The sequence below is a fragment of the Amborella trichopoda genome, chromosome 5 (genome assembly GCF_054954075.1).
Source record: "Amborella trichopoda isolate Santa Cruz 75 chromosome 5, AtrichopodaSantaCruz75HAP2 v2.0, whole genome shotgun sequence".
Classification (NCBI taxonomy): domain Eukaryota; kingdom Viridiplantae; phylum Streptophyta; class Magnoliopsida; order Amborellales; family Amborellaceae; genus Amborella; species Amborella trichopoda.
In genome coordinates this window covers 33,736,952-33,809,040 of record NC_142340.1, presented here as the reverse complement: position 1 = coordinate 33,809,040, position 72,089 = coordinate 33,736,952, and the positions used below count along the sequence as shown (strand labels likewise).

General features: G+C 36.1%; 2 protein-coding genes across 14 annotated transcripts; both read left to right on the top strand.

Moving 5' to 3' along the window:
- Positions 1-26,665: 26,665 nt before the first annotated feature.
- On the top strand, positions 26,666-40,586 carry LOC18432698 (Galactose oxidase/kelch repeat superfamily protein). Of its 4 annotated transcripts, XM_088867744.1 has the most exons (4): positions 26,666-27,556; positions 35,342-35,566; positions 38,754-39,180; positions 39,391-40,586. In XM_088867744.1, exons 3-4 carry the CDS (start codon positions 39,072-39,074, stop codon positions 40,005-40,007), a joined length of 726 nt encoding a protein of 241 aa, XP_088723870.1. In that variant the 5' UTR covers positions 26,666-27,556; positions 35,342-35,566; positions 38,754-39,071; the 3' UTR covers positions 40,008-40,586. The 4 variants fall into 4 exon arrangements, with proteins under 4 accessions (XP_088723870.1, XP_020521977.1, XP_088723869.1 ...); XM_020666318.2 differs by lacking the exon at positions 35,342-35,566; XM_088867743.1 differs by having other exon boundaries at positions 38,754-40,586.
- Positions 40,587-49,682: 9,096 nt separating this feature from the next.
- Positions 49,683-67,508, top strand: EMB1187 (Protein kinase superfamily protein). 10 transcript variants are annotated; one of them, XR_016056139.1, is made up of 13 exons: positions 49,683-49,987; positions 50,144-50,235; positions 51,175-51,281; positions 53,967-54,072; positions 55,798-55,920; positions 56,403-56,494; positions 58,301-58,385; positions 60,941-60,989; positions 62,405-62,480; positions 64,276-64,381; positions 64,488-64,554; positions 66,651-66,743; positions 66,951-67,508. XR_016056139.1 is itself a non-coding variant. In XM_088867740.1 (12 exons), exons 5-12 carry the CDS (start codon positions 54,030-54,032, stop codon positions 67,077-67,079), a joined length of 738 nt encoding a protein of 245 aa, XP_088723866.1. In that variant the 5' UTR covers positions 49,683-49,987; positions 50,144-50,235; positions 51,175-51,281; positions 51,875-51,949; positions 53,967-54,029; the 3' UTR covers positions 67,080-67,508. The 10 variants fall into 10 exon arrangements, 4 of the variants coding, with proteins under 4 accessions (XP_088723866.1, XP_088723868.1, XP_006842861.1 ...); XR_016056142.1 differs by lacking the exon at positions 60,941-60,989 and adding an exon at positions 56,048-56,191 and having other exon boundaries at positions 55,798-55,933; XR_016056137.1 differs by lacking the exon at positions 60,941-60,989.
- Positions 67,509-72,089: the final 4,581 nt, after the last annotated feature.

Genomic DNA, 72,089 nt, shown 5'->3' with positions numbered 1-72,089 from the left:
CTAAATTTGTGTACCTGATAGCTGAAAAAGATTGGGGTACTTTTCTCTGATTTCGTCTTCTCGTTCCCAAGTAGACTGCTCTCTCGAATGGTACTGTCTTAATATACGGACCAAAGGAATCTTCTTGTTGCGCAACACTTGTACCCTATCCAGTATCAAAATTGGTTGCTCAATGAAGGATAGGTCCTTTCTGATCGGTAAAGGTTCATATTTCAAGATATGGGATGGGTCGCGCTGATAGTTTTCGTAGTGATGATACATAGAAGACATTATGGACGTTGCCAATTCGGATGGTAAGGCAAGTCTATAAACGACACCTCCGATTCTTTCTAGGATTTTAAATGGTCCGATGTAGCATGGGTTCATCTTTCCTTTCTTGCCGAATCTCATAATGCCTTTTATTGGTGAGATCTTTAGGAAATATCGATCACCTTCCTCAAATTCAAGATCTCTCCGTCGGTTATCGGCGTAACTCTTTTATCGACTTTGAGCTATCCTGAGCCTTTCTCAAATTAATGTTATCTTATCTATGGTTACCTGAAAAATTTCTGGCCCCAAAATCTTTCTTTCACCAACCTCGTCCCAACAGATGGGTGACATGCATTTCCTTCCATACAGGACTTCATATGGTGTCATCTGAATATTGGCTTGAAAGCTATTATTATAAGCAAGCTCAATCAGGGGTAAATGGTCATCCCAGCTTCCTGTAAAGTCAATGACACAAGCCCTCAACATATCTTTCAAGGTTTGGATGGTCCTCTCCGATTGTTCATCAGTTTGGGGGTGAAAGGCAGTGCTAAAGGTGAGTACCATCCCCATGGCAGACTGTAGCCTAGCCCAAAATTTAGAAATAAACCGAGTCTCCCTGTCCGATACAATACTGACCGAAACTCCACGCAACCGCACTATTTCCTTAATGTACAACTGGGCCAGTCGATCCAAAGTGTAGGTCATGCGAATCGGCAGAAAGTGGGCAACTTTGGTCAGCCGGTCCACAATGACCCAAATGCTATCATGTCTTGAATTTGTTCTAAGCAAGCCAGAGACAAAATCCATAGAGATGTGCTCCCACTTTCACTCTGGCACGGGTAAAGGCTGCAACAACCCAGCGGGCCTTTGATGCTCAGCTTTTAGTTGCTGGCATGTTATGCACTTAGACACAAATAGTGCTACCTTTTTTTCATATTATTACACCAAAAGGTTTTCTTTAGGTACTGATACATTTTCATACTTCCGGGATGTATCGTATAACGAGAGTGATGTGCTTCTTCCAAGATAGCTTTCTTCATACTCTCATCATTTGGGACATAAACACGACCTTTGAATCTTAGCAAATCCTCACTACATATAGAGAATTCGTCTCTCTTTCCCAGCTTCACCTCTTCTACAATTGTTATAAGCTGATGGTCTTTCTTTTGTGTCGATCGAATTTATTGGATTAATTGGGTTTCTACCTTAATGTTGGCAATCATATTTACCACACCATTAATGGATGGTGCCGAATGCCAATGCACTATTTCCTCTAACAATTTCATTTATTGGATCATTAGATGAGCTACTCTTGTAGATCTTCTACTTAGAGCGTCGGCCACATCGTTAGCTTTTCCTTAATGATAATGGATTGTACAATCGTAATCTTTTAAGAAATCCATCCATCTTATCTGCCGTATATTTAAATTCTTCTGAGAGAAGAGGTATTTCAAGCTCTTATGATCTGTGTATATTTCGAATTGCTCGCCATATAGATAATGCCTCCACATTTTCAAAGCGAATACTATTGCAGCCAGCTCCAAGTCATGAATTGGATATTTTTTCTTGTATTCTTTCAACTGTCTGGATGCATATGCCACTACCTTCCCATATTGCATTAATACACAACCCAAGTCTTTATGTAAAGCATCACTATAAATCACAAATCCCCTACTCCCCTCTAGAATAGTTAAAATAGGTGCTGAAGTTAATCGAACTTTTAATTCTTGAAAGCTCTCCTCACATTCATTTGTCCACTCAAATTTGACATTTTTCTGTATCAATCGAGTCAATGGGGTTGCGATTCGAGAAAATCCTTCTACAAATTTTTCCATAATATCCTGTCAATCCCAAAATGCTTCGAACTTCAGTCACATTACTTGGTTGACAACGGTTTCAACCTTTGAAGGATCAACTGATAGACCTTCCTTTAATATGACATGTCCTAAAAATGTCACTTGTTCAAGCCAAAATTCACATTTACTAAGTTTGGCATACAATTTCTTTTCTCTTAATATTTACAATACCATTCTTACATGCTGTTCATGTTCCTTCTGATTCTTGAAATAAATTAAAATATCATCGATGAATACCACAATAAATTTATCCAAAAAGGGTTTAAAGACTCTTTCATCAAATCTATAAATGCAGCAGGTGCATTGGTTAATTCAAAAGGCATGACTAAAAATTCATAATGGTCATACCTTGTTCTAAAAGCTGTCTTGGGAACATCTTCACTTTTAATCTTGAGCTGATGGTATCCAGATCTAAGATCAATTTTTTAAAACACTTGTGATCATTGTAATTGATCAAATAAATCATCAATTCTAGGTAATGGATACTTATTTTTCACTGTCACTTGGTTCAACTGTCTATAATCGATACACAATCTCATGGTCACATCTTTCTTTTTAACAAACAATACCGGAGCACCCCAAGGTGACACACTGAGCGTGATAAAACCTTTATCTAATAATTCTTTCAATTGTTATTTAAGTTCTTTAAATTTTACAGGTGCCATTCTGTAAGGTGCCTTAGAAATTGGGGCTACCCTGGCAACAATTCAATAGAGAAATCAATTTCCCTGTCAGGCGGTAATCCTGGCATTTCTTCAAGGAAAACATCAGGAAATTCTCAGATAACCGGAGTGATATCCAAATTTATCTCTTCCTTCCTATCTTCTTTGATATAGGCAAGAAAGCCTTGACACTCTTTTCGAAGGAGGCGATTAGCTCGAATACAGGGGATTAAATTTGATGGGGAGTCTTCTTTGATACCATTGAAGTAAAATACTGGTTAATTCGGAATACTAAAGGTAACCATGTTCTTGTAACAATCAATACTTGCATGGTATGCAGAAAGCCAATCCAAGCTTAAGATTACATCAAAATCTTGAATTTCTAGGAGTATTAAATCAACCAACAGTACCTTTTCTTCTATCTTTATTACACAGGATTTGTACACTATATTGGTGTCAATTGAATTTCCCATCGGTGCGGCTACCTTTAGAATGTATTATAATTGTTCTTGTTCTACCTTTAAATGGCATGCAAAGTGCGGTGACACAAATGAATGAGTAGATCCATGATAAATCAAAACATGAGCTACGTTTTTTAAGATAATAAGAGTACCTTGGATCACTGATTTTGAGGCCTGAACGTCTTGCCGGGTGATCGCAAATACTCTTCCCTTCATCTGAGGCTTTTGAGTTATCTCTCCCTGCTTTAGAAGCTGATGCATATGTAAGCTAGGACATTCTCTAATCTGGTGCCCCAATTTTTCATATTTAAAACAGGCTCCAGTATTCCAATAACAAGGGCTCGATTCATGCTTTTTCCTACATTTTTTACATGATTCTATTGGGCTTTGAAGTGGCAAGGGCCTTGACTTCTAGTTTGCCCTTTCAAACTGTTGTTGATTAGATGGTGTGGGTCTAACCTGACTTTTCTGATTTTTCATCTTTGGCAATCTTCGCAATCCTTTTCGACAATTTGGGCTTGATCCACTATTTCAGCATAAGTTCTCAATTTTGAGACTGATATTCTGCTTCTAATAGCTAGTCTGAGACCCCTTTCAAAAAAATTTCACCTTTCTTGCCTCATTGTTAATCATATGTGGTGCAAACCTCGCCAATTCAGTAAACTTGGCCTCGTACTATGCTACTGTCTAGTTTCCTTGGATTAATTCCAAAAACTCCATTTCTTTTTGGTCTCGAATAAAATCTGGGAAATACTTTTCATTAAATGCCTCTATAAATACTTCCCAAGTCAAGGGTTTATTTTCTTTGACCAATACTCCTTTTCCATTAGCCACCAATGTTGTGCTTCACCTTCTAACATAAAAACTGCCAACGCACATTCTCATCATTAGAACATTCCATTACCTCGAATATTTTCTCCAATTACATAATCCATCCCTCGGCTTCCAGTACATTTACAGCACCCTTAAAAGAACGTGGGTTCAATTTCTTAAATTGTTCGATATTACTCCCACCATTTCCCGTAACTGACTGCCTGGGTGGATTGTTGTTTTCCATCTGATGTTGCATTAGAGCAATCATATTTTCCAAGGCTTTGTAAATTCCTTCCATATTAGCTTCAGCCATTCTGGATCTTGACTTCGTCCTAGTCTGTACACACAATAAATGTGATTTTAAGTACATTCTTATCAAATTTCCTAAAAATATTAAACTTATTGCTCTGATACCATAATTCTCACACCCAAAGAATTTAAAATACTGATATTCCTGAGATGTGACAGTCAAAACAAAGCAATTTTAGATATCTACCATGCATTGAATCAAAATCAAAACCCCCTTTTTTTTTTTCTTCAAATCTGCGTTCATAACTAATATTAACATAAAGGTCTAAACATATATACATCTCTTGACAGAACGAATTTTCAATGGCGAATTCTTACAAAGTAATAAAAGAAAGTTTAAGCACAACTACAATATCTTCCAAAGTTGATCCTGACGAGCACTCAATATGAAACCACAGTTATCCTGAAAAAAAATGTTTACCATAGTTTGATGAGTTTGGCTACTCAGTAAGTGATCATCATAATCCTAAAAATAATCATGGTTGAAAGATATCAATATTTTCAAAAAGGATATCTATTAACAGAAATGCATCAACAGTTTCACTTTCAAAAATGCATAATTAAGTATAATCTGAATAATTGAAATGCATATAACATTTTAACGGCGGTACATAATTCAAAGGATTTCACAAAATACCCTACTGGCATCTCAAGTAGGTTACCTATATACCCCATCAGCGTTCTGATGGGTCAACTTAATCCCTATTGGCGTCCCAGATAGGTCCACTTAATCCCTGCAGGTCCATTTATACCTCACCGGCGTACCGGATGAGACCATTTAATCCCGACTGGCATACAAGATAGGTCCACTTATACCTCACCGGCGAACCGGATGAGTCCACTTGCATACTTAAAGTATTTCTAAATCTCTTAAAACATTCGAAAGCAGCAATATCATGTACTCAACATATCACTGAAATTATTAATATGAATTTCACTGAAACCATTAATAACAGTCACTTTCAATAATATTTCAAAAATAACCAGTCAAATATTTTGGGCTCAAATTCAAAAAGGTAGCAGTTCGTAAAGACATTCTAGCATAATTGCCAATCTAGTATGTATAGAAAAACTCTTATAGAAATCCAAGAATACGGAATTATCACAATTTATAGGATGTAAATTCGCAAATAAACATTTCATAGACAATGCTTTAATCAATTGCAAAATATCAGTCTTCAAATAATAAGGCAGTCATTTGCACATAAAACTTATAAAATAAAGATCCTGGACGAAAATATCACTAGTTATTAAAACAGACTATTTTCCAGGAACATGAGGTCACTTACAGTTGCTCATTAGATTTGATTCATCGGAACCATATATAGGTCTGGATTTTCAAAATGGACTAAGAGATTCAAGGTTTAGAGTCCCTATGCTTTACTTTATACGGTTACTGCTCTCGCCTTTTTATTTTCTTTGGGGGAACTAACCCTTGTCGGATGGTCAAGCCCCTTGAAATTGCCGACTACATGGCAGAAGTAAAAATTATATAAGCGAAAGAAGACCTTATTACTAGGCTGTTAAAAAGGGATAGTCGGAGAAGGACTACTCTAAGGGAAACATCAAAGCGCGCTTTGCTGTTACCCTAAGAACTCATACATATATAAGGGCTATAAGGGAGAACTTTTTTTTTTTTTTTTTATAACACCTCGTCAAAAGAGGTGTCAATGGAGAATGGCATGGGGCACATATTAAGGCACGTAAAAGGTTAAACTTATCCTTTCAAAGTTAAGAAAGGAAAAGATGATGGACCCAAGGTCCACCCAAATAGAAATGGTTTGTTCGCATATTTAATAATATTTTGGCTTTTGAAGTATTTTAAGAAAGGTTAAAAGAATTGTCTCTATGATGTATTATTATCACAAAGAACTTTTACTCAAAATTATTTCTGGATATATATATTTAATATATTATTATTATTATTATTATTATTATTATTATTATTATTATTATTATTATTATTATTATTATTATTATTATTATTATTATTATTATTATTATTCTTATTATTATTATTATTATTATTATTATCATTATTATTATTTTTACTATTATTATTATTATTACTGTTATTATTATTATTATTATCATTATTATTATTATTATTGATATTATTATTATTATTATTATTGATTGATATTATTTTTATTTTTATTTATTTTTATTTTATTTATTTATTTTTATTTTTCGGATTATTACAATGGACTATAGGTTCTCCCCTAGAGACGAATCTAATGTACCTAAACTTGATGCAACCAACTCTTTATGGTGCATAGGGGTAATCTCTCGCACATGTATTCACCCTAAAAGGTGGTTCGCTTTCTCAATACGGCTATCATAGTACATGTCTGGTTGAGCCTCAATCTCGCCGGGTCAAAAGACCGTGTGTGGGGACCTGGAGGTGGGGTCCGACCCGAGATCACTCTCTCTTAAACTGCAGTGCTTGTAAGTGCGCATGCAGGCAGGTACCAACTAGTGAGACAGAATTATAGGGTGAGGAGGGACCTACCCCACGGTGGGTTCGTGAAATGCTCGAGCGTGCGCTAATGCCCTCTTAGACCACAACGGAAAGCCCCTAGCCTGAGGCTTGTTCAGCTCTAGCTCCCTAGCTGTAGTCTTTGCCTTATGAACACACATACGTAAGATGGACAGATAAGTGGGTCAGAAGACCCTAACTTGTTGTTAGATGGGTAAATTCGAGAGAGCAATGGGAGGAGATGAAGGAGATGACGAAAGAACAATGAAATGATCAATTATTAATTTCACGACCTTCCGACGTCATATTAACGAACAACCTCATACTATCATCAATAATAACCAATAAATAAATAAATAAAATATCTTGTGGAAGAAGTAAGGAGAGAGTACTAATCAAAGAAGGATAATGTAATGATGTAGGATAAGAGGGTAGGAAATGTAAAAAGATAGAGAAGAGGAGAGAGAAAAATGAGGGAGAGTAAGGAAGAGAGGAAAGGAGAGAGTGAAGACGAGAGAAGGTAAGAGAGACTAAAGATGAGAGAGGGAGAGAGTAGGTCCGAGAGAGAGAGAGAGACAAAAAATGAGAGAGGGCATGAAGACCAGAGAAAGAACGAGAGCGAGAGAGAGGGAGAGAAAGAGGGAGGGAAAACGAGGGAAAAATGAGAGAGTGATGACTACAGAGAGAGTGAAAAGTGAGAGAACGAGAAAGAGTAAAGACGAGAGAGAGAGAATAAGAGAGAAAGAGAGTGAAGATGAGAAAGAGAGGGAGAGAGAGTAAATCCGAGAGAGGGAGTGAAGATGAGAGTGTAAAGACGAGAGAGAGTGACGGTGAGAGAGTGACGGTAAGAGGGAGAAAGAGGGAGACGGTGAGAGAGTGAGAGAGGCAGTGAGAGAGATAGAGAGAGTGGGAGAAAGAGAGGGGACAGGCGGCTTAGCCGTCGATCCGAGTTGAGAGAGAGCGAGAGAAGGAGAGAAGGAGAGGGATGATGAGAGAGAGAGAGAGAGTGGGAGAAGGAGAAGGGACTGGTGGCTAAGTAGAGCGAGAGGAGAGAAAGAAGGAGAGGGGACAGCAGCTTAGCCACCGGTCCGAGCCAAGAGAGAGAGAGTGAAAGGAGAAGAAGGAGGGGACCAACGGTCAAAACGAAAGAGAGAGAAAAAGAAGAATAAGGAGGGGACCGGTAGCTTAGCCACCGGTTCGAGCAAAGAGAGAGAGAGAGAGAAGGAGAGGAGACTAGCAGCTTAGCTGTCGGTCCGAGCCGAGAGAGAGAGAGAGAGAGAGAGAGCGAGAGAGAGAGAGAGAGAACAAGAGAACGAGAGAATGAGAGGGGACCGGTAGCTTAGCCGTCGATTTGAGTAGAGAGAGAGGGAGAGAAAAAAAAAAAGGAGGAGGGGAGCCGTCAGTTTGAGCCGAGAGAGAGAGAGAGAGAGAGAGAGAGAGAGGAGAGGGTCGAGAGTGAGAGAGAGAGAGAGAGAGAGAGAGAGAAAGAAAGGAGAAGAAGGAGGGGACCGACAACTTAACTGCCAGTCCAAGCTGAGAGAGAGAGAGAAGAAGAAGAAGAAAAAGGTGGGGACTAATGGCTTATCCGTCTGTCCAAGAGAGAGTAGGGAAGGAGAGGAGACTGACAGCTTAATCGTCGGTATGAGCCGATAGAGAGAGAGAGAGAGAGAGAGAGAGAGAGAGAGAAAGAGAGAGAGTAAAAGAGAAGAAGAAGGAGGGGATCGGTGGCTGAGTTGAGAGAGAGAAAAAGAGAGAGAAGAAGGAGGAGACCGACGACTTAGCCACTGGTTCGAGAGAGAGAGAGAGAGAGGGAGAGAAGGAGGGAAGGAGAGGGGATCGGCGGCTTAGCCACCGATCCGATTGAAAGAGGGAGAGCGAGAGGAGAAGGAGAGAGAACGAGAGAGAGGGGACCAGCAGCTTGATCGTCAATCTGAGCCGGGTGTGAGAGAGAGAATGAGATAGAAGGATAGAAGGAGAGGGGACCGGCGGCTTGGTCACCAATCTGACTGAGAGAGGGGTAGAGAGAGGAGAAGGAGTGAGAAAGAGAGAGGGGACCGCTGGCCTAGCCGCCAATCTAACTAAGGGTGAGAGGGAGAAAGGAGAAGAAGAGAGAAAGAGAGGAGCAGAGAAAAAGAGAGACGGAGATAGGAGAAGGACAGAGAAAGAGAGAGAAGGACAAAGAAAGAGAGAAGCAGAAGAAGGGGAGAGAGAAAAATGAAATAGAGTGAAAAATGGAGTAGTTACCTAATGTGACCCTTGAGTCTGGACCGGGTACAAGGTTGGGAGTGAGGAGTTTCAAGTTGGAAATGAGGGGTTCTGGGTTGGAAGTGAGAAGTTCTAGGGGTAGTCCCATATGAGGGAAAGTTTTCTCTCTCATCTCTTTAGGATAAAAGGGGATAGAGGCAAAAATACAAGCAAATGGGGAAACTTAATAAATTTCTTTAATTTTTTAATTTACATCAAGCTTACATCCAACCTTTTTCACAAATGAGCATAGGGTGTATTTATATCATCCCCTTAGAACAAGGGTGGATGATCAAAACAAACCCTAATTGTCAAAAATTACATTTTTTGTGAATTAAAATTAAATCCCGTTTATGAATCAATATGACCATGCACCTCCCTCCCCCCCCCCCCCCGAATCTTGAAAATGACGAGATGGTCCCCAAAAAGTACCATGGGCTATATTGATCATTCGGAGCCTAGTTAGGCAACTTTCTGGTGAAAATAATACCGTAAAAGTGATGGTCTCGGTAAGGTGATCATTTTGACGTATGATTTGACCCTTGAATCGAGGTTTTGAACCCCTCTTGAAATCTGGTGACAGATGAAAAACTCACAATCTTGAATCCTAGATCTTTCCCATTTTTTGACATTTTAGTTTGATCTTTTCATCATAGAATGGCAGGGAAGTCGTCATGATCATTTTTCGACAAAAATGACCCGATTCGTTGACCGGATCGTCACTTTTCGAATTGGGGAAGTTGTCAGAATATGGATTCTGGTTGTTGAAAAATATCCCTTTTTGGGACCTCAAAATACAACACTTCAGTCCTTCATCACATGTGATGCTTACTTCAAATTGAAGCCCTCGACGTCACGGTCGCAACGGATCCACTTTCGAGGCGATCGGAGGTCGAGGCTTCATGATATGATTGTTTGATCGAGGGGGTCTCCATTTTACAAAAATCTGCAACATATGAGCTTTCTTATACAGCTTCTCTCTAGAATTTCTTCCGTCTCGTTTTGTGTCATGAGCCATACCATATACTAAAACATGTGCATTGACAAGATGAAGATCTTCTTGAAATTTGGGCTGATCGGACTTGAAACGGAGAAGTTACAGCCTATGGAAGATGATCCCAAATTCATAAGACAGTTTCCATAAATAGAATGGTTCACCGAAGGTGCACCAGAATATTGTATAACATACCTTTTTTGGGTAAGTTGGCCCTAAAATGGGCCGAAAGTGTCCGAATGAGCTGAAATTTGATATCTAAGGATTTTCGGGCCTTCTGAATCTAATGAAAGCAGTCTGGTACTCATTTGAAACTCTGATGATAAGTCTATAGTTATGAGGTATTTTTTTAGCATTTAAGGAGCCGAATTTGAGAACTGGTTTTTTTTATGATGCGTCTTAACTTCATCAAATCACGACAAAATTTGGCGAGTGTTCTTAGGGAGTAAAATTCCACCTCCACATGCCTTTAAGGACCAATATTTCACCCTTCAAAATTCACTACAGGTTAGGGTTTATTCTATCAGTGCTTCTGTAGTCCGTAGGTGTTTTGGTACCTGCAGGCCTAGGTCGCAACTTGCTTCCTCTTTATTCACACCAAGTACACAAGTGTCAAAAAATGCTTTATAACAATGTCATGTGATGATTAAATGATGAGGATTTTGCCGTCGTCTCTAAAGGCCAATCATCACACACAAGGGTCATCACACAATTCGTCGGCTCACACATCTAGGCAACTCCGACCTCATCAAGGGATGACCCATCAAACCCTCATCAGTTTAATTCCAAACCCAGGTAACTTGGGATTTCCAGTTCAACTGGAGTAGTATTGGTCGGGCCTGGATTTACAGTCACTCCCTCGGGGACCCGAGCTTGATGAACAGCCTCTCGGACAACCGCTCGCCTCGCGCACACATGTACGCTCGTGTGCCACAAACGAATAGGTATTCCAACAATGAGAGGATTTTATAGTAGTAAAGAGGCGGACTCGAAAACCTACCTCACCGTGATTGAGTTTGTGAGACGCGTTCAGGCCGTAGCCCTCTTAGATCAATTACAAAAGCCCTCCGATTGTCCAGCAACGCAGATTGAATTTGTCTTAATCATGCCTGAATCTGCCTTGCTTGGTCTCCTTCAGGGACCCGGGTTCAATTGACACCCTCTCGAACAACCGCCTAACCTCATGAGCGCCTGTGCGACTCGTGTGTCATGTGCAGATAGGTATGTCCAACTATGAGAGGATTTTAAAGCGATGAAGAGATGGACTCGAGCACCTACCTCACTGTGGTTTGAGTTCGTGGGATAAGCTCAAGCTATTGCCCTCTTAGATCAATTAATGAAACCCCTCTGGTTGTCCCGCAACATGGTTTGAATTTGGCCCCCTCTCTAAACTCAACACCTCACCTCAACTCTTACTAAAAAGCTGCTAATAAAATCCAATGTAATGTACTCCTCTTTAATGTGCTTTTTATAGGTAAATGGCTCACGTTTTGGGGGTAGAGTAGTAGAGAGATAAGAGATAGAAGAAAGAAGAGAACATAAATGAGTTAGTGAAAACTTGGTTTAAAAGTGAGAAGAAGAAGAAGAACGTGAAGAAGATAAAAGAAGTGAAGAGACGACCCAAAGAAAATTGGGCAACCTTTTGGCTTAAACTTTCCAAAGAGGTATTACCAAAGACAAGGAAAAGCACCAAGCTCAAAACCTTAGTACCTGGAGGATTTGAAAAGTGGAGTTACAGAACTAGGCCTATAACTATGTCACTAAACCAAAGAGCCCCTTAAAAATGATCAAAGATTAGAAGAAGGTATGAGAGAGAGAGAGAGAGATGAAAAACTCTAACAACCCGAACACTGTATGACTTTGCGGTCAGAATAGTGAAAGGGTTAAAACTCTAAATAAAGCTAACTTAGGACGACCCCAAACCGAGTGACCGTATAAGAAAATCAGTGTCTCTTATGACCCGACTTCACTGCACGAGCTGATGGTTAGAGTGGCAATCCGAGAGTTAGAACCTTGGGGCACTATCTCAAGACGACCCTGGATTGAGTGCTCAAGAGGTGAAAGAAGCGATGAGCAAAGATAGAAATAAAAGAATGATGAAGTAAAAACGAAGTAACATAAATGAGAAGTTGAAGTATGATTTAGAGAGAATAGAGTGTTAGGTGAGAGAAAATGGGATGAATGGGGTGAAGGGATGATGGACCCACCCCTATGAAGAAGGTCTAGACTCTAAAGGCAAATGAGCTGGTAGGGAAGGCGAGAGAATGGAGAGGGAATGGGATGGACCTGCCTAAGGCGTGGGTCCGAGCTCATAAGGGGATGAGAGAGAGATGACGGTAAATAGGGGTAAAAAGAGAGATGAAGGTGGATATGGGTGTGTGTGAGTTGAGAGGGGCGAATGAGATGAGAGATATGATGGGCGGATGAAGAAGAGAAGGAGAAGTACAGACGGAGAAGTGAGAGATGAGGGGTGGCTGGATGAGGTGAGAGGGAGAGGGGCGAATGGAGAAGGTCAAAGGGAGAGGGGGCCAGATGGAGAACAGAGGAGAGAGGGGCAGATGGCGAAGAGGGAGAGAGAGAGAGGCTGGTGGAAAAGAGAGAAATGAGGGGTGGGTGGAGCAGATAAGAGGGAGAGGAGGGGATGGAGAAGAGGGAGAGAGAGAGGGGCGGATGGAGAAGAGGGAGAGAGAGAGGGTCGAATGGAGAAGAGAGGAGAGAGGGGCAGATGGAGAAGAGGGAGAGAGAGGGGAGAGAAAAATAAAGAGAGGGGGGAAAGCTGAGCCCACCCTAGATGCAGATCCGGGCTTGAGCGAGAGAGAGGGAGAGAAAGAGAAAGAGAAAGAGAGGGGGAAGAGCAAGGGGGAAGAGAAAGAGAAAGAAGAGAGAGAAAGAAGAAGAGGAGGAAGAGAGAGAAAGAGGGAAAGAAAAGAGAAGAGAGGAGAGAGAGAGGGAAGAGAGAGGATAGAGAGTGCACCTAGAATGGGCTTGAGCCTAGGTGCACCTTCATGTATCCCTTTGCATGCATATGAAAGAGAGAGAGAGGTCTAAGTCTTGGGTCAAAATTAAGGTCTAAGGGTCTAGGTGTCTAGCTTAAGTGAATTGGGTTGCGGTATGGTGTATAGAAACTAGGGTGTATGGTGCGGGCTAAGGTATGTGATGGTTAATGTGTATGGGATAGTGTATGGGATGCTATGTGTATGGGATACTATAGTGTATGGTGTAGGGTAGAGTGTAGGCTAGCCAAGGTAGGATGTAAGGTGTATGGACTAGGATTGGAAACTAGGGGTTCTAAGGTGTAGAACCTAGGAGTTCTAGGGAGTATGAGATTGGGAGTTGAGAATCCTGAGGGAGTTGGAACTTTGGGGTTCTTGGGAGTGTAGGGTTCCTAAGGGTATTTTCTTTCTAGGAAATGTTTCTATCTTCTCTCATCTTGAGTCTTGAACTTGAAAGCAAAGAAAAAAGAACAAGCTTAAGGCTTAGAATTCTCAAGCATTTCTCATTAATTTCGAATACTTTCAAGAGAGATCAAGAGTCTTCATTACAAATGACTTAAGTTCCTTATAGAGCAACCATAAAACAAATGCTCAAAACTACCAAAATTGTAAAAAAAAAAATACATATTTTATAAATTAAAACATTAATCCCTTTTTTGGACCAAATGACCAAAATAGCCCTAGGCACTTTTCAACAAATGATAAAAACATCTCTCCATGAGGTGACCTCTTGTTATTGTTAGGCCTCAAGAGCTTTTTCTGACTCTTACGGTAGTAATTCGGGCAATCAATCATTGTATAATTGATGCTCGAACTATTGCGCAGGGTATTCCCATTAGGTCAAAAACCAGGGCAGGCCTATAATGACAGATGATTCTCTTGGGTATGAGTCGCCAAACAACAAAAATACCCTTCAATTATTTAAAGCTATTTGGAATGTCGCCAGAGGGATTCCAATAGCGCCCCCATCAAAATACTTTCCATTTCACAACAAACCCCCAAGGGATCAGAGGTAGTCCCATCAGGCTGAAAACCGAGGTATGCCTATAATGACAAATGATTCTCTTGGGGCACGAGTCATCAAATGATGAAAATACCCTTCAACTATTTGAAGCCATTTGGAATATCGCCAGAAACATTTCCAATGATGTCCCATTGAAATGACTCATCATTTCAATTATAGCCCCCAAGGGATCTAAAACAATATCCTACCGGCCTGACATGGGGCAGGCTGGACACGATGGATGATCCCCTTCAGGGCATGAATTAATAAATAATCAAAATTTCTCTTTGTCATTTGAAGACAATTACAATTCATTGACGACCTTGGAAAAATCACCATATCTTTCTCTCCAAACTGACCAAGATCTGACCCAACACGGATCTAAGATTCCCCAAATAATCAATTAATTGGTCAAAACCAATGACCCTTCAATACTTCCCAACGGATACTGGCAATATCTACTAGGGACAGTCCAATTCGATATTCATCCATTGAGGCATAATGTTAAACAACTTACCTCGTCCTTAGAAGCATGATGTTAAACTGTTTATCTCCTCCAAGGATGCACGATGTAAAACTGCTTACCTCGTCCATCATCGCATCATGTTAAACTACTCAGATGGCTCCTCAGTTGCATGAGTCTAAAATGTGAACCAAGTCTATTTTCAATCTTTCCAAAAATATCTCTTCTAAAAATCCAAAAATCCAGCATCAGAGGCAATCCTGGTTTGGGACTTTATAAAAACCCTTCACATTGTGTATGTCATTTCAAAATCTATAATCTTTTTGGTTCAAATCGTAACCCAACATCAGCATTTGTTCTAAAACTTTTCTTCTTGATTTCCAAATTTTCTTGCTTTGAAAATGATTTTTGAAAATAAAGGAGTCGGAATGGCCCCGATAATGATGATTACCTTGCACTCATAATCACTCAATCCTAACAGGAAATAACTACGGCAAGTATAAACTGCTTACCATACCCACTTTCCCCATTAAAGCTAGAAAAAAACAAAAAACAAAAATTTTCAATTTTTAATCCATCACCAGCCTCAGACAACCCTAGGAACACACCTGGGATATGAGGCCATCTATGATCCATTCAGTCAAGATTTCTCTGCCCTTCTCAACTACAACTTTCCATACAATATTATTTTGACTATGAATCTACGAGGAAGTGGTACACCGGCCCTACAATCTACAGAATCTACAAATAGAGCTACAAGCTCTGGGTCCCGAATGATGATTCTGGGATCGACCAACCTGTGACGCCCCACACAACGGGCTAAGATAACCACCGGGTCCCAAGCGTGACCACCAAACATGACAACCCCTCTCTCAAGAGGCCATGACTTCGTAGAGGATGAGTCTAGATTTTCTCCTCCACCCAAACTCTTTTACTAAAATGGTCTACTTCTTTTTCGTTTTGTGTCTCACCATCTGAGTGAGACACAAGTGACAAAGAGGGGCAATTGTAGAAACCCTAATCTCGATTGGAAAGGATATTGATAGGTTGAAATATCCCAGGCAGACTACCCAGATATTTTAAACCATTCACCCCACTAATACCCATTCTTCGTAAACCTAGCATCTACTAGACCCTTACTGCTCAAGTGGGACCAAGGGCGTCAAGAGGCTGAATAAGGCGAGGCAGGCCCAGAGAAACCTGACTATGAAGCATTCAAGAGGAAAGGATCTGATGTTACCTCAACGGGCACTGAAGCCCTACCAAAACTCTGATAGCAATATACCAAAAGCACCCAAGTCATAACATGAGCGACTCGAGACACTAGAGGCCTGACACCATTCCCATTGGTTCCAAGTCCCGGGCCCCCATCTTCTCGCTCCAACAGGATCCACCTTTTAAGACCAGAACAAGATCAAGATGCCTGGCGGCAGATCCAATGCTGCAAGCACTAGTTCCAATAGCTTTAGGTCTAGAGCCCTTCAACATCCGAGACACAGCCTAGCCGAAGTGACCAATGTGACAAGCTGACATGACAGTCGATACCAGCCGTCGTGATAGACCCATACTGACATGTCAACTATCAGTATGGCGTGAGGTTGTCGATTTTCTATTGGATGATGGTCAGAAGAAAGTACAACCAAAATGGCTAGATAGCTGGTATCTGGCAACATTATTCCGAATGTTGTCGAAGCTAGTCGAAATAGCTTCAAATTGCGATTAACAAAATTACAGCAATCAGAACACTCCACGTGTCTTGAACAGTGCTGGTGGTGGGCGACAATCTAAATGCCGCTGGCACCATTGCTAATGACGCTGAAATCTTACAAGTCGTACAGATTAACATTAATGAGCAATTAATTTCTACTGATTGTCATTATGACGAGCATTAATGACTTTCCATCATTCCAACCAGCATCAGCGTCATTCCAAATGGTGTCAAAGCTCTGATGGCACCAAATTTCACACAAAAGTAGATACAGTCTGTCATGGGCTCATTTTCGCCTATAAAAAGCCCCTTTTGCCTCAAGAAAAAGGTCTAAGTTCTCTTGATCTTGTGCCTAGGCTATGCCCAAAAATCTCTTGATCTTCTGCCAAAGTTTGAGCTTGAGAGAAGACCCCATTTGAGTAATATCTATCTTACCAAACCCTTTGATCCAAAACTACAAATACAAACCCCTTCAAGCTGCACTTCAAACCAAAGGCGGTCCAGAAAATCAGACCTTCCAGACCCCCTTCTTCCTATTTCTACTTGTCCCGTTAAGAACTGAGAAAGTTTGGGTAGATTGTACAATTTTACTATCTGAATTGGTGCTGACTAAAGGCATCAGACCTAAGGGGCAACCTATATGCCATTTTCCCCTCTCTTCTTTCTTTTATTTGCTTTCCTAAGAGTTAGTTTCATTCATCACTCACATATATGATTTCTTTCATTCTCTTCTTCATTTCTTGATAAAGTTTTCTTTTCCTTTTAGAAACTTGGCATTTATCATCTATTAGTTAGGTTTGCTCATTTTCCTTTATTTCCTCTAGTTTTTATCTACTTTTAATGCTCTCTTATTTGATGTAGTATTTATTGTGCTAGGTTAGTTATATTTACTCTCTTTTTCCCTTTTTGTTGATTTATATTTATTTTCTTTGTTTTGGCGTTCACTGTTCTTCCTTATGTCTTCGTTTAATGGTGTAGATCTCCTCTACTCAACAAACCTCTTTAGCCTCTTAGCCTCTTCATTAAACAATCTTCATTCTTTTCTTCAGAGCGTTCATTTCTAGTTAGGATCTTTGTGCTTATTCATCTTCCTCTCTTTATTATTAGTAATGATGGTAGATATCTCTCCTTACTTCTCTTCTTCATTAAATACCGAATGCCTTTCCTTTTATAGCATGTATTCTTCTTGGTTTATAGTATCGGAGTCTCTTCTTGTTTTCCCACTTGTCTTAGTATAGATTTTATATCTTTACTTTGATTTTCATCTTATCTATTTGCTAATAGTGTTTTTATGCCTAGCTTCACTTATTTCTTTGATTGATTTCGTACGTCTTCACCTTCTGTATTTGCACGAGGATATGTATATTTCTCATCTCCTATGTGTTCTACTTGAATGCCAGTTGATTTTTCCTTCTTATGTTTTTCCGCCTTAGTTAGGGATATGTTGCTTTAATCTCTTTCCTTTCCGGTTGTCTTATGACCTTGCCATCATCTTCTTCACCCCTCTCACTTTCCACTCCCATTAGTATTTTTTTTTATCATTTTCCCTATATTTTGTTCGATATGTCAACGTTCTCTATCTTTTTCTAGTTATATCTCGCTTTCTCGCCTTTCTATTAGTTCTTATTAATAATTCGTACTTATTCATTTCTCCAATTTCTAATGCATCATTCTTTCCTTCTCTCTATCTCATTCACCCTAACCTTCTTTCTTGTGCTCTTTCTTTTCATTTCTTTCTTTTATTTAGTCTTGTTATTTTTGTTGCATATTGTTTATTAGTATTGACTATCTTCTACTCTCCTCTCTTATATTTTACTTTTTTTTTTATATTATAATATTATCTTTATTCGCATCTCATACTCACATCTATATGCCTCGTTGACAAGGACCTCATCCTCTTCCTTCTTCGCAATCACGCCCACATCACTATGGTATTATCTCTCTCCTTCATCTTATGTTATGCATGCTTAGGTTAGCCTTATTTCTTTGCCTCCAGGCTTTTTAATTTATTATTCTTCCTGCATCTAGTAGTTGGATTCTTTATTCTTGTTTACTTGCATCTGCCTAGTTTAGTCGGTTATTTATGGTTTTCTTCATTTGTTCTCTTTTTACATCTACTTTCTTAAAATATCCCTCTTATCTCAAAATCTTTTTTAAAAAATCTTCTTGGATAACTTCCAAGGTTGAGGTAGTAGGGAAGCTGGCTTTGTCGGCGATTCAAGAGAGATAAGGTCTTAGGAGCTGATTCTCCCTTGGAGCGCAATTTGACAGGATAAATTATCGATTTGTTTTCACCCAAAATCAAGGTGGGGGCATAGTCCCCTACCCTCAATTTCGAGTATAAACACCAAGAATCACCTAAATCGGACCTACAATTAAAACTTTTTGAGAATAACATTTTTGTCTCTACTTAATGAGCCTGGGCCGACCCATGTGATATGGGGCGTGTCGTGCTGGCTCCCTCGACCCGCTGCAGGTCGGGGGTACGCCCAGGCTCGTGTCGCGTGGCTTGTTAGCCATAGGGGCAGCCCTGTGATGCAATAAACGTGTTTTTTCTAATTAAAAAAATCCAAAAAAATTGGATAAATCCAATAAAAGTCAAAAACAAATCCAAAAAAAAGAAGAAAATCCCCACTTAAAGCCTATAAATACCCCTTCCAAGACCCAAAAAATACATCAAAAAAATATTAGAAAATGATAAGGAAAAGAAAAAAAAAAAAAAACAGAAATCCTGAAATTAGGAAAAATAATCTAAAAATACCCGAAATAAGGAAAAAACCTTAGAAAATTCCTAAAAAAATAATGAAAAAAATCTAAAAAAATTCTAGAAAATCCCAAAATTTGGATTTAATCTTAGAGGCCCCCAAAATCCTTAGAAAACTAAACAAAATCCATCCTAAACTCTAAAAAAAAAACCTAGGAAACCTAAAATTACCAAGTTTTTTCCTACATTTGGAACTCTAAATCTAGGTTAAAGAACTTTAAATCTATCAATTCCTACAAGCATAGGCATCCAAAATGAAATGATCTAGATTAAGGCCAAAGAACTTTTGGACTACTATTTCCAGCAAGCATAGCTATCCAAAAGGAGATGGTAGCACAAATCAAAAAAGCGGCTTAATCCAATCCCAAAACTCTGAGTTTCAGGTCCCCAAAGGTAAGTACCATTTCTTCATTTAATTTTAGTTAATTTTAATCTTTAATTTTATTTTATTTTTTGTATTTCTATTATTTTATATTTGGTAAACTCTGAAATAGAGTTTTTAAAGCAAAATACACATATCTGGAAGCTGGCGTTGCCAGTGGACCCGGGAAATGATCAAATCTGAAAGATTTGTGACATTCTTGAGCCCACGATCCCGCTTTCTCTATCTTTTCAAATTTAACTCAATTTTGCAAATATTTGAGTAGATCTCACTCAGAGATCAGCGTATATCGGAACGCAAACACCCTTGATTTTTTTTAGCTTTCCATTTGAACTAACTCGTACCTCCTAACATGTGTTGTACTGGGACTACACTACACATGGCCAGCCTACCTAAGCCTACTTTCTCTCATCCTATCGCTTATTAGTGCCGCACCTAAATTCTCCTGAATATATTCGTTTTGAATTCTATCCCTTCTTGTTTTTGTCACTCAAAGTGGAATTAGTCATTTAGGCTAATGCAAAGTTCAGTTAGTATCAAAAAATTACGTGAACACCTCCTCATATCAAAGGCAAATGATTTTATTATCTACTTTTCTTATATGTTATTCCTAGAACAAGAGTTTCTTTTCTTCTCTTTTTTATTTTAGAACAAGAGTTTTCTTAATTGTGCTCACAGAAGAGTTGGAAAAGGGTGATATGCAAGAAATTCTCGGAGCAGCTTTCAATGGTAGGTACGAATAGATAGGAGTAAATAAAAAATGCTTGCAAGTCACCTTAAGGTATTTGGTTCACATCTTTTCAATTTTCAGTGGGTAAGCTACCTGAACCCAACATGATGGTATTCTAACGAATTTGAATTGGCACTAGTGAAAACTTGTAAGATTAAGTGAAACTCATGGCATGGTTGAAAAAATACAAAAGGGAGTCCATTGCACAATTTCCCATCTCTCTCTCTCTCTCTCTCTCTCTCTCTCTCTCTCTCTCTCTCCATGGCACTATTAACCATCTCTCTCTCTCTAAACCAACACCAATGTGGTCATAGGCACCAACACATTAGCTATGAGACAAAAACTTCACCTTTTCTTTCCCCAAGGGAGAAGTCAGAATAATGGATCACTTACAATATGTGGGCATCTCAAGCACTTAATATGATAATATGCCCTAATTAGTCGAATCCAACTTCAAACTAATTGATGGTCACTAGTTGTCTAACTCATTTGACAATTTTAGATTTATAATTTTTGCGATTTTGAATATGTTTGACAAAATAGGTTTTGAATATTCAATTTTTTAGCAATTTGAATAACGATATTGCCTATTTTTATATATTTGCATTTTATATTATCTTGATATATGTTTTTTTTGTGCATGTTTGACTGTCTGATGTCTTTCAAATAAATCTCAAGTATAGAGAAGGTTGTGATTTAAAGTATAAAGTGATTAACGATCCATGGTTGAGCAAAATCGGATGCATTTGTGAGCAAAATCTAACCAAATTGCAAGCCATCCCAAATTTGAAAAATCAAACCTCTCTCTAGAGAAAGAAAAATTGCATTTTGATTCAAATTTATCAGTTTATGGATACATCTAAGGCGTTTCTCCATTATTGTTAGATTTTCTTTTTATTAAAAACTAGGAATGCGAACCACCATATGGTTGACATTGGGAAAAAGATGTCAACATAGCTAATTTATTGGTTGGGGTAAACCTTCTAGATGTGTTTGGGTGAGGTGTGATTTGAGCTTTGATATTTAGAGTTGACGCCTATATGCTATAAAAACAAAGCCAAAAGGCTTTATCCCCAATTGAAGAAACCACATTTACTTCTAATTAACAATATCACATAAGAAATAAGCCACTTATATGTGTTCAACAACAATGTGATTGTGTAGCTTGTTTTGTGAATGGTGCACTCAGTACCCTCTTCCCAACTATATACAAATAAAGTACCCAAAAAATAAAGAAAAAAAAAAGGAAAAGAAAAGAGAAAAATGGTTTCACATCCATTTAGTAATAATTTTGTAAGGCTTCTTTTGATATATCTATTATAGTTTTTTAATAAGACAATTGTACCTTTTATTATTTTCCAAATCACCTGTATGTCATTTTCGAGTGAAGTTCAGGGTGGCGATACAATATTTTGACAAAACTGAGGATAACTCATTCATTTTAAGAGAAAAAGAAAACAATGTTTGAATATAGGATCACTATGAAAACATGTCCTGCTAGTGATTTTGAACTACATTGTAAAGCCAATTTAGTAAATTATGATTATAGAGCAAATTTTCTGCTTCAAGCAGGCAACTGCATTGTTAATGTGTAATATAATTGACATGAATAATTTCAAGTCAGATCATTTGTCCTGCATTGTAAAGCCAACTCAACTTCAAATATTGGCATAGTACAAATTGAACTTCTAGCAGTTTTTTAGCTAGTGGTCCAAGTGGCCTACAACATTTCTAGTTGGTAATATATATTGACATTAATAATTTCAATTAACGTTATTTGAACTGCACTGCAAAAAACACCAACTTGACTTCAAAAAACAATTATAATAGACCAAATTGAACTTATAGCAGTTTTTCTTCTTAGTGCTTCAAGTAGTCTACTACATAGCTAGTATATTGTATAGATTGGCATGAATAATTTCAAGAGCTTCTTTTAGAAATGTAAGTTGGACTTCTTTGGAAATTTACTTGGATATATAAATTTGACAAAGGCTATTACTCAGATTTACTTTTCGTGCATTTAAAATGACCAAAATACCCCTTAAGAATCTCGAACGGTTATCTTGACATGATGGTGTTGATAAGATTGAATTAATAACTAATCCTATTATTTGCGAGCTTTTGGCACACGAGCATTTAAATTGGCAACGAAAGATGCCAAGATGGCCTATATGGGGAATCAATTAATAAAATTTTTCGAATTCATAGGATAAAAAGACTAGTGTAAATAGTAGAAATGGCAATGCACTACCCCAAGAAAGCAATCAGATATTAATGTCTGACATAATTTTTAAATTTTTTTCTTTTACCGTCCGACGGTTCAAGGAGCGAAGCTTCTTGTTATAAATGCAAAGCCAAGCATAGAGGCAATGCAATTGAGACAACCCTTTTATAAGGACTCTCTGTTCCATGGTTAATTCCAAGTAGAAGAAACCATAGTTTCTTCATATTGTTGAGATTTTCAGTTTCCTTGAAGCATACCATGACCAGTGAAAGGTAACTATTTCATAACAATAACAAGCACTTATTCCTAATTTATGTGTTTTCGTCTCTGTATGTCTTCCTTTGGTTTGCAGATTGATGTTCTTCTTGTTATGTGACATGGGATATTTGCGTGTATTTTGTTCTAATCTTTCTAAATGTTTTATTGCAGGATGGTTATCAGGGTCTTATTAGTAGTTCTTAACTAGATTGTTTGCACAAATATGAATAAAAATAAACTAATATAAAGAAAAGAGGGAAAATAAATTGAAATTAAGCATGGGTTCAAGAAGGCAAATGAGAAGAACCCAATAAGTAACATTTGGTATTCCAGTTAGGGAAAGTAGACAAAAGTATCTTTTTATATCCTGCATGCATATAGAAAACTCCCTAGAGTGTTCTACCTCAAAAAGGGATCAGTGGGAACTTGTATTCTTCCCCTCAAAGTCTATAAAAATTTAGACAGAATGAAGCCCTCCAAATGTTAGATGTTGACATCAGATGTTTGAGGAACCTTTGTGCCATGTAGTATAAAAACAAGTCTACTAATTTCTCTAAATATTTCAAGCCTTTTCTTTGGAAGATTTTAATATCCAAGTCTAGCACATAGATTAGATCGATGATTTAAAAAAATATCCAAGTCTAAATATCCAAGTCTAGCACATAGATTGGATCGATGATTTAAAAAAATTGGAATTAGCCCTTGATTCGCCAAAAGTCTGATTCAGATTCAGGTAGTCCAACTAGGACAATTACCAAACATGATCAAGCTAAAGTAAACAAAGAATATATAATAAAAATAAAAATAAAAATAAAAATAGAAAACCGAGAGAATTGGATGATTCGCAATGGGAACCACCCACCTCCCAATTCAGATCCAACTTTGACGATTCTGGCTCAAATCAGTGATCTCTATATAACCAGAACAGATATAAAATAAGTTGCCTTTTACTAGGTGGGGTTTCTTTGATGGCCTTTAAGGCTAACAAGAAAACAAATAATATGGAAATGTCAATCAATGTGAGTGCGTAAGTTTAAATTCTTACTCTACTCTTTCAACAATAATGGAAGTTTTATTTTTTTTTTGTTAAAGAGAAATAGTAATGAAATATCTTGAGGTTGGGAATTTCTCGTTCTCATGTACTCCTCTTACTTGGTTCGTAGATCATGTTTGATAGTTTACTTTTTGTAGTGTTTTAAAAGCTGGATCAGTCTGATGAATTGTTTACCTACAAATCCATGTTGGATCGTTGAAGTGGTGATCTGGATTTGATTTGGATCGGTCTAAATTCGTGATCTAGAAAATTATTTAAAATTAAATAAAAAAATTATGGGTATATGGGATGGGGATTCCCAAGAAAATAATAGATATGCTTAAAGAAAGGGAAAAAATATAAGAGGAGAGTTTTAGGGGGGAGTTGGGATGAGACTCATACTATACCAGAACTGTTTCGATCCCAGTTGATTCCATTTGGGATCAGCAATCCTTAATGGAAATTAATAAGTTTTAAAACACTGATTTTTTTGGTACTCTTTGACCTTCTCTTTTGAATTCCATATATTTCCTTCTTTTCCCGATTTTGCCAGGCATATGCATGTAAGATGCTCCTTACAAAAGTCATGAAGGTGCTCTCACCAAAATGCAGTACTACATTGTCAAGACACAATTCACATGTCCCAATCTAGATCATGTACAATTAAAAAAACAAACAAAAAAAGCAAAACATTAATTAAATAGCCGCAACATTGTAATAAATTGTTATGGTAGTCAAATAATCCAATTGAGCGTCATGATGATTATAAGCTAAGTTTTCATTACACTCTTTTACATCCTTAAAATATATGTTAGAATGACCAAACTACCCTTACTTTAGGATTAAAATCTTGAATAGGTAAAGGCGGTGTTTTAAAATCCAGTGATTTCCAATCTAGATTGTTGATCCGATGAGAATCAATCAAGATTAATCCGGTTTTGGGATGCGTCCCTTTATATCCCACCCTGTAACCCTTATTTTTATTATTGTCCTATATTATTTATTTTTAATATTTTTTGTAGTACCAATACAGACTGATCCAAACTCGATCTGAATTGCAAATCCAACGATTTGACATGGATTTGTGAATGAGCAATATGTCCCATAGGTCCGAGTTTTAAATAGTGGGTAATAGCATTTTAGTACTACAGCCTAACTTAAGTGGCCTAAACCAAGTGACAATAAGACCATTGTTGTTCAAGGTAACTAGAACAAGGGTTTACAATCAACTAGGGGTATTATCATCGTATCATAGCTTTATCTTGCTAACCTTAAACAATCAGGGTATTGTTGTCATTTGGCTACGTTATGACCAAATTATGGAAATGTCTTTGCTTGCTTTTTAATTTATACTTTTGATGAGTGTATCTAAGTGGAACTTAAACCCAAAAACATTTCTACTCCTACGGGAGTATACTATCCATTTAGTCCCTGTGCAAAACATATGCTAGGGATACTTTTTAGATCTCAAAATTAGGGATTGTAATCTCTACAACCCATAAACTAATCTTAGTAAAAAAAAAAAAAAAGTGAAAATAAATTATCTATGTACTAGAGAAAACTAATGCCTTAATATTGAATAGAGACCGTCCAATTTTTAAAGAGCTAGATCTAAGTGTCACAAAAAACAAAATTCATTGGTTTTAAAAAATAATTATCTATTAATTCTTGCATCAAAAATTTTGGAACAAAAAAATCTACTTAAATAGGTTTTGAGAGAGGGAGTAAATACATAGTATATGTTCTTGCGGGAGTACAGTATACGCGGCCAAACTTAAAAATGTAAAATGTGATGTTTATATATCTTGGTGCGCGCTGAAACTTAAAAGTAACGTATTAATGTTAAATGTGATGTTTTAATATGTTGGTGACCATTTAAATGATATTTTCCCCATGAAACCCAAAATTTCTCATGAAAAGGACAACATAATCCAATATGTTATTCTTACCATTACAGTATGAAGAATAACCCATTAATGGTAATCCAATCGATGTAAATAACTCAATGTTATTTCCACCAGAAAAAATATGAGATGGGGCTTATAAATTAGGTGGGTAGGGAAAGGTGGTGGAGTAGGCAGAGAGGTGAGTCATTAAATGCCACCCAAGACCCACCAAAGCTCTAAAATAATGCAAAGAAAACAAAGGAAAAGGTAAGGAAACCAAAGTAAAACTTAGAGAGATAAGATTTGGTTATTTGACACACAATTGACCAAAGTATATGGTTTTATTTTTGTGGAAAAGTGTATAATGAGACTATTTATCTTTATTAATCTTGACCAGATGGTCACAATTAATCTTGATCATTGGATATAAAAATAGATGGATGTATTTATTTTAGTAACCAAACTCAAACTTCAAAATAATTTTTTTCGAACTCTATGGTACACCCAAGCTATCATATTAGATTGGTTGTAAGTCAACTCATTAGCCATATTTTTATTATGGGTGTAGTTTGTATAGAGTCGAGGCGCTAAACAATCAAAATAGAGTGCACTTTCAAATAGTATTAAGAAATGTGGTTTCAATACTGGAAATCTTTATGATAGCGTTAAATGATATTTTCATCCCTAATTATAAAATTTAAAGCTTAAAAAATAGTGTAGATCGAGTCGATTTATGAAAATATTGAAAATTGACGATCCAAAAATGAGTTACAAGATGCACTATTTTTACAATTTGAAATCTATTTTTTTCTCATATCCATGCATCTTGATGTCAAGATGATTAATTTGAGGATATTTGGGCATCAAAACAACCTCTTCTAATGAAATTTTTGAAGTGGGCTCTAATTTGATTGTTTAGAGCCTCGGCTCTATAAAAGCTTTTTCTTTTTATTATATGTTTGACGGTCATTTGACACACAATTGATCAAAGGATATGGTTTTATTTTTATTCTAGGTTTGATGACATGAAATTGGGTGATATTTTCCTTCTTTGACTTGTTTTTTTTTGGAGAGTCTCTTTCTTTTATATGGTATTGAATGGGAGTAGAGAATCCCTGACACTATATAAGCATAGGTCATAGCTGCAACTCTCCAAGGGCAAAATGCCAACCCATCTCAACTTTTTCTACATAGTGGTTTAGGTTTGTGGGTACCCATGGATTGAAACCCATCTCTTTCTTGAAAATTATATATGCTTTTCTTGTTCTTTTTCTCCTCTTACAGGTCTAAAACCAATTTCTTCTTAGCAATCTTGCTGTAATAAAACCCATTTCATGTCTCTCTCTTCTTCTCTCTCTTAACAAAAAAAACCCATTTCTTCTCTTCTAAGCTCTCTCATCCTATCTCCATAACAAAACCCATTTCCTCTCTCTACCGAAGACCTTTTCTTTTTCTTTTCTTACGGGGAAATGGGTTACAGTGAGTGTTTTTTCTCTCTTCTAATTCTGTTTGTCCCCTCTTTTTCTTTTTATGGGGTGGGGATGAGAGATGGATTTGCTTTTTAATATTTGAGTCTTAGTTGATTGATCGAGTCTCCCATAGCGCTCTCTCTCTCTCTCTCTACCCTTTGTTTTTATGGGAGGGTGGATGAGTTTTTTGGAGTTTAATTTAGTTGGTTGAAAGTTTGGGCTACAATTATGCACACAAGTTCAGTGTGAGGGGTGGAAATCTATTTCTCTCTCTCATATCTTCTGTATACTGTCGCTCCTCTTTTTATTTTTATTTTTGTTTTCTGGTATTGGGCTTCTTCTTCTTCCCCGTTCCTGGGTGCATTGACCTTAAACTCTACAACTTGGGATTGGGTTTTCTTTCCTCTTCGTACTGTCTCATTTTTCGTTTGTGGTTGTTTTGTTTAAATGAGTGTTTCATTGGGAGGATTGGGTTTTCTGGTGCTGATCTTGTTTTCGGTTGATTTGGGTTGTTGATCATGCCGATGAAGGACTCAGATTGAACTTGAAATGGAGAGAGGGGTTCATCCTCCTTTGGTGAGTGTCAATTTCCCAATTTTTATTTGATACTTCTGATGAATTGTATGGTCATGTATTTTGCAACTCATTAATACAATTTGATAGTTATAGAATTGTTGTTTGGATATCAGTGCTCGTCCTTTCGATTTTGCTTATCTGCTTTGTGGTGCTTTAACTTTATAGTTACTTGCATTTTTTAGTCGTACAAATGATGATTTCTGGAATGGGCATCTCATTTAGATTGTTATGGAATGCATCTGTGGAAAGTGAGAATTTGGTGTTGACCTGACCTTTTATGGAGAAGATCTGCATAATTCTAGGTTTCTTGAGAACTTCGGAGCATCAGAACCAGTCATATAAAGCTTGTAAATATGTCTAGTTATTACTTGTTTTTATTAATAGATTCTTTGTTTCTTTTTATAAAAAAAAGTAGATTCTTTGTTTCTGCCGTTTTCCTGAATATATGTGCAGGTGGGTATGAAGATTTTCCTTTCTTTTTGGGGTGGGGGGAGGGGGAACAGAAGGAAGTAAATAAATATTTGGTATTCTTACGAGGTAATAAATGAACAAGGGCCCTAATGTCTATTGATTTCCGTGTTCCTATGAACTTCCATCAAGCAAACATTTTCGCTCAATAGGGTCTAAAGTTATGACAACAATGGGTCTATCTTATAGATTATTAAATTTACCTCCAGAATTATGTCTCAACATATTGAGTTTCACTTCTTATTTGGGGAAGAAAGACTTTGTACTCCATGATTTATTCAGAGTTTCCTGTAATTTAATACTTATTTAAAATTACATACGGTTCAAGTTCCTCTCCACGTTCGATTTCCATCACAATTGGCTAGTCATCCTTCACCACAAGCCCAGCCCTATCCCCCCGATCTTCCCTATGGAGACTATTGGAACCCGGCCAGACCAAACTTAATTTTGATGGGTACTCTCTGGGCAACCGTGGCCCGGCGGGTATCTGGGGCATCTTCAGGAATCATGAAGGAATTTTCCTCTTCTCCTTTGCCCTTCCCATTGGCCAAGTGGACTCCACAACGGCGGAAGCCTGTGCACTCTTGGAAGGCCTAAAAATTTTCAATCCCACCAGGAGCACTGTTTTGGTTGTGGGAGGGTGACACTAGAAATATCATCTCCTCGGCCTCACGTGAGTTCTCTCCCCCTTGGAGACTACCAGCAGTTTTTAGGAGATTTTTTACATTTGCAGGCATACTCAGGTCTTATGTAAGCATACTTGGCAAGAGGCCAACCAATTGGCTGATGCCCTGGCTAAGGAGGGTGCTTCCCAGGTGTCTCTCTAGAGCACTTGCTACTGTGTTTTGGACGAGACCCGATTTTTTGTTATCGCATGCTTGTATACCAATTGTTGATACTGCCACCATCTCGATGGTTTTTGTACAGATCTCCCATTCTGTGGGTAGCCTATTTTTTGAAATGTGTACACTCCTTTTACTTAATACAAAGTCAACAGTTTAAAAAAAAAACTTATTTGGATAAGTTTTGACATGAAACGATACATTAAATGCAATGTATCATTTCTTTTCCTTAATAGGCCTTGTATGTTTTAAGTATTCAATAGTTCTTACTATTAGAGCCTTGGAACTTAATCACCCAAGTGTAAAGACTATGAAACAGCCAAACAGGTTGACTTCTACATATCTTAGATGGGAGTCCAATTTGTAGAATACACATAAAAAGATGACTCTGCATTTTAGGAAAAGAAGACCACCACTTCTAGTTTGATGATTAGGAATGCCAGATCCTGATTAACTCATCTATACAAACGAAACAAACTTAACGTCTTAATTTTGAGCTCTAATTTGCTGATTTTCTTTGGTAATTAGTGCTTGCAATTTTGTTTATTACTTGCAGTATTGCTTCCTCACTGGTCCCTTAATTTTTCTTCCCTAATTTTGTCCTTACAAAGCTGCACATATATACTCTTCCTGATGCCTAATTTTGTGTTTTAGGGAGAACATCTTTACCGAATATTAACTATATGTGCTATAGCTCTATCCATCTCATTGAAAAAACTTATTGGTTACTGGATGCATTCATAATTTGATTATAAATTCGACTACTCACCAGGGTTAACGTAAAGGAAACCAAGGATTCTATGAGAAAGTTTTCCCTTTCACCGGTCTAACTTTTAAATGCCCGATTCTTTAGAATACTTACATAATATGGCTTGGCCAGTTTACTACAGGAAATACACTATTCAAAATCACATCATATCAAAAAAGAGAAATTTGGTCTCATTTATAAAAATAAAATAAGGGATTGTCTACAAAGAGACCATTTACTTTTTGTACAAGGAGATCACAATCGTTCTTGTCCCTTAAATTTCAAAATGGGTGGTTGTAAGAGTGTCATTGAATAGACACAAAGTTCCAAAAAAAAATTCTCGAGACTTCGTGACTCACCCCAAGCTATCCAATTTGACATCTAATTAGTGGGAATAGTTGTGACCTCCTTGTGCAAAAAGCAAATGGTGTCTTTGTAGACAATCCCCTAAAATAATAAACAAATATCTAGCTCTATTGTGTTATTCTTGCTGACTTCATTTTCAGAGGAACGATGTTCTCATGAAAATTACTAGTTATCTATCTCCGCAAAGATGTACAAGAAATGCCCCAACCAACTGAAATTTTTGTGAAATATTCTAACATCTCTTTGTCACTAGGCATCATTGCAGAAATTGCTGATCTATGTCATAATCATCACACTTTGAGTGCATAAATATCAGTTTAGAAATCTCATTTGGTCAATTTCTTCATGAATGTAATATCACTTGCTATTAGTTCTATTCCTTAGCTTATTCTTGCTTGTATCTATTATTTCCCCCGCAAATGTTGGTGCTTGTGATAGATGACAAAATCAAGATTCATCCTGAATTGAGTGCACCTATGGCTCATGTATATCATATGTCATTTTTCCATAATTATCTATTTTCATGTAGTTGCAACATAAAACCACTAAAATAACCTTTCTTGTGTAAATAACAATACTTTAGAGAAAATGTACCAAAAATTGAGCAGGTATGTAATACGATGCTTTCTCCTCTTTCTTGTCTGCACCCAATTTTGCCAACCTATTTTGCTAAGGAGCTACCTTGCCTCGGTCACCAAATACAAGGCTTTGAAATCTAGTATGTCCCCAAAAAATCCATCCATCTTCTGGGGAAGAAAGCTCACTTTCTAGTACATATGACTATGATAAACTGTGTCATTTTATCAAATATCTTTTTAGAATGCATTTGCATCTAAGTGCAATCCCAATTGCTTTGTGTATTCTCATAATAGTTTAATATTGTCCTCATGTCGACTAACATTAAAACCTACTTGGCTGGTTCTTGAGAACTCCTGGAGGGGAAGCATGTGCTATGGTATTACTCTTCTCAAAATGATCGATGAGTCTCATCTGTGTCTTGAAGATAACTCATTTTCACTGAGAAACCATAGTCATTGTGTTGCCTACAGAATCATTATATCATACAGCATCTCTATATACAATTGCCTCCAACTGGAAAATCTTATAGGATTTTATACTATGAGACCATTTATCTTTGGTACAAGGAGGTCACAATTACTCTTTTAGCCATTAAATGTCAAATTCGATGCTTTGGGTGTGTCACAACGTTCGAGGATTTTTATTTTCATTTTTTTTTAACTTTGAGTCTAGTCAATGAGACTCTTACAACTTTGGAATTTGGGACACAAGAGTGATTGTGACTTCCTTGTACTAAAATTAAATGGTCTTTTGGTGTGTTTTTCCAAATCTTATTACGTTTTCTTTCTAGATCCTTTAGATTAGGGTTATGAAAGTGGATTCCTGTGAGGCTCAACCTCACAGGTTTCATCTTGTGCCTCCTTAAATTGACAATTGTCTAAGTAAAGAGTCGGGCCTAACCATGCATCATCAAACCATTGCAACATGCTCGTCCAAATGATCAGGCTATTGCTACCTTTGACCTCACCATATCTTTATCCTTATCCTTCATGGAGTTATGTTCCACAAATAGAAACTTTTCTTTTGATTTCTTTTTTAGGGTATTGCAGTTCAGAAATAGTAATCAAACTAAGGTGATTAATCGTAAGCAACTTATTTTATAACATAAACAATGGGACAACTTGAGGCAGGAGCTCCTTTGCATACATACATCTTAGCCGACAAAATACAACAGCATATGGATTTCACCATGAAGCATCGTGATGCTTCAAATTTCAAGTTCTTAGTCAGTGTCCTTGTGATTCTGTTGTGCTTGTTTGCACGCACATGCAGACATTTGTTATTTTTGACCTTAGGATTTACTAGTAATTTTGATTTATAAGTTTTAGCTTTGCATTTTATGTTTGCGAGGAACCTAAGGAGGCTCCCCTATTTAAGTGTTCCTCACTTTGCATGTTACTAAATATCTGCCATTCCATCTCTTTTCTATCCTCATTGAGTCAAAGGTCATGAGCCACTTTTGGGTATGGTGGTAGTGCCCTAAAACATAGAGCCTTCTTTAAAGGAAATAGAGTAATATTTTGTTGCTTTTTTTTCCCTTACCTGCCTTATTGATTGATCCTTACCTAAATATACCTATGCTATTTTATGGCACAGAATTATCTGATTTCATTATATGATTCGTATTGCTCCAGTATCTGCCTTTGGATGTTTAAGTCATCTAATTATGGCCTTGCCTTATATTCCAATGTATTCTTGAGAATTGGTAACTTCCTTCAACGGCATCCATCCTCACGGGAAGGAATGAAGCATTCTAAATTGAGAGTTCCCTTCATCATCACATGGTGGATCCATTTGTAGTTTTGTGATTGAAGTGCTTCTGAGATTTGTTGAGACTCTCCTTTTCATTTATTATCAGATCAAATCACTATGATAAATTCCCAACTGTGCTTAATCAAAATAGATGATAAGTGACATTTTAGGGTACTAGGAGAGAAGTCAACAGGCTACAGAAAGCCTCTGGAGGATTGTTCTAAACTTACTTCTCATCTCCTTTTATTTAGATACCAGATAACTTTTGACGTTAAAAGATCAACCCAACATTTACTCCTAATGGAAATCTTTACTAGAGCTCACTGAGTAGACTTTTACTTGATCATATAATTCCAATCTGATTATTAATCTAGAAGGGTGCTCTTAAGCACATCTTTAAAAGTGCTTTATATTCTTATCAACCTCAAATCCTTTTGCCATGCCCTCATGGATTGGTCCACTAACAATAGATCTACCTGTTTGAATTGGTTGTATCAGGCTGCTGCACATGGGGAAAGTTAACGAAATTTAAATATACTCTTTTTTTACAACAATACTTCTTTGATTTGAACCATAGTTGTTGGGATCGAGATTGGGGTCAGGGGTTCGTGAAAGGCATAAGATCCCTATAGTTGGGAGCGTCCATCCATACAATGCATATTTTGGAGATTGATATCCCACCCTTTTGGGGATCCTGATCCTGACGTTAAGAATACATACAGTCTAGGACTATATATACTGGTTAACATAGGGATCTCTTCATTTATAGCTAGCAAGTAATGCGCCTATATTAAAAGTACAGTTGTATTGTTGGCTGGTGATAAATAAAACGTCATCAGTTTTATCATTTTCTTGGCTTTTAAGGTGGCAATCACAATTCCTAGCATAGAGAATTGAGCTCTCGATATTTAAAATTCGAGACCCTTTAAGCTCTCTTACCCGGAGTACTGGAATGAGATTCCGGGGTGGGATCACCACCCATATTGGGTGATCTCAGCAGCTATGTTTTGAGCAAGATTATTTTGGAGTGCTACTCTCAATCGGATGAGCAAAAATCCTGAGATTTTAGAGTCCATTGACTTCATGTGGTACATGTATCTACTGCTGATAGCACTTCAGGTTATGTGTTGCTTACTGAAAAAATGGACAATTAAGTGCCAAAAAAATTTGTTATTAGTCTCTGAAGTGCTATAGTTTTTGTCCCAAAACTTGAATCTGCTTCCACTCTAACTGGTAGAGATCTGGTTTGGATTGGGAGGTCATATGCTTGACCTCTGAAGTTTGTCCAAAAGCATACCATAAGGACCCACCTTTGTTTAACCTACCCCCAAAAAATCTCATCAAATTAATCAAGTTGAGCAATGAGGGCAAAATGAATAAAAAGTTAGCACCAGATAGAAGATGAAATGGGCTTCTCTATTCGATATCCATGAGACAACATAAACATGAATATCTGTCTCTCAATCATGTACAAATGTGTCTCGGTAATCAGTGTTGTATCCTTAAGGAGACTTTCTTAAGTCCATCTATTTCCCCCTTAGGATTATCATGAACTAGTTCTGTGCCTTGTATGTCTTATTACTATTGGTATCTTGTTTCGACGAAAAAGTCTTCTGGGCTCTTCCTTATTTGATTTCTCCAGTATAACATCAGCAGTTATCATTTTCCTATTGGTTGTCTTATTCGCATATGTGAATCATATTCTTATTCATTTAATCTCATGTTATGTTTTTCTCATGTTTGACTCTTCTTGTCTCAAAAACGATCACAAAAAAAGACATTCTTCTAGTCTTGAGATTGTTGATATTGATATCTTGTTTCGACAAGAAAGTGTTCTGGGCTCTTCCTCATTTGATTTCTTCAGTATAACATTAGCAGTTCTTATCTTCATATTGGTTGTCTTATTCGTGTGTGTGAATCATATGTTTATTCATTTAATCTCATGTTTGACACTCTTGTCTAAAAAACGATCACAAAAAAGAAGAAAAAAGAAATTCTCTAGTCTCAAGATCGTTGATACCTCTAACATTAGATAATGGGAGTGCATGTTGTTATGAAGGTGGACACTTTGAGATCAAACTTATGATTTTATGAAGTTATTGAGGAATCACTACTTGTGGAAATTTAGTACGGCCAACATTTTTCTTTTTTCTTTCATTTAATGGTGTTGACCAATGCTTGAAAATGTGAGATTATGATTTTGGGTTAATGACAATATCTATGAAAATTCATCAGTATAACAGGATATTCTAGGATAAACTAACATAAAACTGGAGAGGAGTTTAAACATCTCATAGAAATTTCAAGCTTTATGTTTAGAAGAATCAAGTGAGTCCCCTGTCCGCGATTAGGGCTCCCCTTAAAGAAGTGGGGGAAAACCCATAGATATTTCAGAAGAGCTTTAGCGTCCACCTCCTTAGAAATGACAAATGCCATGAGGTGTTTCAATCGTATTAAGAAAGAAAGAAAGAAAGAGAGAGGTCTTCAGAACCTTGCACCTATCCTACCTAAATATCTTTAAGCAATCACTGTCCATGTACAAGCCTCATCCACTAAGATGAAATTAAAGAACTTTTTGAAGCTAAGGACCCAAAAGAATACGAAGTCCTCAATGTGTCCCTAGAGTTTCAAGTAATCCCTATAGGAAACCTTGAAGATTCTATGGTCTTTTTTCTTGAGGGAAAAATTTTCATGAGGCACAGCCTCTCTGACCCATGAATTGTGAGACCCTCCATGGGTCCACGAATTACTCATGAAACTTCAATCAAATTCTGGAAGAATCCCTATATCATACATGCATAGAGGCAATATAGATAATTGTGATTCTCAGTCACTTCTGTTTCCTAACACTTGAAGCATATGTTAGGGTTCTTCAACACTCTAATATGGCAATATTTAGTACCAATTATCTTGTCGTCTTGTCGAGTATGTAACCTACCAAATGTAAGGACATGTAATGGAGCAAATCCTTGTATATGCAATGCCACATGACATGACTGACTATGTGAAATGACTGACAATGTGAAACAGGGAATCCTGACATGGTGGCTGCATTCCATCTCATGGACATAAGGATCTTCAAAGAGTGAGTCGAGGTCATGAGGCATGGGAATGGGCTCCTACACTGCACCCGAACTCTAGAACTAGAAGTGAATGACTAACATTGTGAAGAAATTGCAGGCTTTTCAATGGCTCATCTTGCAGATCTTAGTATGGATGGAAGAGCTCGTCAATGTCTCAGCATGCAAACCTTAGGTGACATTGCCAGATTATCTGATCAAAACTTGTCCGATTTGTAATATTTAGGTGTTGAGGAGGGAATCTTCTCTTTAGGAAAAGAAAAAAAGAGAGATGGTTTTCTGGTTTACGTGATCATTTATTCCCCTAACCGAGGCTGGTATATGTAGTTAATACTATTTTGGGATGGATAAAGAACTAGATGTACGAGTTAATATCCATAAACCAGTAACAATGCCGTCCAAATTTCTGTCTCAAAAATATCTTCACTAAGAGTGGAAATTCTATGGCCACATTTTGGGCATAGAATTCATCATTAAGTCTTTACTATCACATGTTCATCCCTATCATAGATACTCAATGTGAACACAAGAATGTTCATACCCTTCATATGTTTCTTGTCTATGTAATACAATTATGTTATTCACATCAGGATTGTTCTCCAAGGAATATCCATATTGTTTTCCCAAGGATTTGGTGAAGAGGTTGATCAGTCTCTGATGCAAATAAAAAAATAATTTTTTAAAATTTTATATTTTTATATTTTTTAGGACTTAAAAAGATGTTATTTGGATTTTAGTTTTCTTTAGGATTATTCTTGTCTTTTTTAGTTGTAGAGATTTAAGGGGTAGAACTGAAAATTTAGGCTTTTTTTTATTTATTTATTTTAAGATGGATATGGATAGGGATTAGCATGGTTGGGTTCGTTAGAATATGTTAGACTTGTTTTTAAGAGATAAGTTAGAAACAGAGTTTAGTTTGTTATTTTTATTTATTATTCCTTATAAATTTGTATTTAAAGGGAAGAGGTCCCTTCTTTGTAGAGAGAGTGATTCTTTGAATAAAGAAAGAGTTTGATCTTGTGAAAAGATCTTGGAATGGGCTCCCTTGCAAATCCAGGGAGAGGGTATAATCTCTCAATCTTTATTTTCATTTTTATTTTTTTAGTTTATTATTTTTACCTGCATCAATTAGTATCAGAGTCTTGAGATCCATGCTGATCATAAACAGCTGTTGATCTAGTTACGAAGCGTATAGATCAAATATTTGAACGATTAGATAAGGAATTTGAGAGACTAAAAGAAGACCTGATAAATGTATTGGCAAAGTATTACAACAAAGTCTGCACTATCTATTTAGTAGATTACAGGAGGAGGAACAAGAATACGAAGAGAAAAGAGATCAGAATCAACCACCAATCTAAGCATTAATCACACATCACTACTTGCTTTGAAAGTTGAGTTGATTGAGAGTCATAAAATACAAGTGGTGGAAGGTGCAAGAGGTTTTGGCATCACAATTGATTTTTTAAGCATATCACGACATTTCTCGATTAGGATTAGCAATCAAAAGTTTGCCAAGAAAAGGGTGAAAATTCCCAGTTGGAACAAAGTGGAGAAGATAATGAAGGAAAATTTTCGAATTCCATAAGCTCGAGGTCGAGCTTCTCCCAACCCCAGGAGAATGCTGGTTGTAGAGATTCAAGGAGTAGATTGAAAATTTAGTTTTTTTTTTTTTTTTAAGATGGATATAGATAGGGATTAACATGGTTGGGTTGGTTAGGATATGTTAAACTTGTTTTTAAGAGATTAGGGAGAGATAAAGTTTATTCTATCTCCATACCTTTGTTATTCTGGATCATGTCCTTATAAAGAAAACTCTTCAATCGTTGCCATAACTCTTGCTGCATCCCCATTTGGAATTGGGTTTCCCTTATGCAACAGATCTGATCTCGTGAGAACTTGCTGCTTACCATTCCCAAGTCTGTAAACTAGTAGTCCTTTTTAGCTATGAAATGACTGTTGTGCATTCTTGTCTTGTGGCATTTAGATGATCTATACAGTGTTCCTTTTTCAGCTTGCACAATCATCTGTTACTAGTGCTTAGGTTTTAGATTTTATTTTTGGGAACAATCTGATGCTCGAATAGATAACCATGGAAAGTAACAACATAAGAAGTAGATTGATTTCTGACCTTGCCTAGTACAACACATGGTTGCTGTGGCCCTCTGTCTTTCTCTTGTTCAGTTTCATGTGATGCTGTTTTCCTCTCCTCTTTTTAGTTTCTTTTGTGGGATTTCTTTGCTCTTTTTGTTTTTAGATAAATTTAAAAATGTTATTGTAAAGATGGTGGGAACTGAAAGTCTCAAATTGACTGACAAAATAATCAAGTGACAAACAAAGCCAAGGAAAAGCCCATAAATAAGTCCCACACAGTTACACTTTTCCTTGACCTTCACCTCAACTTGCACTGCTGCCCCAATATTTTGATTACTGTGAAAAGATTTGCTTCTCCTACGGGGGCATACTGTGCATTTGATCCCTCGACGTAAAACTCATCTTAGGAATACTTTTTGGACCCCAATTTGTGGGGTTATGGCCTCTAGAACCTAACAACCATTCTCAAAGAGAAAAAGAATTACATAGGATTCTCTATGTGCCTCAAAAATATTAATATCCTAAGATCTAGGTGTTCAAGACTTTGAAATCCAAATTTTTTTTCTTAAAAATAATCATCTGTTGATGCTTAGATTGATCCCAAATTTCCGATAAAAAAATCCTCCTGATTTACTCTTTTGCCGAAGGGAGTTGTTTTATAGTATGCTTGTGGGAGCATGTTATACGCACTTTTGATTACCAGACCCTATACCATGTTTTTCAAGTTGCCTGCCTGCTGCTTAGTCTTAATTACTTTGTTGAAATTGTTTTGTCTAAATTTTAATTCCCAATAAGCCCAGTTAAAATAACGTTCTCTCGTTTCCTTTCCTTCTGTTGTATGAAGTACACCCCATGCAGTTGGTAAAGTTAAAATAGGTGAAAATATTCTTCTCATTGATGTTTTGTTTCATGCTAAGAAGCATCAAACATCGAAGTATTGAATCCTGTCAAAGTATACACACACATGCACGCACACACACACACACATGTATTCGCCAGCACACACATGCATATTTAATTCCTGCCAGCAATATGGCATCTCACACTTAGCCATAGAAAAATGATACCTCTCATTTGATGCCTAGCATCTGTTGCATACTTTATGATTGCAAAACTAGTTGGAGAACATGAAGTTATTCGGAAACCCATGATTGAGGAGCCTCAAATCCATCCGCAGCATGTTCCTTCCTTATATTCTTTTTTCTATTGTACCATGTACGCATCAGTCATCTGGGTCATGGACTTATACTTTTGTATGAATTAAACAGGTTGACACTGCAGCATGCTACTGTCGAGTTGACACAGGCCTCAAGACCGTTGCAGGAGCAAGAAAGTTTGTCCCAGGCTCAAAACTATGCATCCAACCTGACATCAAACCATCCATCCACTCCTCTCGAAACAAGGTCATTCGTGGTGATAGAAGTCGAGGCCAATCTCCATTGCTCCCTGGCCTTCCTGATGACCTAGCCATTGCATGCTTGATCAGAGTCCCTCGAGTCGAGCATCGAAAGCTCCGCTTAGTCTGCAAAAGATGGTACCGTCTCTTGGCTGGAAACTTTTTCTACTCTCTTCGCAAGAGCCTTGGAATGGCTGAAGAATGGATTTATGTTATCAAGAGAGACAAAGAAGGGAAGATATCATGGCATGCTTTCGATCCAGTGTATCAGCTCTGGCAGCCACTTCCCCCTGTTCCTGGTGAGTATTCAGAGGCCCTTGGGTTTGGTTGCGCTGTTTTAAGTGGTTGCCACCTCTATTTATTTGGGGGAAAAGACCCATTAAAGGGCTCAATGAGGAGGGTCATATTTTATAGTGCCAGGACTAATAAGTGGCATCGAGCACCTGATATGCTTAGGAGAAGGCACTTCTTTGGGTCCTGTGTGATAAACAATTGCTTATATGTGGCAGGTGGGGAATGTGAGGGAAACCCCAGGTCTTTGAGATCTGCCGAAGTATATGATCCCAACAAAAATAGATGGTCCTTTATAGCTGATATGAGCACAGCAATGGTGCCATTTATTGGGGTGGTTTATGAAGGAAGGTGGTTCTTGAAAGGCCTTGGGTCTCACCGCCAAGTTATGAGTGAGGTGTACATTCCCGAGTCGAATAATTGGAACCCAGTTTATGATGGCATGGTTGCAGGGTGGCGAAACCCTAGTGTATCAATTAATGGTGAATTATATGCATTGGATTGTAAGGATGGTTGCAAAATTAGGGTTTATGATGGGGCAACAGATTCATGGAGTAGGCACATAGACAGTAGGCTCCACTTGGGAAACTCAAGGGCATTGGAGGCAGCAGCCCTTGTTCCACTTAATGGAAAGCTTTGCATTATTCGAAACAATATGAGCATCACTTTAGTGGATGTTTCGAAGTCTGATGAATCGAGAAGGGTGGGTCAGCTTTGGGAGACTATTGCAGGAAAGGGACATTTCAAGACTTTCGTGACAAACCTCTGGTCAAGTATTGCTGGACGAAACCGACTCAAGAGCCATATTGTTCACTGTCAAGTGCTACAAGCATAAGCTTCACTGTGCTTAATATGATCGGCCCTCTGGTTTAAAAGAACAAATCAAAGTCTGTAATGGGGGTCTTCCTGTTTGGCTGTTGTCGCAGAAGGCTCAATCACAGCTAATGTTGTCGCAGAAGGCTCAATCACAGTTACCAGCCATTAATGGCCAATTTAAAGTTCATATTTGCTTGAATTTATTTTATATGAAGCAAGGTTGACCTTTTTGGATCAAAATACAACATACAAAAAAACTCATTTGGGTGAAGGAAGAGATCTGCAGCGGGCTTAGCAGTGCGTGTCTTTATCTTGCATGGATGGCTAGATGCTTTGATGGCTGGTTTTAGGTTCAGAGGATGGAAGAGTAAAGTGAACAAGGAATCAGAATATAGGTTTTGAGATCGTAACTCGAGCTTGTCCATCTCAAGAAAGCTAGTTACTCTCAGATCTAGAATCTATAAAGGTTCTCATTCATAAAGCTTTTATCTCATGCTCTATGATTTAGAAAACTGTAGTAAATATCGGTAAATACTATGTATTAGACAGACCTAAAGTTCATTCCTTACATTTAGATCTGGAAAATGCTTTTATTTTTTGTTGTGCTTGTTCTACATCACGCGTCGAATCATTATACTTGTATGGTACATGTTCTGTGGCAACTATTGTATGGTATTTAACTCACTAAATGGGAAACTCTGCTGTCCCATTAGATCATGACATACTATAGACATAGGTGTCATCAATCTTTATTGTAACCAAACGAACGGTGGTGGAGGTATGGTTGGAGTTTGGTCCCACCAAACATGTCTATAAATCAGTTGTACTTCCCACCCTCCTTCCATCACATCCAAGCCATGGGTCGCACACTGATGACCCTTATGACCACATTGTTGCCATGATCAAATGGATCAGGGGATAATCATACCATTAGAGAGGGGAGATAGGTGATGCACTTGCATGCGCACAGGCAAAACACACATAGAGACTCCCTAGAGTGGAGAATTCTAGTGGGCTTGAGGGAGAGGATCGGAAGAGGCCTTTTCACAAAGAGGAAAACAATGGACTTTAGAAGCATGGATGAAGGAACCAATAGGGAGCGGGAAGCCTTGTGAAAAGAGAAATTATTCCAAACACTGCAATGTTTACCTTCAATCTTCTTTGGGATGACCTAGAGATGCTTAGCCAATCCTCTCAACCCATTTTGGTGCAGAGAGGGAAGAGAAAAGTAATAATGTTTTCCTTCAATCTTCTTTGGGATGACCTAGAGCTGCTTAGCCAATCCTCGCAACCCATTTTGGTGCAGAGAGGGAAGAGAAAAGTAAGAACAACTGAGTGGTTAAACCTATGAGGTTTCACCACAATCTTCTTCAAGATAATTAGGAACAACTGAGTGGTTAAACCTTATGAGGTTTCACCACAATCTTCTTCTATTGCCAAAAACTGGTAATGAATCTTATGCATACAGACCACCTATATATAAGGGTTTGGTTTCTGTAAGGTTGCAACCTTATACAATCCAATTAAGGCGCACCTCCAAATTTTATCATAACATTTAATTTTGGTGTAAAAAATTCTGAGGATTATCTCAAAATCTATTTTCATATCTAATTATAAAATTTTAAACTCTAAAAATAGTTAAAATTCAGTATGTCTATAGACATATGAAAATTTTGAAAATGGACGGTCCATATAATGTGTTGCAAGATGCCTTATTTTTGAGACTCAAAATCTCTTCTTTTTTTCATATTCATACATCTCAATGTCGAGATGATCAATTAGAAATTTTTTCAACATTAAAACAATATTTTCCAATGAATTTTTTAGGTCCATCTTTAATTCTACATTTTAAGGTTGCAACCTTATATAAACTTTTTCCTTTATATAAACACCTAGGACTAATTTTGGAGTTTTTAGAGACCTTCGTCGTTATCTCAGGGAATCCCAGAGATGCTTAAAAATACAAAAAAAAAGAACTTTCTGAAATATATGGATAAAATCTTATGCATACAAACCTTTATATAAACACCTAGGACTAATTTTGGAGTTTCTAGAAACTTTCAACCTTATCCTAGGGAATCCTAGAGATGCTTAAAAATACATTAAAAAAAAAAAAAACTTTCTGAAATATATATATCTACGGAATCCCTAACTATGTCAAAATTTCTTATGAGCTCTTAAAAATAGAATTTTTGTTTTGAGGATTCTTAATTAGAAACATACAGAAAGTCAGCGCTAAAATTTTCAAAATGCCCCTAAAATCCCTAAGAAATTTGAGACCATGCCCTATCCTTAACGGCGTAACTTTCATCATAATCTGAGGGTTCAAGTTCAAACAAGTAAGCCCTTAGTTGTTCTTTAGGTTTTAAGGTGAAAAGTGATGTTAGACGCACTATGATCTCTAATTTCCAATTGACTTTTGGGGTAGTTTATTAAATATTTACTGATGTTATACATTTCGAACCTAAGTATTTAGAAATGAGATTTCCATTTTTAAAAGCTCATTAGGGTTTTCTCTTTTTTACATTTGTGGGTTTCTATTTCCATAAAGCGTTTTAGCATTTTTAAAGTGTCCCTTGGGTTACTTAGGATAAGGATAAGATTGGAGGTCTCTAGAAATATTAAATTAGGAATTTATAGAAAAAAAGTTTGTGCATAAGATAATCATCAATTTTGATAAATAGAGAAAATTGTTTGTGGTGAAACCTTATAAGTTTAGTCACTCTATTGTTCTTTCCTTTGATGATGGGGTGTTTGGCATTATGACCGCCTAGTAATATGTTCCAATCTCTCTCTGTCTCTTTGGATAGCTTAAAAACTAATTCCATAGGGGATAGGTTTTTATACCTCATGATTCCTTTCCCATCCAGCCGTTCAATTTAGATCAAGTAGGCTCCACACCGTTTGATCTAGATCCCTCATAGTATTTTATTTTCTAGTTTTTTTTTCTACGAATTGTAGGAATATAAAATTTGATATGTAACATCTTCTTAATGGGGTGCACTTATGAAAAATATTAAAAAAAGCATCTTCGATAAAATATAATGATTGAAATACCGCTTAAAACATTTAGGGGTATTTTAGTCATTTATTTTATTAGTAATATTGTTTTTATATTTTTTTTACAAGCATGAGTTTAAGAGAGGAGTGGACACCCAAAATTTGGTATCAAAACAAATTCTAGAAAAAATTAAAAATAAAATAGTGTAGAGGCATGCATTGTAATTGGGGTCATCTCAGCCATCCATTCAGAATGGACGGTTGGATAAGGAGAAGAATTTAAGTTTTATGATGTAGGGGAAGTATAGCAAGCTTGCTCATTACATAGATCTCAAACAATAATGAGATCATTTACAGCAATTGTTTCGGCAAAGAGAACCCAAACAGTAATAACATTGTTTTTATATCTTTTACTAGTGTGTTTAAGAGAGGAGTGGACACCCAAAACTTAGTATCAAAATAAATTCTAGAAAAAAAATTAAAAATAAAGTAGTGTAGAGGCATGACACTGTGATTGGGGTCATCTCAGTTGTCCATTCAGAATGGACGGTTGAATAAGGGGAAGCACGGTTGGATAAGGGGAAGCATATAAGTTTTATGTTATAGGAGAAGCATAAAAAGCTCATACTTAGACAATAATAGATCATTTACAACAACTGTCTCAGACAAATAATGCCCATGCTTAGGCAATCCATCCGCAATATCATTCACTTCCCAGTAGACATGATTAATCTCTCTCTCAGAATTTGGATTTGAACTGCTGTGGACCTTGGATGCCCTAACCACCACGCAAGACCCCAAACCTCCACTTGGTCATTAATCAGACACAAGACAACCCTTAATTTGTCTGTAAAAGGGCTGAGATTGCTAAAAGTTTGTAGTCTCCTGTCGCTATGCTTGGATTTCAATTGAGAGAAGGGAATTGAACCGTTTGGGCCATTGGGAAAGTTCATTCATAGTTTTTCCACCAAGAAAGTAGAGGAGCTAAATTTTCTTGATTTTGAGATCATAACTTAGTACCCCACATATCAATTCCATAGAGAAAAATGGTTTGGATTTAAAAAATGCTCCAAATTATTTATCCCTTAAAAGTTTCACCTTTTTTATTTTTATTTTTTATTTTTTTACAAGGTTACATCATAATGGAACTTGGGAATTTGAGACATTGTGCTAATGAAAACCCGGAAAAATAGGAGATTTGCAATAACACAATAAAGAAGATAAAAGTTACATGAGTATGGAAAATCAAGAGTTTTTAGAACCTCATATGTTTTTTTTTTTTCCCTTTTTTTTTTTTTGGTCAGAATTGTTGACAGGGTGAATGGGTCAGGAAATTTTTAGATGAAGGAAAAAATCCCCTTAACCGTGATTTTTGGAGAACGCCACGATTCTCAGGAATGCATTCTCAAATGCTATTGGAGTTAGGGCTGTTTAACATGTTGGGTTTGGCTCTAGACCGAAATCATCTAAGATAGATGCCCGGCTTGGCTTGGGCCCTAAAAAATTAAGGCCTGGCCCAAAAAGCTTGCCTAAGAGGCCGGAGCCATCCGAACATTAAAAGATTAGGCCGGGGCTTTTTATAAATGTAGAAAAGATATTATCCTTAAAGCTTATGAAATTTTTCAGGCTGGGGGCGGGGGTAGGACCTAGCCTTAAAATACAAGGGGCCTGGCCATGCCCGAAAGCCTGTGGGCCAAACCGGCTCTTACCTAGCACGAATTGGCCTCTGCCCACGACAGGCCTTATGCCTCGACTGTTGAAGGTTTATATGGCAATACAGACCTCATGGCTTTGGGTGCCTTGTGTGGAGATGGATGACGACTCCCTACTTTGAACTGGGCTTGGGATGACTCTAGGGCGAGGTCCATGGAACACTATCTTAGACACCCATGGTTACCTACCATTGTTTGTAAAATAGCCCGATCTAATCACAAACTGCCCGGTTAGATTGGAACCAGCCAGTGGCGTGCTCTGGTTTTGGACAGTTAGGGTGATCAACGAGTATTTAAAAAAAAAATTCAAAAAAATGTATATAAATTCTCAAAAATAAGGAATTTGATTTGTAATGCACTTTTAAATACTCTTTATATTATGGTAAAAATTAAAAATTGTTTTGATCATTAATACTCACTCTTATATTTTTTCCATCTTTTTTTTAAAAAAAATTAAAAATAACCATTAGAAAATAAAAAATGGGTTAAAATCCATTTTTTTGCATTAATTTTCAACTTCATTTGAATGTATTTTGTTTTAATCATTCTTTATATGTTTTTCATATTTTAGCAGTTTTTTTTTGTATTTTTTAAATTTATTTCAACATTTTTTTGACTGCTCAAGACTTGCCATTAGAGCGGTTGAATCGGCCGATTAACCAGTTAGGCCGGTTAAGCAGCTTTCAGGCATATGTCCAGTTAACCATTCCTGTTCAATTTTACGAACATTATTACCTATGTTTAGGTAAGGCAATGGACTTGGCAACCGAATCAACTCAGACTACTGACATAGTTACTCTAATCTAAGAATGCACAAAACAATCATAGGAATAAGCCAAGGCTGGGTGGGATTCCGAACTAGAGAAAACAGCTGAAATCAAGGCAAGCTCTTATGAGTAACTATATGAGTTCCAAGTTGCAATGAAAGGTGAGGCAAGGGTCTTTGTGTGGGCTGCTTTTGAGGCTAAGAAACTACAAATGGGCGCTCATGTGAATGTTGCACAATTCCTAACCCTCCTACTCACAAAAGTTAGGTGCCCTCAAGGGGTTTTAGAAATTCAAAGTGTTTGTGTGTAACTTGTATGAACTAGAACACATGTGCAAAACTTGTAACAAGCAAGCATCGCGATAATCAAACTAGATGCAGGAAACAAGAATTAAAGATTTTCTTCTTCTTTTTTCTCTTTTCTTCTCTTTTTTTCAAAAATAAGCAGTAATACTGAAAGAGGAAAAAAAAATATGAAGAAAAAACAAGATATTTTATCGAAAGGGAAAACCTAAGACAAAGCAATAATTTCAGGGTGGGGTGGTCCACACATAGATAGATAAATAGATAGACAGAAGGATACTAGGTAGAGAGGATGTTTTTAAGATAAACAAGTTTCAAAAAGAATGGGTCTCTGAGTGTGAGTGTGTGTGTGTGAGAAAGCGAGAAAGGAGATTTGAAAAAAAAAAGGCTTATTTTTCCGTGCACCCAAGTGGAATGGAAACTTGCCTCGGTCACTAGCCGACAAAAGTAACTCAGCTGAGCCCGACTTGACTCAGACAAGTTTTGGAACACTGCTCTAAAACAAAGCCCCAAAAAGATTAGCTTAGAATTGCCTATTATAGGATGCTTAGAAATAGGTCTTTAAGGCCTGATATATTTGTTTTATTTATTGTCAATTTGTTCACAGGTAAATCAAAGATAATTTAGAACTTTTTTAGATAAGGGAAAATTTTATATAGAGCCGAGGTTCTAAATAATCAAATTGGAGCCTACCACAAAATTTTACTAGAAGAGGTTGTTTTGATGCTCAAAATATCTTCAAATTGATCATCTCGACATCAAGATGTATGGACATGAGAAAAAAAAAGATTTTAAGTTTTGGAAGTTGTATATTTTGTAACACATTTTTTTATTGTCAATTTTCTAGTTTTCATATATATGTCGACCTACACTATATTTGAACCTTTAAACTTTATAAATAAATATGAAAATATATTTTAAGGCTATCACTAAGATTTCCAGTGTTGAAACCACATTTATTGACACTATTTGAAGGTAGGTTCTAATTTGATTATTTAGAGCCTAGGCTAGTTAAATTCTTCTTTGGGGTCTTTGTTGTCGGTGGATATTCTATGTAACTTGTTCTAAGATTCTAGAGCCATATTGACATGCTACATATTTCAGATCGATCTATGAAAACTTGAAAATTTTGAAAATTGACGGTCCAAAAATGTGTTACAAGATGTACTATTTCCAAAACTTGAAATCCATTTTTTTTTTTATGTCCATGCATCTTGATGTCGAGATGATCAATTGGAAGATATTTGAGCATCAAAACAACCTTTTCTAATGAAATTTTTGAGGTGTTCCTTTAAGATATTGGAGTGATTGGAAAGCAACCTCATCACAAAGAGGACCATTAGGGTGGCCGGTCCCATCCTAAAATCTAGGCCCGGTATGGCCTTGCAATTTTTTATTGTTCATTTTATTAATTTAAAAAATAATAAATAATTCATGCCCAACCCCATTTCTTCTTGACCCAAGGGTAAGGTCAGACCTAGGGCCTTTTACCTGCCTAGTCAAGACCAGCCCAAGACTGGTCAGGCTGGGCCCCTTAAGTGAAAAGTCAGGCCCGAGCTAGTAAAGATCGAGCCACGGTTTAATATTTCTGGTATATATATGATGTCTGACATGCAATCATCAATATGTAAAAAAGTGCGGTTTGTATAGAACCTACTCTCTAAAGTCTAAACAATTAAATTAGAGCCTACTTTGAAATAGTATCTAGAAATATGGTTTTAATATTGAAAATATTTGTGATAGCCATAAGATATATTATTATATTTATTTATAAAGTTTAAAGCTACAAAAATAGTGTAGATTGACAGATCTATGAAAACTTAAAAATCTTAAAAATTGACGGTCCAAAATTGTGTTACAAAATAGATTATTTTCAAAACTTGAAATCTATTTCTTTCTCATGTCCATGCATCAAGATGTCAAGATGGTAAATTTGAAGTTATTTGGACATCAAAACAAACTCTTTTAGTGAAATTTTTTGGGTAAGCTCAAGTTGATCGTTTGGAGCGTCAGCTCTATATAAACTTTTCCCATATGTAAAAGAAGTAAATTTTAGAAACTAAGTAAAATTTTGGGAAGAAAATTTTTATACCTGCGATTTTATCATTTTTTGAGAGACCGCAAGTACACATCCATATAAGTACGTGGTCTCTCGGCAACACAAATGTGGTTATGCGTCACACCGACAATAAACCCCTTTTGCCAATTTTAGATCCAAGAGTCCACGAGGAGAGAGATTCTACAATTAATTGCTTTGTCCAAATTGTGCCCTTTTAAAAATGTATTTTACCAGTAGTTCGTAGGTAGTTCATTTCAACCGCAACAATTATGAATATGAAATTATAAATTAATTTAATATTTTATAATTTATTTAAATATAAGATTTACGATGAAGTAAAGATGAAGTTTTTATAAGGTCTAGGCTTCATGAAAACAAAATAAAACCTCACCACAAATCCTCTTTTGTAATATACTTTGGGTGATAAAAATATCGATCATGATTCTAAAATAAATTTCCAAAACTAACAATAAAATTTGGAATTAAACAAATACTACCGATCTTGTGGATATGTGAACACTAATTTTGAAAGCAAAGTAAACGATTTGGATAATTTGTTACAATATGTATTATTTTTAGAGTTTGAAAATTTTTTTTTTTTTTTCACATACGTAATGTTCAAGTGGAGATGATAAAAAATAGTTTTTGAATGCTCGAAATTTTATAAAGTGAGGATTTACTTATTTTGATAGGACCGCAGCCCTATCAAACCATTTTCCATATAGTAATGCATAAGAAATCCATCCTTTTTGGTTTGCATAGAAGTAGTACGTAGTACAACCCTTTACAACATCACGCATTTAAGGAACGTTTCAACATTTGACAAGTAATTTGAGTAGTAGCGCAAGCATTTATAATGATATAGAATTGAGATGGTACCTTTTGATCTCTTCAAAAAGAAGTGCGGCTCCTCCCCACCCACAGATAGCAGAGGCAACGAGCGGGGTTTGGCTGGACTTGGACCCAGATTCGAATAGCATTTGGGTTTAAAATCGTGTACCCTGACCCATTGAGTCCCAGGTCTACTTGTCGGGTCTCGGGTCTAGTCGGATCCATTGGCATCCTATAACTATGAGCTCCTTTCTCTTTTTATTTATTTATTTATTTTTTTTATCATCATATACTCTATGGCTATAAACTTTTTTTTGTTTTACCGATAATATTATAAATATTGTCAATATTATGATAATATGAATAGCTAGCGTGTGCGTCTAAAGACAGATGATTGCCATCATATATCCTATGACTACTGGTACGGGTCAGATGTGGTTGGACCCGGACCCAGACCCAGACCCAGACCCAAATAATATTCGAGACCAAAATTTGGACCCACATCCAAGGTCGGGTATACCGATCCCGACTTGGGTCTAGTCGGATCCATTGCCACCCCTATCCACGAACGTCAATAAATGTGTTGAAAAAGTATATGATGAAACCATTTACCTTTTATACAACATCATCATACCTAATCTTGACTATTGGATGTAAAATCGATTGATTGAATTCATTAATCAAACTCAAAGATGTAAAAAAACATTTCTCAACTTTGATGTCAAACCCAAGCTATCACATCAAGTGGCTGTAAATAATAAAGTTTTATTTTTATGCAAAAGGTAAATAGTCTTCTTACATTTATTCCTAAGAGATATTCCTATACGTTTATTATTCCTCTCCATGCGTCTCCTTCAGCCTTTTAACGCTATAGAGAATAACACAAAAATCTAAAGCCCAGTAATAAAATATTTTTTTGTCGTCATCTCCTGTTTTGGAAAAACCCATTAATAAATTTATTAATATGGAAATTTAACCCCCATCCTCTCTCTAGGCTGGGCTAGAGGCTTGATGCTCCCTCTCTCTCTCTCTCTACTGGAATTGGTCAAATGAAAATGCGGTGAAATTCACTCACCTATTTATTCCGAACTTGATCCTAAATATCTGGAGACTTTGGAGAGAACTTTGGTCCGATTTGAGGGAGAGAAACTCGTGTTCGGATTAAGAATTGCTTGGATGGTGGTGGTAATAATGGGGGCCAAGGAAAATGGAACGGAAGCCATGGAAGAGATTTCTGAAGCAGCAGAGCACACATTTCCAGACCTCCCCGCTTCTCCCATCACCATTTACATCTCTCTCCCCCTTCCGCAAATGAAACCCAAAATCGTGTATCCTCCTCTCTCTCTCTCTCTCTCTCTCTCTCTCTTCTTATTCGTTGGTTTATATTTGTCTTTCTCTCTCGAGTTTTCCAGCTTCAATAGAATTTGTACTTCTTCCTGTTTTTGAAGTCTTTTTTGTGCTGGGTTTTCTTCTTATGGGTGCAGAGATTTGTGCAAGAGTTTGTTTAAGAAGTGGTCTTGCTTGGAAGATTCGCGTTTCTCAATTGAAACTGTGTCCGGAGGGATCACAAACCTCTGTAAGTAAAATTTGTAGGGATCATTCTCTACTGGTTTTAAAGTTCTTTCTAATTGTCATTATTTTTGCCCAATCATACAGTGAGCTTTTGGTTGAATGGGAAGTATCACTGGTTTGGATTGCTGATGTTACATTACTTTAAAAATTCAAACATAGGATTTGTTTTCTTAGCTGTTTCATAGCCATCCCCATATTCCAGGAACAATCTTATGTTATAACATCAAAATGCAATCTTATGCATGGCTTATAAAAAATCAATCCTGTTCATTGTTGTGTAATTGGTTAACTTGAAGGCACTGTTTCGCCTATTTTAGTGAATAGCTTTTTACTTCAAAAAGTAACTCAAAGGCATAGAAAGGTTTGGGCTTAGTTTGAAGAAGCATAAGTTGTAAAGTAGCTTGAGGCATAATCCTGGAAAAAATGTTATTTAATTATCTGAAGAAAATATGCTAAACATAGCAAAATAAGATTTATTTTTCCATGTTCCTAGGGTTTATGGAAGTTTCTTGTGGGTAAATATTTGGCGTTTATTCATTCTTTATTTCTCTAAAACTGTCATATATATCATATATATCTTAAATGGGTAAGTTGGACTTCCATGCCAATCTTTCTTCTGCTATTATAAATTATCCTCGGTAGGCATTAGTTGTGTGGGATATTGGTTGTTTTTATTTTATATCTTCTATTGGTTTAGTAGTACTTGCCACACTGGATCATTTCCAACATGCAATGCTGTTGTCTACTTGCTCAAATAAATCTGTGGTCATGTTTATGCAAAATTTGTCTTGAAAGTAGATAGTGATGGATGGATCGTTTTTGAAACTTACATTTCTGCTCTTTTGTCGCATTCTTACCTTTTATCTGTGTGCCCATCTCTTTTCTTTATGCAAATACATTGAAGTGAAATTCACTGTTCTCCTTTGTATTGATCATGTTACAGTATTAAAGGTTTCTGTAAAAGAAGACAATGGGAAGGTTTCTCTTGTTACTGTTAGACTTTTTGGCCCTAACACTGAATATGTAATTAATCGGCAACGAGAATTGCAGGTTAGAGCCAAGGACTCTGAAACCTTTTGTTTTTTTTTTTGTTTTTGGGTTTAAATGTCTTATCCTAATTAAATGAACTTAATGCGTTTATGCTATTGTTCAGTTGATTTTTAAATTTACTTCCATTTTTCTTTTTAGAAACTTTTTTTGATTGGTAATTTGAGTTTCACCACATTGTTATTACATAGATACTAGTATTGATGCTCTTTTAGATAGGAAGCAGTTTTCTGTACCTGCATTTACAAAGTAACAAAGGTAATATTATTGCATTCATTGTCTCTCTTTTGGTGCAATTCATCTTGTTTGGAACCAACAAATAGGCTGCTAAGTGCTAACTATTGGTTGATGTGAAAAATAAGACAGTAATGTTATCGAGCAGTTAAAAATCTCCCAACAATATACTGGCATGGCCATTGTCATTTGGACTCAGTCAACTATTGCTGAACAGCATGATGATTTACTTTTAAAGCAGTATGTCTTTTTTATGTGTTATGGCTGGTGTTGTACCTTTTCTGATGAATGTGACTCCCTTGGAAACTTCAAACATTCAATTTTTGAAATTACTTGCTTATATTGCTTCATTTTGTTTCCAGTTTCTTTGCCATTCTTCTCTCTAATGGCATTTTCATACTGGTCTAGTGGCATGGAAATGTCTTCAGTGATTACACGTAAGTATTGGTAACCTCAACTTTACTAACTATCTCACTTTCACAAATATGATTCCAGATTTTACTAAAACATTTGCTCATGCAGATTACCAATGAAAAAAAAAGGAAAGGGAAAAAGCTTCCTAATATTTAGGGCAATGTAGATGACACTCAACCGTTTGATCTTGACTAGATTGTTGAGAGTGTGCACTATTTGAATTTTTTTAAATTACAAATTGGCTTGGGCTGAAATTTTAAGGGTGGTCTGCCTCATTTGGGCATAGCTGAAAAAGATATAAAAAATAATTCTAACAAAATAAAGTGAGAAATATACTCTTGCAAAATTGCAGGGGTACTTTGGGCTTTATTATTTAGAATTATTTTTATTTGTACTTTTTTAGGTGTGTGGGGGTGAAAATATCAGCCCAATCGATGTGTAAAAAATAAAATAAAATTCAATTAGTGGTATGCACTCTAAACTGTCCAATTAAGATCAAATGGCTGAGAGTGTTACCAAAATACTATAGAAAATTGGTGACCACCATTTGGAATCCTTTTCAAAATAAAAAAGTCATTAGACTCGTGCTTATGGAGGGAATCAAAGGGATCGATGTCTTTTGGTCTTATTGAGTGTTCTATGTGTTTGATAATTTATACGTAGCATCCTCAAGTTATTTGGTAGTATTAATATGTAATTTCCATTAGCAAAAATTATTATGAGGCTTCAACACCAGCATCTAGAAACTACCAGAAAGTACAAACCAGTTGCATGGTTTCTCAGACAAGGTTTGCTTGTTTTGATTTAATTTGTTCTTGAGTGTGAAACTTTAATTTCCCTTTTATTAAGAGTTTCAAATGCAGAAAATATAGTGTTCTCATTCCATTTTTATGACAATGTGGGCAAAAATATTTCGTGACTAGAAAAATTATGTCTGAGATTTTGTTTATTTACCTCTTGATAAAGACACCATGGAGTGTGGGTGAAGTAGCAAACTTGAATATGAAATCTTTTACTGGAGATTTTTATGGTGAGACTTATAGCCTTCCATTTTTATAAGAGTATGGTATCAGCCATGTGGATTTGTTTACTTCAATTACTTTTATTTTTGTCTCTAAGAGATGCTTCACTCCTTATTCTAGCTCTAGTTGCATGATAGCAATCCAAAGATCTTCAGGTCGAAGGACCAAAATAGTCCTCAAGGGATTGCGACGAATGAAAATCTAAGAAATTTATGAAATTATTGTATTATGAATAATTGAAATTAAATACTACATAAGTATATGTTTGGAGATTTGTACATAATGTCTATTCTGTGGTAATATTACATGGACAATATGTTTTCTTTTTAACAGATTTATTTGATTGAATATATTGTTTTTGGTAAAAACGTCTTTCTTCTACGTAGCAACATCTTTACCAATGTTTCCTAGGTATTCTAAATCCCTATACCTCATGAAGCTCCCCCATTTATAAAGTTGTGAGAGGACATAATTACTTTATGAAGAAGCAATTCTTCAACCTAATTTTGTTTTAGCTTCATCACATTCAATACATTTTTGAATTGCTTGTTAAGAAGTGCCCGATTCAACCTCATGACACTGATAATTTTATAGTACATGGCAATTTTATATGTTATATTGATAGACACCAGTTATATTGAAAAAGACAAGTGGTAGTTTATTGTCATTATTGATGTGTTGTTTTGAATTTTTCATCGACCTGTAGATTGATTTTTCTAATTGAAGATGTGGATGTGCTTGTTCTATATTTATTTGTTTTCTAGTTTTGCCCCTCGTCTATATCTTTTAAAATTTCCTCCTCATTAGGCGTTTGAGAGTTGCTTATTGCTTTTTATTTGTTTTCTTGAACCATATCATATAATTTTGTTGGATGCTCACATGACCATTATTTACTAACCTAATAAATTAAACTATATATTGTTAACTTCATCACAGTGTATTTTCGATGCTTTAAATATTATCAGATTCTTTTTTTTGCTGGCCACTTTGGCATTTACTTACCTTCTGTTTGCTTTAGGCCATATGCTATCTTTCAGCTGCTGGATTTGGGGCAAAGTTGCTTGGTGTATTTGGGAATGGGATGGTGCAATCTTTCATTGATGCTCGAACTCTTTCTCCATCGGGTAAAAATTTTACTTGATAAACTATCCATCTATTGAGCATTAGAATATATTATTAAATTAATTTTTTAGCTGTTAAAAAGAAGGACGTAAACATTAAGATACATTCATGTAGTTTCTCTTCACTTGTGATTATAGAGGGGTTATAAGCGAGTGTTATTTGTTATTTTCTTAGTTGGCGTAGTAAAGTATGTGAAAGAGTATGTTAAAGAGAGTATGAGGAAAACATAGGACAAATTGCTGATTTTGCAAATTTGAAAATGAAAGGAAGGAACCAACATCTGCCAAGAAAATATACAAAACTAGTTTAAAAAATCACCAAGCCAACTCAGAACCAACGTGGGCTTGGGATCAGTGAGTAGCAGGTCCAAGCCCCCCCCCCCCCCCCCCCCCCCCCCTCCTCTCTCTCTTTGAAATCCCATGATCCATAAAACAAAGTTTCTGTTTTTTTGACACAGTTGAAAAATGTTCTCCCCCATTTTGAACCTGTTCTCATGAAATTTTCACAGATTGTTCTTCTCCTAGGCCCCTTTCAGATTCACAAAAAGTTGAATAGGAATCCATAAAATTTTTGCAAAGTCAGACATGAGAAGCATGCTAAGAAAATTCTCCATCTGGCCTAGTTGGTTGTGCAGAGTATTTTTCTTCAACTGAGCCAATCACTTAGAAGTTGGTCTTCAGGATTGAGCCCTGTGGTTATCAATTTAACGATATTGTGAATAAGGTGCACACACATGTTGCAGGAAACTGCAAAAGAGAATTAAGGGAAAAAAAAACAACCACTACCTGTGGCATTATGTACTTCCTAATTTCTGGGGTCCTCAACCGTAATCAATCTTACCGTGTGTAGCTTTCTTGCTTCATCACTGTGCTGTGATAGTAATCCCTGTACCTACCTCATTGACCGGTACCGGTTTTATCCAATTATGGAAATCCTAGGTACCATCTACCCTCATGTGGAACTAGTGGAACCTCTCTACTGAAAACATAAAGCATCCTAACACTTCACCCTATGCTTAACTATACATTCGTCCCTGCCAACCCAAACCCATGTATGAGATGCTCTGAGCCATAACAAGTAGTAACTTGTCTGGTCCTGCAAACCACGTATGATCTAAAGCAAAATACTGAACCTTTGAACAAAATAAATGAAGGATAAATTATATGGGAAAAGTGAATTCTCCATTACCAATTTGCAATTATCTTGCATAATTCTGCACATAACATAGTTTAAACAAAACATTGAACCAATTTTAAAAAATGGTGTATATGAATAAGAATGTTGCAACTTGGTTTGTAATTTTCATGATACAAGGTTTTACAATTGAGGTCCCTCTCCCCCGCGGGCAGAAAATTTGCAAGCCATGAGCTTGTCATTCTCTATGAACTCTCTATGTAAAAGAATGGAAGATGAAGGTAATAGGAAAAGTATTCAACTGCCATGGCAGCTTGATTGTTTTTTAGTTTGGCTGCTACATACTCTAGATAGCACTTATACATTGTCATGTTCCAGAAAAAGACCAGAAAACTCTTAAATAGTTAAGTATGCAAGATAGTCCGCTGTTGATCCAGCTTCTTTTGAAAATTGAAATAAGTTAGAACTCACCTTTCTTTCTAAGAATTCAAGAAAACATAGGATAATTCCACATCCCAAATTGATTGATATTATCATAATACGTGCATGAAACTTCTTCTTTGTTTTTTTGATTTTGTCTTTTTTTCTGACAGATATGAGCCAGCCAAAAATTGCTGCTGAAATAGCAAGACAACTTTGTACTTTCCATCAGGTGGAAGTACCAGGATCCAAAGAGCCCCAGCTATGGGATGATATTTATAAGTTTCTTGAGAGAGGTCGTCCTCTTTGGTAGTTTTTTGTTTTTGTCTTGAAGTGCTTCGTGAGTTCTGTACATGCATGGCTACCAATTATAAATTAGGGATTGGATACAATGAGACCTGTTACCTTTTTTTGTACATAAAGGTTACAGCAATCCAAGCGCTCAGGTGGAAAATTGGATGGCTGGGGTATGTCATTTCTCGGCACAAAATTGGAGAAGTTTTCTCAGACTGCATGGTAGTTGATTGTACGCACACAGCCACCCGATTTCACATCTGATGGGTTGAGGTGATTAGCCACATTGTGCCAGAAGGAAACAGTGTTATTGTACTCCAAATAAGTTAAATCTTTTATATGTTAGATGGATGTGATTTATATGGTAGTTATTTCTTCAGAAAGAAATTTATGAAAAGTTGCTTAGGCATCCTTTGCAACTCGTTCACTTTCTTAGTGATGCTCATGTGCTGTCAATTGTTTGCTGACTGATCCTAATTTGCAGCTTCTGGTATTAAATTTGATGATAGTGAGAAGCAGAAAAGATATGATACAATATCTTTCCAGGAGATCCAAGATGAGGTTATGGAGCTCAAGGTAACCACCAGAATGTTTGTCCTGATGTAGTGCATTGCCTTATAATTCGTCTCTTCTTGGCAGTGTAAAACTAGCACAGATGTTGTCTACCAATGTTTATTTGTTGAATTTTGGCTAATTTTAGGTAAATTTCTTTTTCAATTAGGTTTTGGTATTTCTTTCTGTTTTAAAATTTTATAAGTTGGCTTGCATTTTTTGCAGTATGTTCTATATTGGGCTGATGATTATATGTATCATTAGTTGTGAAGGAATGATTACTTCAACTGTTGTCAGAGGGTTGTAGAATAAATTTTGTGGCTGTCTTGATTGTAGTACCTTACCTCTGCATGATATTGTTGATGTTACTTTTTCTTTGGCTAAATTGAGTTATCGCTAGCCAATATTAGGCTGTAGTGAATATGCATTGATACTCTGAATCTTCATGGGAAATTTTAATTTTTGTGCATCAATTGATGACTAATAATTTGTTAAATTTCCAAACCATAGCCTTAAATTTCAATTAAGCAATTACTGGTTTGCCATCGAAATCACAACAGAGCTTATTCTTGTGCATCAATCGACAAATGAAAATCTGTGAAATTTCCAAACCATAGCCTCAAATTTCAATTAAGCAATTATCGGGTTGCCATCGAAATCACAACAGAGCTTGCACCGAAGAGCGGCTAGTTCATCACTAAAATTTTCACCCCATATTATTTCTTCATGAATTTTTTTTATTTTTTATTTTGGATCAAGTGTTACTGGTAGAATTAAACTCAGAGTTTTGATACAAAATAAGTATAGCAGCTCACAAGCATGGTGCTCTCTGTACATAGCCAAAAAAAGCCTTTTGACAAACAATTTTACATCCAAAAATTCTGTGACGTTATATCCAAAGTGAGTGGAAACATCTGGCAGCCAAAGCTCAAAAAGGTGCTAAAGGGTTCCCTATCGTGGTTCTTGCTATTGCGCTGTCTTTACTCTTTGCAAGGCTATCAACTTTGAAATTTGCCTCACGCCACGCATGGTGAAAGAAGATATGCATAGACCTGCATAATTCAAAAGTCTCGTCAAAAACCTGTTTTAGTCTTCATGGGTCATGCTGAAGCTTTAGAAGCCCAAGAGACTACTTTTTTGGAGCCCTCCTCTATGACCAAAAACGGGCTTCAAGCTTGATTGAAACATTTGAGGCCTTCGAGGAGGGCGAAGGCGTCAGCTGTTGTGAAGTCGGCATGACCAATGGATATAGAGAAAGATAACAGGGTAGTAGCATCTTTGACCCTGAATCCTCCAATACCCACTGGGCAGGCATTGCTGAGGGAGAAACCGTAAGTTGAGCTTGACATGGTCTTATTCCGGTGGTATTTAAACATTTGAAGCCTACGAGGAGGGAGAAGGCCTCAACTGTAGTAGAGTCGGCATGATGAATGGATTTCAAGAAGGATAACAGGGTAATACTGTCTTTTGTCTCTGAAAATTTTTCCAATACCTGTCAGGTCGGGGTTAACAAGGGCAACCATCAGAATTTGAGCTTGATATTGTTTCTCCATCAAATTGTCATGAATTGCTGATAGTTAAGGGCTAGAATATTGTCTGGTCATATGTATTGGTTAATAATGAACAGGTCACAAAGGCAGTACTTGTCTATCCAAATTTATATGTTGCTAAATTCATTTATTGATTTCATGTCAATCTCTTCGATAGTGTACTTGAGTTCAATTTTGGTTTTGTACTATTTCTTAGAATGACTTTAATTTATAATTTCAGTAAATCATCATTGTATTGAAAGTACTACTTGCTCACTTCACTCTATTGACTTTTTGACAGGCACTAACAAACTCTTTGAAGTCGGACGTGGTGTTTGCGCACAATGATTTGCTTTCTGGCAATTTGATGCTAAATGAAAAAGAAGGTAAGTGGTTGGGGCGTTGTTTCATGTTTTGTTTCTTAGTTTGCAAGTTTTAAAGACAGATTAATTGCAAAGCGGGAAATAATTTTGCAAAACGTACTGTGCCCTGCATAACTAATTGTCTATATTCTGGAGATGGCATTTGTTCAATGCTATGATAGCCCTTTTTCTTTCTGTTTTTATCTTTTGTTAAATTCTATGATATTTAGTTACTATTCTTCTATAGCCTGATATCAGTTTTTCTTTTACTATCCTTGCATATTTAACAAGTGCAGCATTGTCCTATAGTTGTATATGCTGGTACATTTTTCTGAAGTCTTGTTTATGATGTTTGCATCTTTTCATTGTTGACTGGTGTTCCTTCTATTCTTCTAACTGTTTGTGTGACTCCAATGTTGTGGAAATGGGATATAGCAATCTGGGATTTTGGTCCAGGAACAATCTAGGAAATCCTTATTATAATCATATTTTTAATATTTGTCTGCTATGATTTCTGCAAGTCAACTGGGTTTGTGGGTGCAAGCACATTAGTGAATTTTAGTCATGATAGCTACTTCGAGTCAGTTCATGTATAACTTGGTTATTTAACATTGGTTACTGGAAGCACATTGTATGCTAATAACAGATGAGTTTTAAGATGCCCAACATAAATGTTTGGTCAGGTTCTTACTAAACTGTAACTAGTGTTGAGTTGCCGCTTGACATTCATAGTTGCTTGTGAATTTCTGGTTCTGACATGAGTGTTTGTTTTTGGTATTTATTCTCTCTTCTTTGCTTTTCCCTGGAGGATGGTGACAGTAAAGAATTACTTCAGGTAACACAGATCTGAGTGTCTATTTGGTAGTTATAGTGTTCTCTTTGTTATTCTTCAGAAGAAGGTAAACCAATTAAACAAAGAATGTTACTTCAGTTAGCTACAGGAATTATTGATATAACGCAGGCTAAAATCTTTGCCATGGTTGCATTATTGGCCTTTGGAACTTAAGACTTGGTGTTTTTGAAAGTAATAGATAAAATAATATACATCTTGTATTTCATGTCCAGAGCATAAAATTTATGGCTTTGAGAATCTCTTTGCCTAGGTCGCAATTGCTGTTTGGAGCCCCGATTCGGTGATTCCAAAAGGGAATCGTCATGGAACCCATTTTGTGGAGTTTAGGAATCTCGATTTCTTAATTTAGGAATTTCGTTTTAAAAATCTTAATCCCCATTATTAATAGATTCTCGGTCCCAACTATTGATTCAATTAATAGTTGATTCCGGTTTGGGAAAAGGCTTTGAAGATGATGATGATGATGGTCCCAACTATTTCAAATCTTGATTCCAAAATTTATTGAATCTTGATTTCACATTTGTTGATTCCCGATTCCATGTGCAATGAATTTCGATTCGTTTTGGTTTTGAATCTAGAATCCACAGCATCAAGTACCTCGGTTTGTAGTATACACGTACATATCAAAGCGTCAAATTACTCAACACCCAATCTCAAGTTACCAGGCAATCATCTTTATTTCATATTTGTTTGGCCACAAATGACCAATAAAAATCAAGTGGCCTATGTTCTTTGTAGACTAATTTCATTAATCGTGCATTGTAATGATCCATTAGCGAGATTGTAAGTCAAGAAATTTAAAAATAATGTACTCATACATGTGCGCCAAGTTGATTAAAGAATGGCTCTGAAACTCTTTGTTGCATAATTTAATTTTGTATGCAATATTGGACAACTGTTTTGATAATAAGTTATAAAAGGTTTGATAATACTTCATTGCCAAGTAGAATAAAGAATCAAAACTAACTATCCATGAATCTGCTTGATGCTTGATTATAAGGGAGTCAAAAACATCGATTGTTAGGTGGGCTGAAACACAAATCCAAACTACTATGAATCTTGATTCCAATCTGGGTCGAATCTCAGTTAACAACTTTAAAAAAAAAAAATCTGGGTCAAATCTCGATTCCAAACTAGTATGAATCTAGATTCGAAATTCCTAGGAATCTCGATTCCAAAGATGTTGGAATCTTGATTCCATAAAAGAAAGAATCTCAAATCCATATTAGTTGATTCCAAATAGGTCGGAAATTCGATTCCACAAAGCTAGGATCCCGATTCTATCCATGTAGGGATCTTGATTCCATTTTGGTTGGATCTCAATTACTATAAAATAGGAATCTTGTTTCCCACAATTCCTCTTGTATGGGCGTCGATTTCGGAAGCATGAATCTTTTAGCTGGCAAATCTGGGATTCCGATTCCTAAAATGATTCAGATTCAGAATCGTTGCCAACAACCTCCGAATGTAACTTCATGGACATTGACAGACATGTGCCCTGTGAACGTTTACAATATAGAACTAATGGAATAACCTCACTCAAGGGTTTTATGAAAAGATACAAGATGAAATAAATAGAACTTGCACCTGCCATGTGTTTTATTTTTTTTAGTACACTTACTATTCCTTCCGTAGCTTCTCGTAAACAATAATGAGTAGAATCATCTTGTAGTTCTTCACTCTTAAATTTGTGCAGGACTTGATGCAATGGTTCTTTTTTATGCAGGGAAAACAATGATGTATGTAAAGATTTAACTCCTAGGATGAATTCCTTTGTATGTAAAGGTTTAACTCTTGGGATCAATTCCTTCCCTTGTACAACCTCTGGCAGTTTCAACTCTCTAATGCATATGTGTGTGTGTGTGTGTGTGTGTGTGTATAGTCAATTTCCAACATTCCATTATCCAGTTGAGGACTGTATCAATTCTAGAAGAGGGGCGCTTGTACAAAATGTCCAGGAACTGTGCCTATTTTGTAGGTGATGATAGCAAAGACCAAGATATAGCTAAGTTGTGACTTCCGCATGCAATGCATTAAGAAATCTTGGTTCAAAGCCTTTGCTGATGGATACAAGACCTACCCTCTTTACATTAATTGTGGTTTTTACTCCACAAGAAATAGAATCGGAATGGTTTGATTACTTCAAAGAAATGCAATTATGTTTTTTCAAAAGAGAATCACAGATTGTTTCTATTCCTGGACAAGTTTTAGGGAATGTTGATGCTATTAGAGTTGAAACCAATTAGAGGAACTGTGCTAATTTTGACAAGTTTTGCGAGAATTCCATATTTGAAGGGTAAAAACCTGATTGGTTTTGGGCCAAACAATCCAACTGGCCAGACTGGTTTGTGCTACATGGTCTGATCCTCGTAAGTCATAACCAATGTTTGCAATATCGGCCGGTTTCTGTTTTGGTGATCTGGCTAGGTATTTTAAAAAAATTGAAAAAATATTATACAAAATCCTAAAAAATAAGGGATTTGTTTGTAATGTGTTTTATAATGTTCTTTATCATTTTGGAAAAGATTGGAAAGTGTTTTGGCCGTGAATACTTATTTTTACATTTTCCCATCTTCTTTGAAAAATTTGAAAAATAGCACTGGGCACAAATCGATTTTTTAAAATCCCTTTTTTCACTAATTTTCAACTTCATTTGGATGTGCTTTGTTTAATCATGCTTTAAATATACTTTTCGTATTTTTAAAATCCCAGTTAGGCCAATTGAATCGACCGGTTCACCGGTTACTCGGAACTGGCCTTGGGCCGGATTCCAAGGCCGGTTCGATTTTTGAACACTAGTCATAACACTGTTCTCTACTATTTTTGTCCTGGTACAAATCTTTATCTTGAGTGTTAGGCTTTCCCTTGCTCCTTCATTATTTTGGTGTTTCCCTTTGTAGTATCTGCTCTGCTCCCGGTATACAAGATGAAAATGGTGTCTTATTTATTTATTTTGTTGTGATCTTTAGCTTTAGATATGTACATTCTCATCGTATTTATTGTTAGTTGATGTATATCTTGTGGTGTTTATTATTCTAAGTGATAAGATTGGTAGTGTAATATTTTTATGTATCTTTTGTGTTATAGTGATTAGTGAGAGCAGTTTCACTTCTTGTGTACATATGGATGCCTCTAATATGATATATGAATATGCATTTACATGAATTTCTAATTCTTCCTCTAATTCTAGGAGGTAAGAGAGCCACACTATTCCCTCGAGAATTGGACCCATTGGAAATAATTGGAGCAGGATTTGTGCTCAAAAGGTGTTGCAGGACACTCTTCTAGATAGATCACATGTTCAAGATTTATCTTTTTTTTATTCATTTTGTATTGATCAGTTATTTATTTTTATTAATACATAGAAAAGTGATGTTAGTCTTTCTTTGTATGTGTACATAAGTGAGGCTAAGGCTGATACTTATACGTTTTGCCTAACTCAAGCTCTTACTTTTGACTTGAAATTGAATTTCTAATGTATTGAAACATATTTCTTTATCATATGAAATAAGTGTGTGTGGACAACCGAGAAATGCTATATTCATAGAAGGGAAAGTCTCCCGTCCACATAATGTGGACAGTGGAAGGGTGCACAAGCACCCTTTCAATGGCTTGGATTAACATGGCCACATCCAACAACCGCAAAAGAGTTTTGTATTTTATTTTTTATTTTTATTTTAAATTAATATTTATCTTGAATTTTTGGTTATAGATGTATTTTTATATAGTGAACCAAATAAAAATAATAAAAAAGATATTTTGAACAAAATACCCTTGAAACAATTTTAGGGTATTTTGTTCAATTTTTATTTTTTGTTCAATGTTCAAAAATACATATATACCCAAATTTCATATACATTCTATTTTTAAAACATTAACTCTTTTTGGGCCACTTGATGGTACTATGTTCAATTTGAACCATTGAAGGGTTGCTTGTGCATCCAAGTGTGGATGCTATACTGTAAATGCATTAAAATCTAGTTGTGCAGCCTAATATAGAAAAAAAGGAATTAAAAAAAGCGAAAATTTAATAGATGGAAAAGTACTTATCTAAACTTTAGGTACTATGTTTAAGAAATATGTAGTGAAAAAAAATGTTTTTCAGGAAATAATATGTGAAGTATTTTGATTACTGAAATCAATGGCACACGTCTCATAATACTTTTCAAAAGGCAAAAGCATTAGAGTCTTAATGACCACTCATAATACTTATCAAAAGGAAAAAGCATTAGATTATTAATGATATTATACATGTAATGTTTTGTATTCTAATTATTTATACCTAACCTTTTGTATATTCCCTGCAGTAAATAATGTTAATACACTCTCAAAAACAATCCATTTTGTGCTTTTCATTGCTAGCAGCAGGCTATAACTCTTTGACAAGCATAGTGGCTAATGATGATGTTCCTGGAATTTCAAAGTGAATAATGAAGTATGAGTTTCGTCATGAATATTCCACTACTCTTCTTGGATCATATGGAGTCAATTTACTTTGTAACAGTACTTACTTCTGGTGTACACATGTCTTGGAGTCGAGGATTCCAGTCATTGTTTAGCCAAATTGTTATGGTCAGATGGTCAGATGGTCAGACACAGATCGTTCAAGGCAAACCCACTTACTTCTAGGTGTAGTGACACAGAGACCTAGTCATGCTGTTGCCTTTATCAACTTATTTTTTATGGATCTTAATTTCTTATCTCTCATGGTGCACTGATGAGGTAAAAGTTGCATGTCTGTAGCTTGGTTGATTTTTAGAAAATTGTAGCTCTATGTGTGTAGCTTATTGTAAGACAAAGTTAACTTTCTACTTGGCATAAGAATTGATCATAGGTAGGCTATAACAAACTTCCAAAATATGTGCTTTTCTCTTCCCTAAGTTAGAGATATGCATCCCATTTTCTTGGCTATTGGCTGAATTCTTTACCTTGATTGTTAGTTTCATGATGCCCGTGATCCTTTTTTTACGTTTTCTCCTTGTACATGCTAACTGTACTTCAACTAAAAAAAAAAACAACGGGCAAAAAAAGAGATATAATCTGACTACAATTTTCTCCCAGGGAAACTTTACCTCATTGATTTTGAGTATGGATCATACAGCTACCGAGGATATGACATTGCAAACCACTTCAATGAATATGCAGGCTTTGACTGCGACTACAGTCTGTATGTTGTCTTTATGCTCTGGAGTTTGATTCAGCTGTTTCCTTGCGAAGGGATCTTGCACTTTCAAAATGATAATCTTGATTTTCTATGCCATTTTTACTTGTAGGTGTCCGGATAAGGAGACACAATGCCATTTCTTTAGGCATTACTTAAATCCTGAAAAACCAGAGGAGGTATGTAAGGTTGATGGATTCATTTTCCATATTTTTTTCATACTGTGATACATAAAACTGGCTAGATTAAAAGCTAATCTATGATATCTACATATAAAATTAGTATAAAGCGGAGCATTACTATGGTTGCAAAAAGTATGGGGGTATCATTTTTTTTTTGGTACGAATGAACTTTCTTTTTTTCTCTGGGATTGCATACAGTGAGACCGTTACCTTCATAGACGTATGTCACAAGCACCTCATGCTGTCAGATGTAAAAGCAGATGGCTGGGGTGTGTCAATTCTCTGTACAATTTTAGAGAAACATTTGCTGACTTTTCTCATTGAGTGTTCTTTGTTTCTTTCAATATGGTCAATGTACACCCCCAGTGATTAACCTTTTTGTATCACCGGTAAATGGTCTTATTGTATACTCTTCCTTTTCTCATTGAGTGCTCTTTGTTAAATGTTTATATTAGTTATGCCGAATATAATTGGTCTTTCAGTTGTTGATACAACGTGGCTCTATATCCTTGCTAACTTGATGGAAGGGACCTCCTTGGAATTTGGCAAATATATATAACTCTTCATATTTGCCTATATTGTTTTGTCCTGTTTGGATTACAATTTCCGTTATCTGGAATATAGTATCTTATCTAAAATTGTATTGTTGTTTGGTATGTATCTTTTATTCTGTATAATATTATTTAATTATTTAATTAAGTATTTAACATTTTTGTTATGTTCAGCTATTTTTTGCTATTTCTGACTAAAAAATGCTATTTTAGCAAATTATTTATTTAAATAAAAACAGCTTTTCTAAAAGATAAAATTATGTGAAAACTGCCTACAAAGTTTATCTCAGATAACTCTATGATGGCCACTGCCAAACAGCAAACAGGGAATAATGAGTACATTCAATAAATTATTAGTGATAATGAGTACATCCAAACAGGGTACGTACATAGATTTAAACTTTTGCATGTTGCATGATTCTGGATATTGAATTAGTGTCAATGCTGCAACAAGTTATATAGATTGCATATGTAATTGCAGTTCACTTACTTGGTGAGCCAGGGCTTAAAGGATGGTTTTTGATACTATAGTTTATGGACTGGATACTCAATTATGGATTGACTTGAGCTTTGGTCACTTCAACTAATCAGGTTATGCAAAGGCTTGATTGGGAAATAATGTGAATTTTCTAATTCTATGTTAGTATGACCAAATATCAAAAATTAAAAAATAGACAACTTTTAAAATTCAAAAACAAAAATGAGGAATAAAATCTAACATGTTAAAAGTTACAATAGCTATGAGTTTTTTAAGATCTTATTCACATAAGCTACCATAGGTTGCATATACATCTTATATACAATGATCTGGTGTGTCATTATCATTGAAATTTTGGTGTGTGCCAAATTGCCAATCTTTGCGAGAATCACTTCATATCATAGAATACAAATTTTTACCAAAATTAGACTCAATGGTTTATGTCATGTTGAGTGGAGATTTGTGGGGGCATTTGAAATAATAAATATAGAGTTTTTCTAGAGAACCATAATTCCAGATGAACTGGAAGAAAAGGAATTCAAGTAAATTACTAGATAATGTATTAAGGCAGTAAAACTTGACTTGGAACAAAAATGCCCTCATCAATTGAAGAGAAGACCTCTACATGCCGGCAACCTTCAGTCTTGCTAGATCAGAACTGGCTATGATCTGTGTTTCATAGCAGCCAAAACTTGTGTCGTGGCAGCTTGCCACAATGCATGGTATTTTGGCCTACTTTTTGACATATGTTGATGTCCAAACATCCCTTGTTATGCAAGGATGTAAGGCTCCATATAAATCAGGGGCTTCTTGCAACATTGCAACATATTTTCTGTTTGACAGAGGCTAAGGCTGGCCCTCTCTCTCTCTCTCTCTCTCTCTCTCACACACACACACACACACACACAGCTGGCCTGCACCAATTTGTCAACTCTGGTTGATACACTTAAATTTTTTTCTTTTGAAAGTCAAAGCCCAGATGGGCTAGAAATACTAATTATGTGAAATAAGTTCTTTTGGTAGTAAATTGAGATGAAATCACATACATGTTCAATGATCTGCAGGTGTCTGATGAAGATCTTGAAGCACTTTATGTCGAGACAAATTGCTTTATGCTAGCATCACACATATATTGGGCCCTTTGGGCACTAATTCAGGCAAACTTTCACCTTTTTGATATGTCATCCACTTCTATGTACATTTTGTAGTTTTTAGCACCTGCTGGTGAGCCATGTTCCCAAGTTGAAGAAACCCAACCTTTGCACCTGGGTTCAGCCACCTTTCTTAACCAACAATATCAATAATAATAGTATATACATTTAGGTGGAAGCTGGTTCATTTTTGCTCACTTTTCATGACTCCAGGCAAAAATGTCTCCGATCGACTTTGATTATCTTGAGTACTTCTTCCTGCGATATAATGAACATAAAAACCAGAAGGAGAAGTGCTTTGCCCTGGCACGAACATATCTTTCGGGCTCCAAAGTTGGATGACTATTGCCGTCTAGGTTAGTTTTTGATCTTCTGAACAAGGTGGGATAGCTCATGTCGAGGAAGGAATTCTACTCCAGTTCATTGTACTCTGTGTTATATATTTTCATGTAGTAGTAACATAGAAATAACTCATGTTAGTGATCTGAGGAGATGCGTCCTCCATATAGGTAGCCATATTTTTTCTGTTGCATATTCTTTAGCAAGCGGAGACTTTCTATGGTGAGTAGGAGCATTCATGTGCGTTTTGTGGGACAATAAGCAGGCTTGTGAAGTCTCCTGTGTGGACTGAAGCCTGGAACATTTCTTTTCACGAAAACAAAACCCCTATTTGCATTCAATGGAATTCATGAACTTCTGATTTGACAGAGAAAACTGGTGAAAACTTGCCATGATTTATGTATAAAATGGTTGAGGAAGTATTTGATGAAATTTCAAGGGAATATGCTGTTGCAGAGACTTTGGAGTGATGGATGAGTAAATGCAAGTCATGCCAGTCGTTTGGAGATTTGCTTACACAAAATCTGATTTCTGTTCAATGAAAACTACGCTCGCCTTCCATCAGGAAGGTGGTGATTACTAATGGGATAGTATTTAATATGTGCACTAAGTTTTCTTGCTTTAACATCTCTCTCTACCTGGTCTGATGGCAATGCGGCGCGGCAAGGGTGTGTAACCGATCCATTCAAAGCATGTCAATCATTTGACAAACTTCAGTGGTGGAGCAATGCATTCCAACCAGAATAAATTTAAAATAATAAATTAAAAAAAAATTAACTGTTTTTTGGACCTTTCACAGAGCTTCCATAATAGTGAGAATAGGTAGGGCAATTTCAAATTTGTATTAGGTAGGTTTGAACCCAGGATGGAATGGGATGTTGCACTATGAAAAGCTGTGATGACAATTTCCCTTCCAAGATGTACAATAAGAAGAAAGGAAGAGTGAGGGGGAGCAAGAATAAGAAAATAGGCGAAGAGAGAAGAAACTACAGAAATAGAACGAACCCTAAAAAAAAAAAAAAAGGTATAAAAATAGGACGGAAAAATCATAGAGACAGAAAGGAAGGACATCAGTTTAAAAAATGGTGAGTAAAACACAAAGATTGATTCTTCCCTGGTTTAATAATCTCGACTTCAACCTTCTTACAAAGTAACTACGAGACACAGGCTCTGAACATGGTTAGCAAGTCTCCATTTAAAACTTAACTTCTTCAAAAAATCGAGATTTTTTGAAGTCCATTTGGAACATCGATTTTTTTAAAAGATCTTCAAAAAATCACCTTTTTTTAATGGAACCGATATAAATCTGTATTTTATCTTTTTAAAAATAAAAATAAAAAACTTATTCCCTATAAGTATTTCTTCATTAACATCTTATTATTGAATTTTGGTTTTAAGATAAGTGCATTAATAGTGGGAGAAAATTAAAAATATTTATTCAAAAATAAATTTTATCAAAAAAATTCGACAATGAGTTATCTTAAAAAAAGTGTACAAAAAATACAAGCAATATCTTCCCTAATAAAAGTAATCAAAAAAATTGTATACTTCAAAATAATAGGTAGAATTAGAGGAAGAGTAACCCAATGAAAAACATTTTTTTTCTTTTTTCAACCCATAGTATCCTTACGAAGAGCAAGAAATATATTCAATAATACTAAATATTTAGGTAGTTAGGAATTTAGTGTGATATTTGAATTTGTTTAAGCATTTTGTTATATTTTTTATGTAAGAAATTTTTTTATTAATTTTATATTTTATATCATTGGTGTATACAACATAGCATTTTGGATGGACTACTATTTTACATATTTGGATCTTTGAGTTTTCTTTTAATTAACTGCAATCGTATATTGGGGGTATTTTTTTTTTCTTTGAAAGGTAATCCTATACCTTAGCTCACAATTAGTGTTATTTGCTAATTATTTCTTGTGTTTAATATTTGTTGTTTTATTTTATTCTCCTAATAAATCTAGGATATATGTTATGTATTGTGACAACAGAGTTACCATTGTTTTTAGAATTATTGAAAGTTTCAAAAAAAAAATGTCAAGTACTACTTTAATGATACTAGTAAGGCTATAAATTTTTTGTTTAAGGCCTGTAATATATCTATAAAATAGATGCAAATCATAATTTTATATTGTGTCATCTTTACATATTCGATATTTTCACTTCACTTTTTTTAACTAAATCCGAATTATTCACGTATCTATAACTTACAATATTTTTTTTTCCTCCTTTAAAAATAAAATTGATTTATTACCGATATTTTATTATTCCCTGACGTGCTAACTATGGCTCAGAAACCCCCACACTGCTCAACTTAGGTCTGATATTCTCTCGGTGTAAGTTTGGTTAATGCTCCTGCAAAATCTTCATACTTGTTTGGACCGAATCTCGTGCATACGGCTTCTACAAACTCAGACCAGATTCATTCCACTCTTTGTTTTGACAAATGTTGTAATCTTTATTGATAAAGAAAAATAAGAAAAAATTACAGTAAGCTTACATCATTCGACACTAAAACGGAGGGTAAGGTCACTCCCCTAATTGCTAATGAATCTGTCAAAGCATCAGCCTCTACATACTCTACTAAAACGGAGGGTAAGGTCACTCCCCTATTTGCTAATGAATCTGTCAAAGCATCAGCCTCTACATACTCTATAAAAATGAGAAAAAGGAGATGACCATACCATATGGGCTGTCAAATCAAGAATCTCACTTCAAGTATTTCTTACTTCCCAAAGTACTCATTGCTTCTTATGCCCCACTTAATCACATTACATTCATATGATCACACAAAAACATCCCAAACCTTGGGACTTAAAAGTCTCAAGTTCCGCCGTAGCGGCCCAGCAAAGAACAACATCACCTCCCCGTTTCAATCTCTAATCACTCCCCCTACACCAGTTTCACCTGGATTACCCAGAGAACTACCACAGGCTAGCTTCTCTCTAGATGACAGGATGTTAGAGAGACCTTTTGGAACTCCTTAGTTTAATTACAAGCAAATAATTGATATGCTCGATATATCCAACTTGTTGGATCATCACCATTGAATCTCGAAAAATCCATCTTAGAACCGAGTTCGAATGGAGCCCACCACTGGTTCGGTTATCAACAGTGCATTTCTCTCGTTTCTTCACCAAATACTCTCAAATTTGTTCCAAAATCACTCATCTCACTTATCTATAGAGCCCAAAACAAATTTTGGATTAAAGCATATTTTTTGCACGAATTAGATATTAAAAAAAAAAATAGTCATTTTTTTAGCTCAACCTTCGAATCCACCATTTCTTTCATTTCTTCCGATTTTCTTAACTAAAATTCGTGAAATTTGGGTCAAAATTTTCCCCATTGGAGCCTTCTGACAAATATGCAATAAAATATCTTTCATTCATGGCCTTGTTTGAAATATATAAAGTCGGAAGTGTCGGTTTTAATTTTATAAAAACTATGGGCTTTCATAAAAAAAAAAAAAAAAAGTATAGATTTCGTTTCTTTTTTGGCTAGATTTTATAACGCTTTAGGTGGTAGAGAGTGTCATATTGAATTTAAAGCACATATTGCATGATCTAAAATGATAAGAAAAATAAATCCCTTAAAAATTTATTAAAAAGTCAAATTATCCCATTAACATTTGATGACATACTTTTACTATTCATTTCACCTAGACACCTCAAATTCTTTTTTTTTTTAAAAGAGCCAAATTGCCATTATCTAGTATTTGGATTGAAGTACAAGGAGGGGAATTTCAATAATTTGACCCCCAAAAAATCTCACCTAAATGACAAAAATGAACCTAATTGTTCCGCATTACAAATAAGTAACACTTTTCAATAGTAGTAATTCAGAACTAGGGGCAATTTTGTAATATTATGCATACAAAGTATTCAAGTGCCAAATGACAAACATTCTTAATTATTCTGCATTACAAATACTGAATAATTATCTATAATGTGGAACAACTAGGGGTATTTTTATCTTTCAACTGAAACCTCTTGGGGTCAAATTACAAAAGTGCCCGTGACTATTCTACATTCCAAATACCAAATAAGGGCAATTTGTGTATTTTTAGTTTTTGAGGCTATATCTAATTGAAATAAAAAATAAAAAATAAGGAAAATATCATATTATCTCCTATTTTTAACTTCTATATCTCATCAAATCCAAGAATTGAAAATATTGTAAACAAATAGATTCGCACTTTTCTATCTTCCAACCCCTTAAACCCTTTTGATCATATATAATTGACCTCAACAACTTATGAAATGACTCTGTCTCTCTCTCTCTCTCTAAAACTCCATCACTCTCTCTCATCATTGTCGCTATCTCTCAAAACTCCATCTCTCTTTAAAACCCAAACTCCATCTCTCTCTCACATCATCGTCTCTCTTTCTCTCAAAACTCCATATCTCTCCCTAAAACTCAAACTCCATCTCTCTCTCTCTAAAACTCTATCTCTATCTAAAACCCAAACTCCATCTCTCTCTCTCTCTAAAACTCCATCTCTCTCACACACATAAGAAGGTATGCTCGTGTTCGAGATCAAGCTAAACCCTTTGGCTGGTAAACTCACCGAGAAGTGAAGAAAGAGAGATGGAGTTTGAATAGGGTGTCATTTTAATGTTTGTTTGGATAAAAAATTTACGTTCAAAACGGTCTAAGGGGTTGTAAGATAGAAAATATGGAGTCATTTTGCTTATAAATAATAACAAGATCCAATACAACGGCTGTATCATAGTATAATGCAACGACACTTCTAGAAAACTATGTTTGTGGTATTTGTATGACCTAAAATTTTACACACACACTCTCTTCATCTTAATAATCAAGTCCCCCAAAAAGAAAGTTCGATTTGAACCCTAGGTATGGTCAAAATAGCCCTCTCCAAAACGAATCTTGATCATTCATTTTGTGAATTTCAAGATCTTAGCCTTTATAAAGTCAAAATCATTTTTTTATTTTTTAACATTGTTCATCTAATGATAATAAAGTCATTCAAAAAAA

Excerpts from the sequence above, each read along its gene's own strand:
- LOC18432698 (XM_006842799.4), top strand. The coding sequence starts at position 27,530 with ATGGAGAGAGGGGTTCATCCTCCTTTG. Across the intron at positions 27,557-38,753 it reads GAGGGGTTCATCCTCCTTTG|GTTGACACTGCAGCATGCTA; the intron begins GTGAGTGTCAAT and ends TGAATTAAACAG.
- EMB1187 (XM_006842798.4), top strand. The coding sequence starts at position 49,836 with ATGGTGGTGGTAATAATGGGGGCCAAGGAAAATGGAACGGAAGCCATG. Across the intron at positions 54,073-55,797 it reads TCGAACTCTTTCTCCATCGG|ATATGAGCCAGCCAAAAATT; the intron begins GTAAAAATTTTA and ends TTTTTCTGACAG. Across the intron at positions 66,744-66,950 it reads CCCTTTGGGCACTAATTCAG|GCAAAAATGTCTCCGATCGA; the intron begins GCAAACTTTCAC and ends TCATGACTCCAG.